Raw genomic sequence first — 72,089 nt, 5'->3', positions numbered from 1 at the left:
ATCCGCGTAACTTCGGAGTAATCTACTACTTTAGTATAAACTTGGGAAGAGTTTTCTTGAAGTCGTTTAATGACGCCTTCGAGATTTCCAAGTTGGTCATAAAACGAAATTTACTTCTATTTTTGGCGAGTGTAGCCAATTGCATTTGATCATAATTTCGTTTTAATAATTCATTGTGTTAAATAATTCCATTTTATGACCACTCTAGTAAGAACTTTCTTCTGTTGAGGTGTTTATTACTGACAACATAATCCCCACTATAGGCCTACTTTGTTTCCAAATCACGCATATACTATTTTTAGTAGGCCTATAGGCCTATAGTCACATCGCGGAAGAATACATGGATTTGTGCACAAAAGATCCAGATCCTGAAAAGAAACGACAGGTAACCTACTTTTAGCCTTGGTTCAAGGCGTTAGGCTGGATTCTTTAAAAATTGTTTAACTATAATTATTAAACCATGTCAAACCATATAGTAAGGGTTAGAAACAGTAGATTTGGTCGGGAGCCTGGAATAGTTGCATTTTTTTTTTTTTTTTGCTTTTCTTTGATTTTTGTATATCAAACATCTTTTCATGACCATAACCCGACATTTAGATGTTATTAAAAGTTTTGACCAAAACCAAAACGCGTTTATAGCATATGTTTATAACGTTTTGAAAAACATTTTATATATAAATATATAATACAAGACATAGTCTACTATGGACTAATAATTCGAGTCACTGTACAATCTCTATATGGGGAAAATTTGAAAATCCGAGTCGAGTCATTTGATTTTTGAAAAGTCGTTGTGTGATTATATTGTATGTGCAATTGTTATTATGTACCAATCATGTTTTAATTTCAAAGACATTTTGTTAACTTAATCAAACAGTGTATTGTTGTTGTGCATTCGTGTGAATTTGGGAGAAGGTGATTTTGGCCTTGAGTCATTAAGACTCGTAACAACCCTAACACCCGAAAATACCACAAAATACCACTAGGATAACCACCATGACCACTGTGTATATGCATGGATCTCAGATGATGCACCGAAGCAATAACCCTCGCTGGCCGGGCCAGCGAAACCCCTGTGCCTACCCGTGGGTGATCGTGTGCTTGGCATGCGAGGGGTCTAAAGTTCGATTCCCGGGGGTACCAAGTGACTTCTTTGTTCATCTTCTCTCCTTTTTCGTGTCTTCTTTAACTTCCGATAGCAAAAAAGCAGACTCCGGTGTTAGGGTTTATCGACACAGTGGGTGCAGATTTAAAATGAAGTCACCGATTCAGGTAATCTCATTTGAAAGTCACACACCCTGTGTGGGAGATTAAGGTCATGAAAGTCACGTCTTCCATGGCGGGGGGTGGATTTTAAATGGAATACCGTAAAACCTCGTCGACAAGCATATAGAGCGTTTCTGATGAAAGTTACATTAATCCAGGCGCCATTATGGATTTTGAGCAAATAAATTACAGATCCAAGCATACAATTAAGTATTATTGTAAGACCAATCTATTGTATTGGCATATTCACGCTTGTTTCATATTAATTGAGCTTTCATCAAAAACGCTATATATGCTTGTAGACGAGATTTTACGGTATCCCTATGCAAGTGGTTCAAATCAAGAATGAATTTTTCCTCAAAACATCTTATGGGAAGCATTTGTGATCGTATTGCAATTATGTCTTATTATAAATTTATACATCTTTATTGTTGTAGTTACAAAGGCAGCTAGTATTAGCATGCGCTAAAATGACGCTTCGTATAACTAGGTACAAGTTCTTTATTTTTATAAAAGCTTGTCAGTGTCTTATTGTAAATTTATACATCTTATTGGCTGTAATCACAAAGGCAGCTATATAGCCATGCACGTAAATATAGCTTCGTATAACTACAATCCAGGAAAAAAAAATAGTTGGCACACTTGCACTAAGCCACTAAACAATGGAAATGCGTGCCCTATCAAAATTGGAGAGGCGAGTGAAACATGCATGCAATATTATGTGAAGTACAGACTCCCCCATCTCACCCTTCCCACTCCCCATCTTTCAATGTTGGAGGGTCTCACGGACCTGTTGACAACATGGCTTGGTCCAACATTGAATTGGGGGAGCGGGGGAAGAGATATACCAAACGACAGGCGAAGTGTGCCAAACTTTTTTTCCTGGATTGTAGGTACAAGTTCTTTATTTTTATGAAAGCTTGTCAATGTCTTATTGTAAATTTGTACATCTTATTGGTTGTAATCACAACGGCAGCTATTAGCCATGCACTTAAATGTAGCTTCGTATAACTAGGTTCAAGTTCTTTATATAATTTTATGAAAGCTTCATTTCTTGAAAACTTGTCAATTCTATGTTACTAATAAAAATTTCTTTGCCAAGATCAGCTATTTCTTTTCTATAAAGCCCAAAAATAAAGGGCCTCCTTCATTAAAGAAGCAACCATTTTTAGGGCAGGACTAAATTTAGATCTTTTGTGAATACAAACCATTCTAGTGTGAATACGCATCTATAAATAAATAAATAAATATATAAATAAATGAATATAAATAAACAAAAATGCCACTTTTATAATAATAATACTAAATAATAATAATTATTGTTATTATTATAATAATGATAATACTTAGTAATAATATAACCCCAATAAATATATAATACTTTGAAATTCAATCATCAGAAGATACCTCTTAAAGAAAAGAAAAAATTATTATTTATAGTAAATGTTATCATAGTTACAGTAAATTTGATCAGTGTCCATATAAAGATGCACTTTGGCAGGTTTAGTCATCAAAATATCAAGTTATACTTAAAATACTTCAACAAAGGTATAAACCCCGTTATAGCTCAATCGGTAGAGCATCAGACTTTAATACTTAAGGTCCCTGGTTCGAATTCCGGCAGGTAAATTAAGGTAAGTGACTTGTATACATTTAAGTATAAATTATACGTACTAATTCCTATTTTTGAGTTTTTCATGATCTTTGTCTCATTGGGCTTAAGTGGAATCTAATAACATGAATAAGGAGTCATTTGTTTTCGTAGGTGTCATGAGTTTGTCCTCGAAGACGCCAAAATCAAAGGAGTTCTTTCATGGAAATATATATCAGCGAGATGTGCGGTCTCAACCAAACCTTATATCATCATTATAATGTATATTCCAGTCATCTAAACGCTGTTTGACTCCATCTGAAATGAAATCGAGCATATTGTTAAAATTAAAATGCAATTGAAACAAAATGGTACTTTATTGTGATCATTGCAAGCTGTTTATAAATCTTGTGGATTATTTTCTTTCTTTCTTTCTTTCTTTCTTTCTTTCGTTCGTTCGTTCGTTCGTTCTTTCTTTCTTTCTTTCGTTCTTTCTTTCTTTCGTTCTTTCGTTCGTTTCTTCTCTTTCTTTCTTTCTTTCTTTCTTTCTTTCTTTTCTTTCTTTCTTTCTTTCTTTCTTTCTTTCTTTTTTCTTTCTTTCTTTCTTTCTTTCTTTCTTTCTTTTCTTTCTTTCTTTCTTTCTTTCTTTCTTTCTTTCTTTCTTTCTTTCTTTCTTTCTTTCTTTCTTTCTTTCTTTCTTTCTTTCTTTCTTTCTTTCTTTCTTTCTTTCTTTCTTTCTTTCTTTCTTTCTTTCTTTCTTTCTTTCTTTCTTTCTTTCTTTCTTTCTTTCTTTCTTTCTTTCTTACCTGGGCATGCATTACAAGTCACTGGGCAAATCGTTTTCATGTAGTAACCAAACGTTCCATCTGTACAGTATTCACTCCATGATTGCACGCATTGCACGTACATATCTTCACATGTTGACAATATGATTGTCGCTGCAGTATTAAGAGGTAAATATACAAAATTAATAAATAGAAAACAAATTTAAAGGTGAAGACAAGAAAGGAAAAAATACATACACAAACAAGAAGGAGACTGACGGAATACACGGGAGGGGTTGGGTAAACATTTTAAATCCGAAATATGATACTTATTTTTGTAGGTATACTTGTCAAACCTTTGACCCATTCGCCTTTTGTAAACAAATCTCAAACCCAGTAATAGTATTTCTCCAGGGAGGTAAATAAGGATAATTTACTGGGTGGGCAATTTAATTAATTTTTGCCCTCAAATTAGGGAAAATAATTTACTGGGTGGGCAGCGATAGTTTATGGCATCCAGGCGTTTGGATTTTCGGAAATGTAAACCTGGTTTTGCGTGAAAGTTGGCTTTGATGTAACAAGTGGACTTTACCCTCCCCTAAATGCATCTTATTTGCATATTCATGTTACAACTTTAAAGAAAAATTGTATATCGTATTATATTTTACTTTGGACATTTAAAAATCTTACACTAATTATCACTAGGTAGGGAAATATCAGTTAAGTTAGATGGGGAGGTTAACATTTTTATTTGGTATTACAGTGAAATAATGTTTTAACTTTTACTCTATAACTTCTTGTCACAGACACACATAACTCAGATAAAGAAATATAAATTTGATTATACCTGTTTTGGACGAGTGGCATTTTCTAAAATGTATTGAAATTATTTGATAAAAAATTATAAAAATGTGTTAAAAACATGAACAAAACTCCCAGCAAACACAAAAACGTTTTAAAAACGTTTTAAATAAGTTATATTTTGACTTTTGGTTTAGGTAAAAACGTTTTAATAACATTAAAATGTCGGGTTATATAAAGGTCATGATAACGTTTTAAAACGTTTTGTATGAAAACACACTACAACAATATTTTGAAAAAATTAAAAAAAATGTTATTGTAAACTATTTTTGCAAACATTTTTGCCAAATATTATGTCAATACTTAAATAACATTATGTTGACATATTAGAACCCAGCAAACACAGAAATGTTCTTAAAATGTTTTTTTCAATATTTTTTTATAACATTTAAATGTCGGGTTATATAAAGGTCATGAAAACGTTTTTAAAACGTTATTGAAAATATTTTGGGCAAACATTTTCGCAAAATATTTTTTCAACCCCAAAATAACATTCTGTTTAGAGAGTTTTGTATCAAGTTTTCAAGAATGTTTTTGGAATGTTATTAAAACGTTTTTATACCATTTATATAACCCGACATAAACGTTTTCTGTAAAACATTTTTGTTTGCTGAGCAGTAGATTATCAAAAAATGTTTTTAAGGTTATAAAAACGTTTTATACTCTTAATATACCCTTTATATAACCCGACATTTAAACGTTTTCTGACAACCTTTTATAACCTTTTGCGAATGATGTCGATAACGTTTTGTGTTTGCTGGGCTATTATACAAGTATATCTAAAATTTGTAAAAAAATTATCGACCAGTATTTGACCAGGTATTTACTAGTAATTTTAATGGTTACAAGTATTTCCCAGAAATTTCCGGTATCAGAGATGCCACTTTTCCTTCTCATGCCTTATTACATGTGCTTTTTCATAAAGTTTCAGGGTTTTTGAGTCCAGTTTTTGAGTGCCGAAGTGGCATCTCTGCGGTATATGTTGGTATTGCCCGGTATTTTTCACCCAAGCCGGTAAATGAATTTACTAGAATTTGGCAATATATGGACAACCCTGAATTATATTGACACATTTCCCAACTTTAATTAAAAAGTTATTTTGCCAATTCTTATCATTCTTTATTGCACAAAATAATAAAGACCAAATGTAGAATCACAGTCAAAAGGTGTAAAAAGTAATAAAAACACGCCTTATTCAAGAATATCCACATTTGTGGGCTTATAAGAATTCTTTAAGGTTTTTGTGGAAATTGCTCAAAATAATATTAATTTTTGGCTTCCTTTATGCCACTTGTTCTGTGTAATAATTATTCCTAGTCCGAAGATGTAAACATGGTAAATGAATAAATTGGCAAATGTTAAGAAAATATACATCACTTTCATTTATATTCAACATCACTTTCAAGAGATGCAAGTTGATTCAAGAGATGCAAAAAAAAAACCCAAAAGAAAAAAAAAAAAAAAAAAAAAAAAAAAAAAAAGAAACACATTGGTACTAGTTTTATTATAATATGGTGCCATATTTTTGTGGGCAAAATAATTAACTGGGTGGGCACTTTGGGGCAATGGGCAAGTTGAATTTACTGGGTGGGCAAAATAATTTACTGGGTGGGCATTTGCCCACCCAGTTAATATGTTATTTACCACCCTGTATTTCTCAGTGCCTTGTAATCATGGTAATCAAAGGATACCTTAGTTTGGGGTGGTGCAATATAAATCATTTGGCCAATTAAATCTCCAAATAGTATGCCAAAAATTGCTTGCCGCCCCCACTTTTTACCGTGGCAAAACTGAATCTTTGACCCCACCTTCGACGTGCCAGCCCAGAACCAGATTCCCCCTTTTTTTCTGTGTCAACAAATCTTTGCCCACCGAATTTAACACCTCAAATTGTCTTATCATATAATCAGAACACAGCCAGCAGGAAATTATTGCTCCCTCACCTATCACCTATTTTTTATTTGCCTGCCAAAAAAATCTTTCCCCTACAATTGACCACTCCGGGGTACACATGATTATTGCACCACCCCTTACTTAGTCACCCAATGATCTTCTTTTTATTTTTATTTTGAACTTCCTTTACACAAAACTACTTCTTTTAACCATTAAATAATTTGCCTTCTTCCTTAAAAAATGTCACATTTTGATGAAATTCGCGGAAACAGTTGCGAAAGTTTCAACGACCCCGCAATCATTTTACAGGAATATGAACGCATCTTCTGAGGACGGTGGCTTTGTGATTATGAATTATGATGAAGTAGTAGTTCCATTGTTTGTGTAAGTCAGCGTGGCTAATTTGCCGTGGAGATAACTGCAACAGTGGTTGCTAAACTCGGCGACTTAATAGCCCAATACTACGCCAAAATGTTGGTTCAGGGTGTATTATTGGGTTACAATATAACATTGTGCGCAGTTTGTGCGCAGTTTAGGCCAGTTTGCCGAGCCTCTCTTTTTTGTGAATTTCTCATTAAATCAGTACCCGTTCAAGTTCAAAACATACTGGTGTATAGTAATCATAGTTGACGCACTAGGAAAATTGTAGAATATAAAAATACCAAATAGATGCAGCAAGTTGCGAACAACCCTGTTGCTGAGGTACTCCCAATATATGAACAGCTTATTATTATCTAAACGAAAACAGTTGCGAAAGTTTCAACGACCCCCCGCAATCATTTCGCAGGAATGAATGCATCTTCTGAGAAAAATGCAGTGGCTTTGTGATTATGAATTATGATGAAGTACACTGTAAATTGGCCAGAACACAAGGAACGCGTTCATTAATGTAACGTTTTTTTAACACATGACACGTGTTCAGTTTATTCAGAGAACACTAGTGTGAACACCTGAGACGTGTTCATAAGCCCGGTTCATAAAGATAGGCCTACGGTTGAACACATGACACATGTGTAATAAGTGTTCTAAAATATTTCAGAACATCAGTGTTCAAACTACAAGAACACCAGTGTTCAAATGAAACAAAGAGAGACATAAGGACATTTTGAACACGTGTCAAGTGTTCAAAAGGTGTTGCATATGTGTTCTATAAGTTTTTTAAATGTTGTCTTATTTTTCAAAATCAAATATTAATGTAACAATGTTTCCTTTTTGTGATAGTGCTAGGTAAGGAGACACTATTGAAGGCACTGACATTTTAGTATGCACTGAAAACATAATGTCGTAAGTTCTACTAAGTAAAAGTTAGTAAAAACGATGTCTCGTTCTACTAATCAATGATTTGTACGGCATGACAAGCGATGCTATATATTGGTTAGGCATGCTTAACTAAGGTGCCTTACCAACGAAATGATTAGTACGGCATGGGTTTTACGAATTTCAAACCTGCCGTACTAACCTATAGGATCGTAAAACGATGTCTCATCCTACTAATATTGGTTAGTTGGACAGGCTCAACTAACTAATATTGGTTAGTTGGACAGGCTCAACAAAGATTAGAACTCGTTTGACTGGCGGAACGAATCAGTTGTACAAATGTGATGTACGATGGTTGTGAAGGTGGAAAAGTATGCATACAGGTAATATTCAAGTTATTTCTTCAAATGAGCACTAGATATTGTATTGATGGTGTAAGCTTCTTTTCTGTATGATCAGAAATGCTGTGCACATGTACATTGTGGTCGTAGAGACTAAAAGTCATAACTGCGTCACATCGCATGTAAGCTTATACATGTAGCTTTAAGCTTACATGCGATGTGACACAGCATCGTGACTTTTAGTCTTTACGACCACAATGTACATGTGGCACAGCATTTCTGATCATACAGAAAAGAAGCTTACACCATCAATACAATATCTAGTGCTCATTTTGAAAGAAATACCTTGAAATATTACCTGTTAGCATAGTTTTTCACCTTCAAGTTTGTCGTTGCACAACCGCTACTCGGTCAGTCGTCTGCAAGCGTGGTCGAGTGCAGAACACATGATCGAAACAGCGGGAATGTTTAAAACATCGTAAAACCACCAGAGCTTTGTAAAACCAAATGGTACAACGAGTTCGTAAATGCTGCGATGACAGGGTTTACGAATTATCGATGCTGTACTAAATGTTGCATTGTCGTAGAACTTCCAAATCCAATTGGTAGGACCCACTCAACAACTATTATTCCTTCATTTACGAGTCTTGCATACGTCCGCTTAGTTACATATATCGTAAGACATCGTAAAAATTGGTAGAATGCGCTCAAGCAGTTTATTTTACTAATTTAAATTAGTAGAACACAACGAAAAACAAGCTTTTGTTTTCAGTGTGGATATGCAGACATCTTTTCATAACTAATCTGGGAAACAGAGACAGAACACTAGTCATGCTAGTCAAGTGTTCTATGACTTTTACAATGTAGTGTAAGCAAACGATGGGTCGATGACACTATCAAAACAGAACTTAACCTCGTGTAAGATAATTAATTATATTATATTATCTAAACGAAAATTACACAGTCGATTTATGATTATGAATTATGATGAACCATTTGTAATTTAAACAAACGATGGGTCGATGGACTTGATGGTACTCAAAACAAAACTTAACCTCGCATTGTATGCTAATTATTGTCTAAACAGAACTTCAGGTGGAACGCAGAATCACTCAACGTGGGAAATTTTAGACAATGTTTTGTATAATGATCTTCAAAAGTAATGATGATAAGTACATTAAAGTATTCATTTTCAGAAAGGAAATGATGCAAGGAATTAACACGGCAGATTATTAAAAAAAAAACCCAAAATAACAGTTTTTGAGAAAACCGCCAAATTTGGTTTTTCATGCCAATTTTTTCGGTCCACCATAACAAGTTATTCAAATTGACGATAATTGCATTTGTGTACCAAAGTAACTGTTTTCTCAAATTTTTCTGAATACGAGGAATGTCTTTTGATTTTTGGAATTCAGTCCTAATACAAATTACATGTTTTTATGGCAAATTATTAATACTAATCGATATAGGCCTACCAATACAAATTTTACATGATTTATGGCAAATTATTAAAATATTTTTGATATTTAACAGTCCTTTATAATCTAATGATAATACGTAAAGTGTATGTAGCTGGGAGGAAAAGCCGACCATCATAATTATGAAAATGTTTACCTTTCGTTTTGAAGATATACGGCAAGTTTATTAAAAGAAAATGTTTCAGGTCCTGCTAATGGCTATTCCAGAAAATAAGTGCACACCCATATAGAAGAGTAACTTTTCAATAAAAGAAATGTCTGGATTTCCAAGTTTGCTTTCTGCAAATGACTGGAATCCCAGTTGTCAAATTCACTATGAAGCTTGGAAATGCAATTAAATAAATAAACATTACGGAAATGTCCAAAATGAGCTATCAATAGGATTTCCTATTTTGAACTATATTTTGAACAAAAATTCTGATGGATTTTTCGTTCGCATTTGGGCACTTTAAAAGTCTGGATTTTCAACAATCACGAATGGACAAAAAGTCTGCATGGAAATCCGAACTCCTCTATAGGATGTCTATTTTCTGGAATGACCCAATGTGAAAGTTTCACGTTGGCCGATAGGCGAGGTCTGCTTGTTCTCTGTTAATGACAAGGTACATTCTTCAGTGAAAGGCTCTTTTCAGAGCCATCAGTAGATAGGCAAGGGGTGTCCCATATCAAATTTGATGAGTTTTATCTGCTCGGCTGCTCTTATCGTTTCTTTGCTGAAAGCAAACTTAATGGCAACCGATTTTGTTAGAGTGAAACAGCTTTTTTTTGTCATTTTACATAATTTTCGATGTTTTCTGTATGTTAGCTTCAATTTAAGCCATCTGAAGTGACCAAATGGTATTTTATGGTCACTTCCTCTTTAAAAGTACAAATTTTCTCCATTTCCGTGGCACTAAATGCTGATTTCATTTTATACTTCGAAAAAAGATATTGAAACTAAATTTTCTCACAAGCTACATACCGGTAATACATAGGTTATAATCATGGAAAATATTAAATGACTACTATTTGTAGAAACTGAGATATGAGGGTGGAGGCAGAACTTTTTGAATGACCCTCGTAGGCCTATATAATGTCCAGGATGTTACCTCCGGGCGGAGGGGGAGTTACAATGCTATAAGGGACGCACCATTAGACTTAAAGTTTGGGGTTAGGAAGTTTTGAAGGAAAAAAAATCCCCGACCCCAACTTCCTAACCCCCCTTGAAGTCTAATGGCGTGTCCCTAACTTATTCCAAACCTGCGAATGGTGTCGGCCCGGGGTGTCGGCTGGTGGAAGTTTAAATTACAGGCCTATTATGGCCCGAGTGCGTTGAACTTCAATGGCAAAATTGATCTTAGTCTTTAATTAATATGGCAAGAAACGTGCTAACTGATCATTATAATGTCCGGCTTAATAATCATCTATGTTATAATGCTAATAGGCCTATACTCTAGTAATTCCAGCACTGAACCATACTGGTGTCGGCCATACGTGCATTCTGAATACGGTGTACTGCAGGAGCCATGGAAACGAGCCGAGACGAAAAATATTGGGAATATTATACAAATATTGAATGTCTCTTAGTGCAATAAAGAATAACTAAACTGAGGTGAAATATGAACTGTTCAATTCAACGATCGAGGTTTTGCCGTGGTATTCATATCATATTATTTCCATTGAACGAATTAATAAACATTCAATATTTGAAGAGCTTAGGGCTTCATGCAAAACATGCAAAAGTCCATGTACCCGAGGTCTAAATTTAGATTTAATTGATCGTAAAAGCAGTCACGTAAAATACGTCTTTTGTTGCATTTGTTTGAAATCTTTTCCTGTTGATATTCAAATTGTTGATTTCCGGAAATCACCGTTATTTTCCGGAAAATGAGTACAAGTCAATGAAAACATCTAATAGCAGTTAAAAAATCAGTTTTGTAAAAAAATTAGCAAAAAGTTTTCAAAATCACAAATAATGGAGAATTTTATTCATTTTGGTTAAATGTTAAATAAAATCATAATTAAAACAGGAAATGAGATTGTGTGATATTATACACCAGAAGACCAATCAAATTACGTGAATTCTTTACAAGACACACCCAATTTTGATTAAATCTTTTTGATATGAAAATCTTAATTAAGACTGACACACTAAACTCAATCAGGTGACAAAACGTGCAATCCACTAATATTTTTCAACAAAAGATGTATACGTTGAAAAGTTAAGAATTATAACTAAACCCATTTACTACTTTTTTGAAGATATGAAATATATCAATATTACAAAATTATATATTATTGGCAAAAATTAGCTTTAGGGCCCAAACCTTAACATATAATAACTTGATATAGCAGGGTGCCTACTTGTACCAACAAATGCCCACATAACTTTTATGAGAAGACTTAATAATATACACATGGCTAGCTGGCCGTCTAAAAAGTACTACAGGGTGAGTAAAAAAAAGTGCAATAGAGAAACGGATCCATTTTTATTTAAGAACCGATTTGAACCTTTTAGATTTTAAAACATTTTATAAATGATATATCCATTAATGACCTTGTGTGAAAAAACCAAGGAATTAGCATTTACTGTTTTGTTTTTATGATACATTATATAGCGATACCCAATTTTAATATTTGTCCAAGAAACATCTAAAATTTGAATGTCAGCCCACTCTGTGCAAGGTAGATTTGGAACAACTGCTATTTTCTTAACCTCATTGGCATTGAAATAAAATGGAGCACCCAAATTGTTATTTTCCTTGATCTTGTTTAAGGAAAAGAAACATTACTTGTTGTTATTTTTCATTTTACCTTTACTTTAAAGATGTTTATTCTCTATCAAAAACATACACATTTGTAGGCGGTTTTTTTTAAATGTCGAAATGAAATGCGCACAAATTGAAGTACGAGTGAATTATAAAATATCCAGTAAGTTTGACATATTGGGTTGAAGTCGAGTCAGGTATGAAGGACTTAAAGTAATGTTAGTTTGTTTGTTTTAACAGAAAAAGAATTTGAAATAACGCAAAAATCAACCTTATTTAAGTTAAAGTCAGTTTCAGAGCTGGTGCCTTATCGTGCATTGTGTGCTCTCATTCAAAATACATGCATGGTACCTCGTGGACAAATAATGAAATTGGGTATCGTAGCTAAAGAACTCATAACATTAAACGGTAGATGTGATTGACTTCATTTTTTCACAACGGGTGCGTATTGAGTGTGGCATTTATATAAACTTTCAATAATTGGAAAGTTCAACGTGGTTCTTACATAAATATCGATTCTTTGCTGTATTGCACTTTTTTTTGACTCACCCTGTACAAATGTTTATTATTATCAAAGAATATAATCTATAATATGTTTTTGTTCTCATGATAATACAAACTTTTTATTCATTCACTAATTAGAAGTAATTAATCTGCAAACTCATACGACAGTATGCCAAAACATGCAGTTTGACAACCTGTGTATTAATAATGATATGTCATGTGATACGACAGTATGTCAAAACAATAGACAACTGCAGTTACACTGGCGACGCGCCGCGGACGTATCATGATACGACTGTATGTCAAAACACAGAATGAAATTTTCATGCAGGCGGTACATAAAAACCATGTCGTATCACACTAATTAGTGCCATATCTCATTAGCTAATAACATTTAGGTTTCAAAACTTAAATAAATCAAATAATTATATAGAGTTTCATTCATAGATTTTGACAGAATAACTCATTTTGCCCAAAAATCGTCATACGACAGTTTGTCAAAACAGCGATACGTTGATACACCAAGTACACATTCATCGCCACGAATAAAATAATAACCAATTCTTACCTTGTCTTTTGATGATAGTGTTGGCATCCACGGAAAAAAATGCCAGGAAAAACAGGAAGCAGAGCAGTAAAGCAAAATTGATCTTCAAATGCATCATGTTCTGATCACAGATCCTGTTCAACTTTACTAGCGCCGAAAGTATTACACCGGCTCAAAAACCAAGATGAATATTTATACAATTCTTTAAATCTCTGATAAATTAGTCAAATAATGAATAACACTACGCTACGAGAAGTAAATAGCTGTAAATCTTGACAACTTCAGGCTGGCAGACTGCGTGAGTATAGAACTTATAAGACCGTTATTTCTTTAGGTCGCCGTCTGAGTATGATTAAATGAAGTTGTGAAATAAGACATTTCTGGTGTTAATGGTGGTGCACGTGATACATGTACGAGGGTCATTCAAAAGTGCTACCTCCATCATCACATTTCTGTTATCGTACGTGCCAGGATATTGAAATTACCCATTATTATACTCTTAAATCTAGGCTATACAAAATACAAGTTATTTGATGAAATGAGATTTTTGGTTATAGGCCCTAAATACGGCACGTCGGAAACGATTAAAAACTGAACTTAACGATTTAACAAGCATATAGTTTGTTATGTGTGTAAGACGATTGCAATCATACTTTTGTTGAATGCATTTGAGTAGTCCGCCATATTTTCGGTATATGATACGTCATAATGCACAGCCCGCTATACGACTTATCAGATTTTAACTTACGAACCAATTAACATGATTAATACGACTTGAACCAACATGTGCTCACCCGATCGAAGTCAAAGAAGGATATTCTGAACATGCATTCGGTTTTGTTGTGCAAAAGACACGTTAGATAGTTGTAGGCCTAATGATTTCCACATAGGTGTGGGCAACCTTTTAAATCGAAATTAGCCTTTATTTTCAGACCGTTTCCGACGTACCAAATCTGTATATTTTGCTATAACCAACACATCTTAACAACCAAAAATCACATTTGCATCAAATAACTTTTATTTTGTAGCCAAGATTTAAGAGTATAAGATGGGCAATTTTAATAACCTGGCACGTAAGATAACAGAGTTGCGACGACGAAGGTAGAACTTTTTGAATGACCCTCGTCCCGGACCCTCGTGCTACAATTTCCTTTGAAGTTAGGTGTTCTTGGAAAGCTGCGGAAGAAAGATTAGCACTTGTAAACAGATAAATCACTTATTGGTAGGATATATTATAAAACTTTGGGGCCGGGGGTCGAAAAATTTGAACGGGGATGTGCCACGCAGAATTCATGCCGACTTTCTCTATACCTACTTTTTGATGTTTTTACTACTCATTAGTATGCCAATTTTCACAAAAAAAACCCAAAAGGCACCCAAATTTGACCTAATCGGGCACTTTTAAGGACACCTTTGCCAATATGCGCCCAAATTGGCGCATTGGTCTCCACCGAAAACCCACCCATCGATATACCAAAATCGCTAACCGCAAAACGGTGGCACATGCCCGTAGGCTATACCTTCAACCACGGAGAACCCCGGACTTCGTGATGGTGCTCGAACTTTAGGCCTATTTGTACCTGGTTTTTTTATCTTTTCAGTTTCTGTTTTCGTATTTTTTCGTATATCATTGAAGTGTTAGGGAGATGACGCTGAGAATCTAAAAGTGAACCAATCGATATATCCCCACCCCCCACCCCAAAAAATGGACCTATATTCCAAAAGTCCACATTTTTGAGAGTTTTTACAACTGTTACCCAAATGATTTGCAAATTGCGATATACGATGACGACGATTAACTGTTTGAAGTCACAAATGTTTGCTCGGAATCTTCATCACATTATATACAGACTGTAGAAAAGTCAATGTGCAGTATGTGACTGTTCACATCTGGGACTAATAATAAACAGAACATTTATTAAGGCTGATTTCCGACAGATTTTATGACTCAATGGGAAATTCCCTGCAGCAATTAACACGTGCGTTTGTTTACAAACAGTCATGGATCTGTCATTTCCTTGTTGAGAGTTGACAACGAGTAACCATGGTAATGATCACTGCGCAAGGAACGAAAATTATGCTAAATTAAAGAATAGTGTTAAATTTTGATAAATCACAGCAAATTGAGGTAAATTTTACAAAATTGTTTTAAATTTTGACCAAACGCCTAGCACCGAAAAATCGCCAAACAATCTGCTAAGATAGCTTAAAAAATACAAAATGGCTGGCAATCACAGTAAATTGCCCAAAATATTATGTTAAATTGTGACCGATCACTATATGAATCGTGCTAAATTTTGATAAACCACAGCAAATTGAGGTAAGTTTACAAATTTGTTTCAAATTTTGATCAATCACCTAAAATCGCCAAAATATCTGCTAAGAAAGCTGAAAATCAAAAATAATGTGCGATTTACCGCGTATTCCCATGTGGCACGGGGCCTTATGCATATACATGAAGGCCTATTTGAACGTTTTCATAACGTTTTTCTCGGGCGCCATATCAAAACAGTGTCACACATACATGCCAAAAATCGATTCCCCCACCTTTTGGACTGCCAAAAGTTAGTTGCCCCCCCCCCGGGTTGCCCCTCCTTTGGTCTGCCAAAAAATCTTGGCCCCCCCCACCCCACACTAATTTTCACCCGGAGTACAGTTATTATTGAATCACCCCAAAATAAATAAGAATGGGTCGCCGTCTGAGAAGACTTAACAATGAACCTGTAGAATTTAACAATGAACATATAAACGTGGCTCTCACAATAGAAATTTCTGGTGGCACGGATACTATTTCCTTTTGAAAATTTGTGCTTCTATTACCAATACTGAAATACACTGATGTTTCTCGAAGTTGAGACAACTGTATCCTAAATTTGCTATTTCGAGGATCACAATACAACGTCAATATTTTTCCATTTTCGCACACTGTAAAAATATTTTACTCAATACTGAGTAAAAAAAAAGGTCACAGCTCAACAGTTGAGTAAAAAATTACTCAAAATTGAGCTCATAATACTAGGTCACAACTCAACAAATGAGTAAAAAACTACTCAATGTTGAGTAATTTTATACTCAACAGTTGAGTTGTGAACTATAATGAGCTCAAAGTTGAACATTTTTTTTACTCAACTGTTGAGCTGTGACCTTTTTACTCAGTGTTGAGTAAAATATTTTTTACAGTGTGCGAAAATATTAGTAGAGGCACTTGACCAAACTAAACTAAATTGGTCTCAGGAATTACATTCCATCCCATGCTGTCGACCGTAATCAGTGGCCGCGCCACAAATGTTTTGTCGGGAGGAGGGGGGGGGGCATGGGGAAGGTGAATTTCGGGGGGAGGGCGGAATCAACCAATTTTGCGGCGTATAATTGCCGCAAAAAGTGGACATTTTCATACTTTTTTGATAATATGACCCCGGGAATATATGGGGCTGCACATTTTTGAATTCGTTGGAGACGATCATTGAATTGATCAACAGTGATAGGCCCTACCTAACAAGATGGAATTGAAATCGAGCCGTGAAAGACTGATCATCGAAGCTCATCGAATCCAATATAACATACACGCTGAACAGCAGAGAAAGTCGATTTCGCATTGAGAAAAATATACACTTTGTTCAGTCATTTATTTTTTTACTCTGTCTAGTCTGATGTTTTTGCAAACTGTCATTTATGTTTAAAGAATTAGAAGAGAGTCTACACTCTTAGAAAAAAAGGTTAAACTTAGAACCTTTTTGTCCTGTATGCAGAACCCTTAGCAGTAATAAGGTTCTAAAAAGAATCTTAAAAAGTTCTATAAAGAACCTTAAAGATTTAAATAAGTCTAGGGACATTTTGATTTGATTTGATTTGTTCGGGTTCTGATAACCCTGGATAATCCAAGAAAGCCTCTATTGAAGCTTATTTCCATTGGGGTCCATTTGAACACCGGGACGGGTTTGGAACAGTCAGGGGTTAACACCCTACTCTTTTCGAAACTGGCTGCGAAATACATGTAGGCTACAGGTATGGCTCTCTGCACACGGGACCGACGGCTTAACGTCCCCTCCGAAGGACGGAGTACTTTCATGATTCATTTACCCAATTCTAAATGAACCATGGGGATAGCGGAAGTCTGAATTTATTCTACAGAAGTTGCCAATTAATTTCAGACTTTTTTCCAAGTCAATATCCCAGCAAATCGCCACCGCCGGGAATTGAACACGGGACCTCATGCACTAAAGGCAAGTACCCTAACCATCGCGCCACACTCTCCCCAACATTCTAATTCATTCATTCAGGGATTCATGACAAAGTTAAGAAAAGTAAAAAGTAGTATTAACCCTTTTGGTACTAAAATATCATTTTCTTGGATAAAGAACATTTTTTTTTCTGTTCTACTTAAACCTTTTTGTGGATTCTTTCTTTAAGGTTCCTTAAAGGTTCTTCAAGCTTAAGGTTCTACAACGAACCTTTTTCTTGGCTACAGAACTTTTTTTGGTTCTACAAAGAACCCCATTGGCTTTTAATTGGGAAAAAAGATGGGGTTTCTACGGTCTGTGGTTAAGACCAGATCAAAATTGTAATCAAATTGAACGTTCTCCTTAAGAATATATCCAAAAGATATTTATGCAGAAACTGTAGGAGCCAATAAGGGTAATTGGAATCATTTCAAACCAGCTATGGAAATGACATTTGGCACATGCAGCTAAATACTATTAAGGAAACTGATTTGAACACACCAAGTGACAAAACGTGGTTGGGTGTCTTTAGGCTCTATAACTTTCTGCTCTGAGACATAACTTAGAAGTCATTTCATAACAGATGGTCCTCGGGCAGATTATTACGCTCTGGAAACCCAACAGACATAACCATGATAACAGTCGACATTGGATGCTCTTTTCGCCAGCCCATTCGGGGCTACCTTTTCAGGTTTGGGGTCAGTTTTCAAAATTATATTTTAGTGGTATTGGAATGATTTTTTTTTTTTTTTTTTGTGTTTTTTTTTAAATATTTTAATTCGATTTGTTAGGAAAAGTAAGTATGTTTTGCCGTTTCAACGAACGAAAACGAGTGAGTATTACCTAAGTTATGTTTGAATTACGTTTATGACTTTAAAAGTTTAAAGGCCTAAATAACAAAACGTTATATATAGCATCATATGGTCAGCAGAAGAAAATCTGACATCACCAATGATGTCAGATTTTCTTCTGCTGACGATTGAACAGCGTGATATCATGTTGATAGATCTATAGAATCAAAATCTTCATCATAAGATCATATCACAGATTCTCAACAATCTGTGATCATATATCATATTGATGTGAAAGTAGTTATCTATCATATCCTGTGTCGTTTTATGGATAAAATGACTCTAAATGTTATTGATGAAATGGTTGCTATCATAAACATCAGTTTTGTCTTTTCAACGGGAAAAATCCGATGCAAAATAAAGTTTTTAGGGCCTAGCTATAATATGGGCATAATTTATGCATATAGTATTGAAAATGTACCCCATTTGACATGCACTTATAGATAAATAAATTGTCTTACTTTATTAATTTAATAACTTCTTTATTATAAATAAAAACACATAACTATTTGATTCATAAAATTACATTCAACAAAATGATTGAAAAATGTTACAAGGCACTAGGCAGACTGTTATAGAATGGGTATGTAAGATGCCATGTCCATAGCTTCGCAGGAGTTTCCGACTAGTAATCAACATGATCAGCACATTCAGAAAAACACAGTTTAAGAGTGAAGATTGTAGTGAGTAACCAGTCCTTTATAAATGTGCTGGCCACTATCTATTATAATATAGTAGGCTTAAACTATACATTGCGAATTAATTAAGTTATTTTAAAATAAAATGTACATGTAAGTTAACTCAAACCGGCAGTGTATATATCGAAAGCAGTGAAATCGGACATTCCTAAGCGAAGATATTGAGTTCTGGTATTACAAAATTGGAAATTGAGATATCGTGGGTAAAAAGCTGAAAAGACAAAAAAACCCAACGACAACAACAACAACAACAACAACAAAACAAAAGACCAGAACAATTTTGTCATGTAATGAAGTCAGTTGACATGAGATTAGGAATTAATGTTTTCTGCTGTTTCAGTGTGCATGTTCTCATCGTTGATGGTTTGGTGGACTGTCATGTACTAAGCGTGATCCTAAAATGCCTTTCACATTGACCAAAAACTAATTAAGACCTCTTCTACATTGAGGCTGGCTTTCCCTTTTAAAGGGAATTTTATTAAGTTAAAATACACTTTATTACATGTCATTTGCTGTTTCCACGTTTGATGTTTTCAACTCTTTTGTCCTAAAAGGTGTTATCAAAACGTGTATGTTACCATGGTTACCCTAGCAAGGTTATTACGTTTATACAAAAGTATAAAAAACGTTCTATTAACATTGGAAAACATTTGTGAAAACTTGGTGCAAAATAATCAGATAATCTTATTTTAAAAGTATTGCAAAGTGATATTATATCATATTGATATTATAATATAAGATATTTTGTAAAAATGTTACTAAACAATATTTTCAATAACATTTTTCAACAAATTCTAAAATGTTGTTAGTGTTTATAAAAACGCTTTTATGGTCTTTAAACTCGGTTTAAAATAAAAACGCTTTTATGGTCTTTGAGTCAACTCGGTATTAAAATGTTATAAAAACGCTTTTATGGTCTTTGAGTCAACTCGGTATTAAAATGTTATAAAAACGCTTTTATGGTCTTGAGTCAACTCGTATTAAAATGTTATAAAACGCTTTTATTGTCTTTGAGTCAACTCGGTATTAAAATGTTATAAAAACGCTTTTATGGTCTTTGAGTCAACCAACTCGGTATTAAAATGTTATAAAAACGCTTTGTCTTTGAGTCAACTCGGTATTAAAATGTTATCAAAACGCTTTTATGGTCTTTGAGTCAACTCGGTATTAAAATGTTATCAAAACGCTTTTATGGTCTTTGAGTCAACTCGGTATTAAAATGTTATCAAAACGCTTTTATGGTCTTTGAGTCAACTCGGTATTAAAATGTTATCAAAACGCTTTTATGGTCTGTGAGTCAACTCGGTATTAAAATGTTATCAAAACGCTTTTATGGTCTTTGAGTCAACTCGGTATTAAAATGTTATCAAAACGCTTTTATGGTCTTTGAGTCAACTCGGTATTAAAATGTTATCAAAACGCTTTTATGGTCTTTGAGTCAACTCGGTATTAAAATGTTATCAAAACGCTTTTATGGTCTTTGAGTCAACTCGGTATTAAAATGTTATCAAAACGCTTTTATGGTCTTTGAGTCAACTCGGTATTAAAATGTTATCAAAACGCTTTTATGGTCTTTGAGTCAACTCGGTATTAAAATGTTATAAAAACGCTTTTATGGTCTTTGAGTCAACTCGGTATTAAAATGTTATAAAAACGCCTTTATGGTCTTTGAGTCAACTCGGTATTAAAATGTTATAAAAACGTTTTTATGGTCTTTGAGTCAACTCGGTATTAAAATGTTATAAAAACGCTTTTATGGTCTTTGAGTCAACTCGGTATTAAAATGTTATAAAAACGCTTTTATGGTCTTTGAGTCAACTCGGTATTAAAATGTTATAAAAACGCTTTTATGGTCTTTGAGTCAACTCGGTATTAAAACGTTATAAAAACGCTTTTATGGTCTTTGAGTCAACTCGGTATTAAAACGTTATCAAAACGCTTTTATGGTCTTTGAGTCAACTCGGTATGTTATTAAAACGTTTTGACCAAAATTAAGGCACGTTTGTAGGCTTTAAAAACATTTTTGTGTTTGCTGTGATTTTATTGTTAGGGGCTGTGCAATAATTATGAACCGGGGTAAAATTGGGCTAAGATTTTTTTGGCAGGCCGAGAGGAAGAGGCCAAGCAATTTTTGGCAGGCCGAGAGGGGGCAAGCAATTATTGGCACACCTTCACAGGCACCTTTTAAATAACACGCTCTAAAAGGCTTTAGAAACGTTCTATAATTATGTAAAATGTCCTGCTCATATGTCTAGACCATTTAAGGTTAGCAACTTTTTGAAACTGTTGCGATTTGGCAGCAGCTTACGAATGGTAGTGAGTTTGGCAAAATTTCATTGATCATTTCATAGCGAGTGTGTAGAAGAATTCAGATATCACAGATATACTTTTTGTAGGTCCTATGTTGTGAACAGGGCTGAAACAACAACACGTTTGTAAAACGTATAGGCCTATGTAACTCATTAACAACAATAAATCAAGCAAGTTTTCAAAGTATAATGATCTGTAGAATGAACTTCTGCAAAACATCAAAGATAATGAAAATTTGGCTGCTTCGACTAACAATACATCGTGTACCCTTAAGGTTGGCAAATTGGAAACCCAAAAATGTGGCATATGCAAGGGGGGGGGGGGGCAAAGATATTTTGGCAGGCCGAGGGGGGGGGGCAAGCAATATTTTGGCAAGCCGAGAGGGGGCAAGCAATTTTTGGCACGCCATTTGAACATTTACCCCCGGCTCATAATTATTGCACCCCTATAGTATTATTAGTTTATTTCTATTTGCTACTATTGGTGATATTATGTGACACGATCGCATCGAACCAGACTGAAGTTGGCAAAAATGAAAATAAGGAGCCAATTTGGCGTAAATGGATTAAATCGTGTCATAGAACTTATAACCTACGATAGTACGATACGTGATGCATTGAATTACTTATTTGATAAACATTGTTATTATTATTTAAATTACATTAGGCTTATACACAAATAATAATGCTGTTCCAAAAAATAAAGGATCAGAATTTGACAACCCTGTAATCTTCAAATCTAAACGATACGACATTAAGTGGATCAGTCGGTTTGCGGCCTCATCCCCTTTTTAACTTAAAGCCATATTATAACATTTGCTGAGGAAGACGCCCTCACTGAATTTTTAAAATTCCTTTTTTACACGATTAAATTGTACTTTATTAAACCAATATACCCTGCAAAAATCAAGATTCAAAGTGTTGTAGTTTTGTCAAAATCCGTGATTTTGAATAAATGGCTGATTCAGCGCTTTATTATTACGATGGAATTATTAGTCGAACGCATACACGATGTTCATAACACACAGTACGTCACGGCGTGCGGGACGGTGATATACACAACAAAGGGTCGTACCACAACATGACCGAAGGAGTGGTACGTATTGGTGACATGTGCGCTGGTAGTACTCCAATTTTCTTTGCTTTGCCGTAGTTGTTCGGCTCAAAAATAAAAGGGGATATATCTGACAGTAAAAGCTAACATTTTATGGCAAAGAAATGCTAATCTATTTTGTTTGAAAATGTTATAGCCTAATATGGCTTTAAGTGGATCAGCCGGTTTGCGGCCTCATCCCCTTTTTAACTTAATTACGTGCATTCTGATCTGCCGTGCCAGCCAGCAGAACACAAACGAATATTATTTAACCGTTAATCCTCGCAATTATAATATATTATTTTATTATTATACTACTATTACTGCATTATTTGACATTTTTCACTTCTTCTTTCCTTTCTGACCAGCAGATGCTGGCTGTTTCTTATTACTTGGTGGCGCTGCTTTAGTACCCTTAGCGCCGCCACCAGCAGACGGCGTCGTCTGCTTTCCTTGTCCATTTGGATTCCCTGATGATGGCGGCATTGATTTCGACCGCGAAATATTTTTCGGCTGCTGAGCCTCTGGTCTACCAGCGATAGTCTTTGCCCTTTTTGGTGCCCCTCCTTGTTTCTTTGCCGGTGGTACTTGCTTCATAAGCTTCCAATACTTGTCAACAAAAAGTTCGTGGCTTTTTAGTTTGTTCATACCGAGGACTCGGTTACCATTTTGAGTTACTCCGTGATCCCTGCCGATTGATAGAATCATCTGAGGGCCTCCTGAAATAAGACGAAAAATATCAGATAAATGAGTATCGACTCGTGTCAAATCCTGTGAAATTAGAAGGAAATACATGTAGGCCCTACACTGTGTGCGTTGTCAGTACAGCCAGGGAAGGTGGATGCAATATTCTTAATGTTGCACTGGATTGACATGAATTAGGCTAATCATGAAATCTTTACAAAGAGAATGCGTTATGGACAGGCGCAGCAAGAGCCTCGGGGCCCATGGACAAGGACCAGTGGGGGCCCATTTGACATCTCCTTTATTTCACTTTATCTCACTTTTGGTTTTGCTCGGGCCCTGAACCATCTGGCCTCCTGGACTTCGTCCACCCTGTCCTCGCCCCTAGCTTCATTAAAAACCTAGTATATTGTAATTTATAACCGTATATATTTTGAATGGACTTTCAGTCGCCCTCCTACGTCACGTGACGTGACATAGTGTTCTGCGTACCGACTGATTGAGAAAACTGTGCGCGGGGCATGAATGTTACAGTGGTTTAACGAAAGGGGGATCCGGGGGCTTGTGGCACCGGCCCGGGGCACCGGTACCGACGCCATTATCCATTTCGGCGCTGTAAGTAAAATAATACTCTAATTTATGGTGTGTATATAAAACAAGCTTTTTCAGAGACAGTGGGCATGGTAGGGGGAGGGGTCAATTTCTCTCCATGTATCCGGTTTTACTACACTACCCAAAGAAATTATACACGGTCAATATAAAATACATGGTCTGGGGCTTTTATACCAGGTATGCCCATAACTTCTTGGTACAAGCCCCGGTACAAGCACGAGCATATTACCTGGTTTATAAGACTTGTAGTTTTTACCAGACACTCCTAACTGTATATTCATAGCTACTAGATTTGCATGCAATCCAGCATTGTGCGCCATGTTAAGGTCAGCATCTGCATTGCAACAATCGCCGATAGCGTAAACATCAGTTTGACCTTCGACCTGGAGGAAGTTGTTAACCCGGAGACGGTCTTGGCTGTCCATCTTGTCGTCTGGAAAAAAAAATCATAGAAAATGGCAATCTATTTCATTGGGTTGAACTTTTTTCCAAAGACATCAGTTTTTGTTTGTAAGCACGTGACAATTTTGACAAAAGGCCAGGGGCAGTCTATGACTAATAGAGAATGAGCTATAGCCTAAAAGATGATATTACGCATAATAGTAATATGTGCCGTTACCAGAGGGCGACTTCGATGGGACAAATGGCGTCAAACATTGATTAACAGTAGATTTAGCCATGTTCTTTATGAAAATCAAAATGAACCCACCACAGTGCATCTGATGACCGGATTCGAACTGACAACATTCGTCGCTCTAAGCCTCTAACCGCCGATCCGAGGTTGAAAATAAAAAGAGACGCACTCTTGTATTGATTTCTTTGGACAACAGGCAAGCTGGACGGAAAGAGTGGTGAAGAGGAGAGGCATGATAACTCCTACCTACCTAGTTGGTCTGTGTAAACATTGGAATTGGTTTTTAATCCGGTACAGTCGAACACCAAATCGGCATCCAGTGCTTTCCGTGCATCGGTTTTCACTTTGCATTTTCCAAATCCATCTTTGGGTAGTTCTTCCATGTTAACCACCCTTTCACCTTGGAAAAACGAACAAGGAATGGAATCAAAATAAGAATAGAAACAATGATCAGTGCAATACGGTACTGCTCAGTTAGGTTCCATGGGCCAAAATTTGGATTAACGGTTTGCATATTTAGCATATTTAGGGTGCATGCTGTACGCAATCCAGACTTGTAACGAGTCGAGACTCGACTTTTCAAAATGAAATGACTCGAGTTTCACTCGACTCAGATTTTCACATTTCCCCATAGAGATTGTACAGTAACTCGAGTAACTCAAGAACGGACTCGACTTGACCAGAAAATGACTTGACTCGTTACAACTCTGATAGGATCTAGGAAGGACTGACCAAGGAAAGAATTTGTGTCGGCTTGCTATTAAAGCCTTACGATCGCGTCAATGTCCTGGTTAGACCACGTGTCTGCGTTGATGTCCTAAACGGTTTCAGTGTCTGAATCAAGCTTGTTATGGAAGCTGGGCGAGAACACATCGTGACCTAACAGTGAATGGCAGTTATTACTAATTCCCGTGTAGATGCCGGTATATAGTTTCCGGCTCTCCGCAGCCACTTTCGGCTCTCCGCTACCAGCTTCGGTTCTCAGCTGCGATTAGATTAGCTTTGTTGGAAACTTTGTTCTCTTACAAGTTCTCGACGACGTTTATTGCAGCGGCGTGGAACGGAAGATGCTGCTTAGGTCTCTGTGGGAAAAATCCGCTTCGTATAGCTATCACAAATGCTATAGCTCAAGCTCTGATCATGCTGATGGGGCGGGGCATTAGATGGTCCGCGACGTTATCATGGTTATACTTGGGAAGTTGGTTCAGGATCGGATTTGCCTCCCTTACTAGGAGCAGTTTACGGTCGCGGGGTGTGGATCTTATTGACCCGAATTGCAGCTTACACAATGGAATTTATCCTAGTTACATGACTGCAGCATTCCGGTCACTAAAACTTATTGAAAATGATTAACTAACCACCGAAAGTGACCAGGAAAGGTTTGATACCAAATAAATCCGCAACAAAACAATTACATCTAACACACGAGTAATCACCCCCACACACAAAAAATTGCAACCGTGGTTTGGTCATTTATAGCGCAAATGATCCCTCGCCGCCGGAAACCATGGGAAACTGGGAGGAGGATAAAACAGAGGCCCAAAGCCAACCAGAAATGACACGATACGCTAAGCAGTCAAGTTAGCTCAATCAATAAGGTGTTCGACTATGGTGCGAGATGTTGTGGGTTCGAACCCCTGGTTATTACGCTCTCATGTAAAAATTGAGTTAGCTTGAAATTCCTTACTGCTAATTGTCTCATTGTAATCCATACGAAACTCGGGGAGCTGATCCTGGCTGCGAAGGCCAATCGTGGAATGTCGGGGTGTGCACGCTTCTTAGTAGCAAGTCCATGTGTTGTTCTTTACGGGGGAATAGTGGTCATCAACAACCTGTAAAGTGTGCTGAGGCTTGAAGATCAACGTCTATGCATTGTGTCTGTGCGTAGCGTAGCGCACTAAATCACTGCGCTTTTTTGTTTCATTTTTATGCTCAGTACACAAAATATGGAAGGAACTGACTAGGCTCCAGAGGAGTCAGCATGAACTGGCCGCTCCGTGCGGATTTAGCTATGCATAGAGCTGGTGTATACAATTCAGGGCGTAACGAGGGAATAGTATTTCGGGTAAAATATCCCTCGTTTACCCTGTTTCCCAACCGGGCCAAAGTTTTCACATATCGGGCTTTTACCCTCTCGGGACAACCTTTTGGTTACGCGCCGAACGTAATACTTACCAAGTAGAACATTGACTTTGAGTTTGTCCAGCTGACCTTTGACTTCTTTACGGAATTTGTCACCAAATCGTTTGCCATCTATCAAGCCTTTATGAGGATGAATTAAGGTAATGTTTTTGCTGGGAAAATCAGTTGCTATTTCACCCGCTAATTCTACACCGACTGCTCCGCCACCCATGATCACTATGTTCTCAGCAGACTTGATCTGATGAGTAAAACAATGTAATTCTATGAGATACCATGACTCTGATAGTTTCTTTAACGTTATGTGCGTGTGTGCGATGGTGCGTGTGATGTAGTTTTGTAAAACATAAAAAGCTAAAAGCCAAAATGGCTGGCAAACTTGTGTATTTTTCCGCATCAAAGTACACAAGCCTGCCATTGATGCAGACACAAGTATGACACACTGACTCCCCACCCACATCAATCAATGTTGAAGGAGGGTCTTGCAGGGCTGCTATGTTTTGCTCTACATTATATTAGGGAGAGTGGGATGCAATTACCGTTAATACTTTGCCTGTGCACCAATTTGGGGTTGGTTCATCGGGAAGTCTTTTGATGCCTTTCTGTAAATTCTGCTATGGACAGACTAAAACATTCCATATGTCCAATGGTGAAAAGGGGGTAGCCTACTTAGGGATCTAATTGTTGGGTTGGTATGCACAAAATGAAAAAGTAACTCACTACTTTAGCTTTTGCCATCAGGTCTGACGGCTTGATCACAAGTGACTTGGTTCACTGCTTTTTCCGCGAAACGGCTTGTTGACATTTTCCGGAAGTGATGATGTTTTTGTTTTTAGCAGAGGCTGGGCAGCCCAGTCGGTGCGATCGTGGAGTGGCTAGAGAAGAAAGCGGTTGTCACAGCGCCTCTTGATTGTAAACACTCAAAAGCTAACTGATCATCTATATTCAGTTGATACGACTGGAAATATAAAGTTCACCTTCGAAGAGGAAGATCAGGATAAAATCCCACACATTAATCGTCCGCAATGAAGACAAGTCCACGAAGCTGCTGGTTTACCGAAAAAAAAAACCCGCACACGGACCAATATTTAAATTTCCAGTCTCAGCACTACGTACACCCAAAAATTTGGGGTCATTCGGACATTAATGGATAGGATGGATAGTGACAGAGGAAGAAGACAAGAAAGAGGAGGAAACTTAGATCAGAACAGCGGTAACAGAGCGGCTATCCAAAATGGTCTTTGAACAGAGTAAAACAGCAAATGAAGGATAAACAACCGAAAGCAAGACAGAAAAAAAAGCACGACACTCCGTCCAAAGGCTTGGCGGAGAGTCTCCAAAGAATATTCATGAAGCACAACATCGCTCACCACAGCGATGCGGCCTCCCAACACGCTAAAAAGCGTTCACCCGAAGGACAAGAAGGCCAGACAACATGCATGGCGATATTGGTCCGATGGTGGCCCGATATATGTTCAATAATGGCCAAGATTGGCCCAATATGGGCAGTAAAATAATGTCGATGCCAAGATTGGCGTTCGAAAATCAACGTTGGGCCAATATATGCATGTTATCATACGGAGCAGACAAATGACTGTGTCTATAATATCCCGCGTGTCAGGGCCGTTCCTAGGGATTTTGCCGCCCTAGGCAAAGCCTCTCCCACGGTCCCATCAAAGCATGCCTCTACCTCGCCCCGTTTTATTTTTCCTCCCATTTTTTCTTCCCTTTTCTTTCTCCATTCCAGTTTTTTCTTTTTTCGTCTTTTTTTTGCGCCCCTCTGCGTTTGCCGCCCTAGGCGACCGCCTTACCTGGCCTAATGGTCGGAACGGCCCTGCCGCGTGTAAAGGATGCGATAGGTCCTACATAGGGGAGAAGGGGAAACAGTTTGGGACAAAGCTTAAACAACATAAGAAAGACTCTGAAGCAATAGCGGAAAGGAAGTTTACAAGAGCAAACAAAACAAAATCAATTTCTGAACAACACAAATCAGCCATTACTGATCATATCGCTCAAGAAAATCACGACAGGAACTCAAACGCATTCACCAGAATAATAAGGGAAGCAATCCTATTCGCAAAAAGGGGGCCAAAGCAATCAACCGCGACGAAGGTTTCGTTTCTCTCGATCACGTATACGATCCACTGCTCAAAACAAAAACATCCTCACCGCTGCTCACTTTCGAGAAATGTCAACAAGCCGTTTCGCGGATAAAGCAGCGGACCAAGTGACTTGTGATCAAGCCGTCAGACGTGATTGCAATGCAAAAGCTAAAGTAGTGAGTTACTTTTTCATTGGATTTGCCTGGTAATTATACATGTAGCTTTAATTTATTAGATGGCTGGAGTTTTAACTTTTGGACTTTGCAAAGAGAAAAGGAGTATTTATAATATGAAACGAGTAAAATGATCCCTCCCTACCTCTAACCTCCATAGTCAGACCAGGTCTAATGTTAGACCAAGTTTAAAGTTAGACCAGGTCTAATGTTAGACCTGGTGTAACTTGGTTCATACACAGACTTTGTTCGTTGGAAAACCAAAATTGTATCTGTTGCGCTGGATTTACCATCAGATATCGGACATAAAAAGTATAGATTTTTGTAATGTAAATTTGTTGAAGTACTAAGGAACTAAAGCCTACGTTACATATTTACCTTTTCAAGGGTGAGACTATACATTTCTGTTGCCAACTCCAATTCAGTGACCGGTAGCACCCTGCTCAGCTTGCCCGGAAATGGTCCACTAGATCCAGTAGCTAGTACTAGGTAATCATAGGCTAGAGATTGCCCTCCATCTAGTTTGACCTTCTTTCCTTTGAGGTCGATACTTTTTGCCCGGCCTTGTAGGAATGCCTTGCCAAGACATGGTGCGTACGGAATGAAGATGTTCTTCGTAAATCCTACAGTAATAATCAAGCAAAGAACACAAGTGCTCATTCTATCACTGTTGGGGAATGTTTCCTTATCACGCTTGAAATTCAACCAATGAATGTGACGAAGGCATCACAATGACTTTAGTCAATCCAATGACACTCAATATGATATCTTAACTGACACAATTTAAAAGACACAAATCTTAGTGATTTGCCGGGGGTCCAAGACTTATACCCAAGGGGAGATCTCAATTTTGGTTTGGTTTCTTAAACCACATTTTCATGAGATTGAGGGCCATCAAGAAACCAAAATGGCTGAAAAAGAATCTGCCGCACCCGTACCCTCATTTCCACCAACAGTATACTTCGGGTATCCCGGTCGGGTATATATAAATGCGCTTTTATAAATGCGCGCGTGACATCTACAAGTCGCCATATCATTGATTTTCAATGACGTACCGTAATGCAAATATGGCACTGGCCATCTGGTCACGTACGCATTTATAAAAGCGCATTTATATATATAACCGAAGTACACTGACCAAGAAAGAAGCCTCCGGGGAACTGTATGTGCCGAAATGTGGACACTTCTACGTGTATATATATTATGATTAATTATTGGACATAAAATCTGACATATAACGGCAAAATGGCCGAAGCTATAGAAATGATCACCATCAACTTACCGGGCTCAACACACGCTCTCAATGCACCGATATTGTGAAAGAAGTGATCTTTTGGGTCTATCATCGTGAGTTGACATTTGTCCCTCAAAGCCATAGCCAGTGCCACGCCACCATACCCACCACCGATGATAATCACACGGGTGGATCGAAACTTGGATCCGCCGCCTCCCATGATTGGACTGGAAGACTGCTGGTGCCTATATTGGGAGGGAAAACAAAAAGGAAAATGTTACATTTGAAAACATTGTTTAAAAACTACGGGGAAACATCGAAGAGAAAGCGGGACTGAGTATTTTCGCTGGACGAAGCGTTCCATCTCAATTTTCAGATAATTAAAAGGTAATGAGGGCGGATGACGGGAAACTTGCAATCAATTTTCATTAGCCGTAGCGAATTACTGCTCATTAGCTGGCGTATGCTGGTGCTAGTGCCTTTATATCATAGCCCAGGCCCGTACGCAGGGGGGGGTTGCGGGGGTGCGACCGCACCTCCCCAAATTTGCAAAAGTATGCAAAAAGTCCCAAAATTTAAGAATTTGCGAGCGTAGCGAGCAAAAAAATCATCATTTTTAACGGTTTTTGGTCAAAAAGGTCCAAATTTGGAGGAAAAGTCCACTTTTCACAAAATCGCCCCCCCTTTGGAAAAAAAAAAGTCCACTTTTTCAAAATCAGCCCCCCCAAAAAAAAATCCTGCGTACGGGCCTGTATAGCCTACTGTGCCAAATAAGTATCCTTACACTTGGAATAAAAATCCAAATTTTAAAACTAAACCATATTTGGGTAATTTTATTTGTTTAATAGATGCACTATCTAATCCGGCACATTATCATGATTATGACACCCCATTGAATCCAATGTGACCTCAAGAAGTAAGGTTCCAAGCATTTGATTAGACAAATGTCCAGTTTTAAAAGTGACAACATGACCTATATTCAAAAATCCACGGACTAGACATCTAGTTTGAGATTGGTGAATGGCTAATTTATGCGTGCCATTAATTTAAAACAAAAGGAAGAAAACAAAAGAACTGACAAATAAAACGAAAGTACAGAGAAGTAAAAACTGATATAAAAATTGCTTTGAATATAGGTTCATTGAAGAAACTGTGTAGTCTCTTTGTTGCGCTTGTTGGAATCTTTTTGCGCCTTGTATAGGCCAGTTTTGTCACTTTTAAGACGGGACCTTTGTCTATTCAATTGCTTCCTTCTTGAAGTCATATTGGATTCAATGTGGTGTCATAATGTACAGGATTAGATAGTGCATCTATTAAAAAATATTTACCCAAATATGGTTCAATTTTGATATTGGAATCTTTTTACCAAGTGTATAAGGATGCTTTTTGGCGCAGTATATATAAGGGTATTTAGCTACTCTGTTATAAAACACCAATGAAATGATAATTTTTTATGGAAGACAAAATGATAATTTTAATGGAAATTTAAAATAGGCGTAAGTGGTGATTAAATATTACTTAGCAAATATATAAGGTTAATGCATACTAAGTATAGTAAAATATTTGTTCATGTGTGTTACCTCCATGCTTTAATTTAATGGAGGTAAAGTGTATAAGGATCACTTTGAACTCGGAATTAATGGTATTTAAACCGTGGGCGAAATTATATCGCATGTCGTTAATCAGCAAATAGAATCATGCCATTATAATATCTACACCAAGTATAAGGTATGCAAATTGGGTTCCCTAAAAATGTAGCATGTATAAAGTCAGTGGCGGGGGAGGGCAAGGATTTCACAGTTTCTGTTAAAATTTTAACATTACCATTTTAACACTAATTTTAACAATATTAACATTTATTTTTAACAGTCACGTTACACTTGCTCAGCAACGTGTTCACAATTAAACGCTTCCATTAAACATTGAATATTTTGGTTAAATTATTGTATCACCTTTTAACACATCTTCACTAATTTTAACAGAATTTTTTAAAGTTGAAAGAAGTGTTGAAATTATATAACATGCACGTGAAGTGCACATTGTACACACGTTAAAAATTCAAATATATATAGTGAACAAGTGTATAAATAAAGAGTGTTAAAATGTAACATTTACATGTAATTATAGTGTTAAATTGCTAAAATAAAAAGTGTTATGTTAAAATTGTAACGGATGACAAAGGGGTGTTAAAAAGTGTAATTGATCTAAAGTAGTTTTCGCCAGCCCATTCGGGGCTGGTACCTGTTTCAGGTTTGGGGTCAGTTTACTCAAGAGATTATATTTTAGTGGTATTGGAATGATTTTTTTTTTTTACTTTTTGTGGTTAAATTTTTTTAAATATTTTAATTCGATTTGTTAGGAAAAGTAAGTATGTTTTGCCGTTTCAACGAACGAAAACGAGTGAGTATTACCAAAGTTATGTTTGAACTAATTAATTATGACTTTAAAAGTTTAAAGGCCTAAATGTAACAATAATAGTTAATATATATAGCATCATATGGTCAGCAGAAGAAAATCTGACATCACCTATGATGTCATATCAGTGTCCTTGACCGGGGGTCCTTACTCCTTGACCACTGAACAGCGTGATATCATGTTGATAACAGATCTATAGAATCAAAATCTTCATCATATCCCCGGATCATATCACAGATTCTCAACAATCTGTAATCATATGGACCATATTGATGTGAAAGTAGTTATCTATCATATCCTGTGTCGTTTTATGGATAAAATGACTCAAAATGTTATTGATGAAATGGTTGCTATCATAAACATCAGTTTTGTCTTTTCAACGGGAAAAATCCGATGCAAAATAAAGTTTTTAGGGCCTAGCTATAATATGGGCATAATTTATGCATATAGTATTGAACAATGTACCCCATTTGACATGCACTTATAGATAAATAAATTGTCTTACTTTATTAATTTAATAACTTCTTTATTATAAATAAAATGACACATAACTATTTGATTCATAAAATTACATTCAACAAAATGATTGAAGAGAAAACACACAAGGCACTAGGCAGACTGTTATAGAATGGAGTATGTAAGATCATGTCCATAGCTTCGCAGGAGTTTCCGACTAGCAATCAACATGATCAGCACATTCAGAAAAACACAGTTTAAGAGTGAAGATTGTAGTGAGTAACCAGTCCTTTATAAATGTGCTGGCCACTATCTATTATAATATAGTAGGCTTAAACTATACATTGCGAATTAATTAAGTTATTTTAAAATAAAATGTACATGTAAGTTAACTCAAACCGGCAGTGTATATATCGAAAGCAGTGAAATCGGACATTCCTAAGCGAAGATATTGAGTTCGTAAGTTCTGGTATTACAAAATTGGAAATTGAGATATCGTGGGTAAAAAGCTGAAAAGACAAAAAAAACCAACGACAACAACAACAACAACAACAACAAAACAAACAGACCAGAACAATTTGGAGTACATGTAATGAATTAAAAGAGTTGACATGAGATTAGGAATTAATGTTTTCTGCTGTTTCTGTGTGCATGTTCTCATCGTTGATGGTTTGGTGGACTGTCATGTAGATGTAAGCGTGATCCTAAAATGCCTTTCACATTGACCAAAACTAATTACAAGACCTCTTCTACATTGAGGCTGGCTTTCCCTTTTAAAGGAATTTTTATTAAACTTGTTTTTGCAGTGTATTGTTGTTTTTACATAGCTTTTTGCATATGCGCTGTAATCGGAATTAGAAAGACTAGTTTTGCATCCGGGTTTTGTATAGCATGCATAATATATAAAGTAGGCTTTATAAGGTGGTACTACACCCCCTGATAAATTTTGTGACTAATTTTGCATCTTTCTCAAAAAATAACTACACACTGGTAAAAAAGTTATATATTATAGGGGCAAGGAATCTAATTAGGCCAACTTCACTGAAATCTCAGTAATGGCTCTTTATATGTTAGGGGCTGTGTAATAATTATGAGCCCTGGGGAGGGTAAAATGGGGGGAGGGCAAGACATTTTTGGCAAGCAAAAAAAAAGGGGGCTAGCAATTTTGGCAAGCCGAGTGGGGGGGGCAAGCGATTTTTGGCACACATTCATGGGGCGCCTTTTAAATAAAACGCGTTAAAAGGCTTAGTAAAACGCTACAGAAACGCTTAAATATGCAAATTTTCCTGCTCGCTGTATATTGTATATAGACCATTTAAGATTTGGAAATTGGGATCCCAAAAATTTGGCATGTGCAAGGGGGGGGCAAAGAATTTTGGCGGGATAGAAAGGGGGGTGGGGGCAAGCGATTTTTGGCGGACCGAGGGGGGGCAGGCGATTTTTGGCGAGCCATTTGGAAATTTTACCCCCCCCCCGGGGGCTTATAATTATTGCACAGCCCCTTACGAAATGAGGTACATTCTAGCGGTACCTCTTTTCTTTAATCGTAAATAACGTACCGCTTGTCTTGAGTCGCCTAAATTAAAATATACATATAACTTTTGTTACCAGTGTGTTATTATTTTTTGAGAAAAATGCAAAAATATTCACAAATTTATCGAGGGGTGTAGAACCACCTTAAATATGTCTACACTGTAAAAACTGGGTGAGTTAATCTTCCACAGTGTTAACGACGACACCAGGAATCTGCATCATTTAATATCCGACATCATCCATGCATGTCCCGGTCCCCGGGGCCGGGCCACTCAATATGAAATGGATATAGGTGTAGGGCTGGCACTTTCGCACTAAGGGGCATTCGGTGAGAGCAAAATGTAAAAAAATATGGGGTCATTGGGTGAGCACATGACCTTTTTTTTTTTTGGCATTCGGTGAGAGCAAAATGTGAAAAATATGGGGTCATTGGGTGAGAACATGCCTAAATTGAGTATCTAGTTCTAAATGGCTTCAAATTTCCTTGTTTTTTCAAAATAAGTAACAAAATCCATTATAAATGAACGTTGCTGTTCAAATTGGACTTGTAAGGGTCTTTGGGTGACAGATCAAATAGAAAAATAGGGGTCTTCGGGTGACAGAGCATGGACATAGCATGTATTCGTAAAAAAATATGGGGTCTTTGGGTGACAGCGATGCTGAAAAGGGGATCTTAACAGCCCTACATACGCGTCACCTCCAAAGTTGAGTGCCCCAGGTCCCGGTCCCGGTCCCGGTCCCGGTACGTGGTATACATACGTACAAGCTGTTATCATTGATTCATTCATACTGACTATGAGGGTTTAAATAATTTCAATTTTATTGAAATTTTGGACTTCCTGTCGAACATCAGAAATCGAAACATGATCCCCTAAATTACGTAACTAGCCCCGGTAACTAGCTCCCGAATGATACTACACGCATGACATGTATGATTAATAAGTACGTACTTACCCAAAATTGGAAAAGAAGAATACCTATTCTGAAGCTCTATTCCAAAAAATAGCTCATTGCATCCCGATGTCCTAGGTGGCTAGTTTTGTATTATTCTCGCCCTTTCACCTTTCCTTTCTGCCTTGGTAAACACTTGCTGTACTGTAATATTTATTTGCTATATTCTTGTTCAATCGGTAACTTCATGCTTCACAGGTGAGCGAATTCCTATACCGGCTAACAAGCTGGTGTCAAGGTTGTATGCAGACTCGCCCACTCACTGGATTTATCGGTAAGTGAAAATAGCGCCCTTACTTTTGAAAATGCGTTTGCCACACACTTTGCTCGAATTGGAAGATGGCGCTCAATATCAAACCAACGCGTCGTGAATTCGTAATAAAAACCCACAATCCTGCAGTGGACATAAATAGTTCGAACACTTGTGTCAAAGTAGGACTGTTACTTTAATTGGACTTATTTGAGACCGTATTTTTGATATAGGCCTACTTGATATATATACTTAATTAAAATTTCGCTTTCTTTGACGTGAAGTCTGAACCATTTCCTACTAGGGCCTACTACAACCCTCCCTCGCCCCACCAATCAATGTTTCTAGGGGTGCATGACCAAAAAACAACCAACAACATTGATCGGGGGAATGGGGGCATATTTGAAGTACCCATAGTAAAGTGTTCGAACAATTACTGATTGCAGGTATAACTTAGGAGGGAGGGTGGGGATTTGGGCGGATGCGATATCTTAACACAAATGACCATACTATGCTCCCTCCGAAAGACCCCCTTGGATTTCGCAGCTCCGAAAGACTCCCTATATTTGACCAAGATAAAGCTCCGAAAGACCCTTGATTTTGATAATTTCATCTCTAAAAGACCCCAAAATTGATCTTTCCTCATATTTCTGGTTTTTAGACGATTTTCAACCAAAAAGCCAAGAAAGACCCTTGATTTTGACTGTTTGCAGCTCCAAAAGTCCCCATTGTTCGCAGCCCGGTTCGCATGAGCTCCAAAAGACCATTTTTACCAGTATGCCGTCAGCTCCCAAACAGGTGTTTAGGTGTCCTATTAAAATTTAACACCTTGCCGTGTTTAAAAAGTGTTACAGAAACCCTAAACACTTGCTATCTTCATGCAGCAGCTACCCAAGTTATTTTTAATATCAGGAAAAATTGAATTATTATTACACAATATATTAGATATTAAGGTGCTGTGCAATAATTATGAGCCCTGTGTGAGGGTAATATGTGGGGGTGGGGGCAAGGCCGAGGGGGGGGGGGGGCAAGCGATTTTTGGAACACATTCATGGGGCGCCTTTTAAATAAAACGCTCTAAAAAGGCTTAGGAAAACAGTACGGAAACGCTTAAATATGCCAATTGTCCTACTCGCTGCGTTGGTCATAAAAAACAAACTGGTTTTTTTTTCTGAAAATCAATAATATAGGAAAAACAAATTGGCCCACACCAAAAAAATATTTAGTTAATATGTTGTCAAAAAAATTTCGGCCAAAATTGTGCTTTTGTATGATTTTCTCAAATAACTGTGCATTTTTACATAAATATGACATCACAGTTGGATTCGCGAGATTATTTTCATCTTAAATAATTTTATATACTTTTTTAAATCAACAAGTCAGTAATAAGGCCAACATATATTCTGTCATTAGGGACCGTTCACAAACACTTATTGGGGGGGGGGGCTGATGCCTTTACAGACCTCAAAAAGTTCAGGTCCCCATTTTTAACCCCATAGAAAAGCATATACGCGTATACTTATTAACCTAATTTCCCAGGAAAATTTGTGGTCATTTTTTCAGGGCCCCACTCAGGAGGGTCAAAAATTTTCAGGGCCCTCTTTTTGCATCAGGTCCCCTAACAAGTGTTTGTGAACGGCCCCTTACATGATTAGGACCAACGTCAACTTGATGCTGATATCATCTGCACTCAAAATAATACTGGTTTCATACTTTCTACCACTAAAATTGCTGCTGAGCGGCGTGACGCTTCACCGGACCATACCGCTTGCACGTTTCAAGCGGAGCGGCACGCCGCTCAGCGGCAGCGGCATGACTATGAAAGCCAAGATTGCCCCTCAGCATCATACATGTTGTTCTTATACATCAGAGCAGCGGCGTACATCGACATCGCCTGGTAAATAATTACACTATAGGCCTACAGCAGGAAAACTAAATCCGGGATCGATACACGTGCATGTGCTATGCACGATTTGATATTCAGACGATAAATCTTTGGATGCCGGGGCAGAAAATGATGAATATCTCCCGTAATTTTTGCTTTTTAAAGAAGCCAATTTTAAGACTTGCACTTGAATATATGTGTTGAAAGAACATGATAGTCGTTAGCTTGCTTGTTGACAAACAACCGTGCGTTTTGAAATCAAATACTACTAGCAGAAAAAAAAGCAGACCGCTGCCCTCATTCGTAAACAATCGGGGTAACGAAACATATCGCGTTACAAGCGCAATGTGGACCACTGGTGGAGGCAGTGTAATGTCGATGACGTACCAGGCTCACTGAGATATGCAGAGGTCAGTCACCATGGTCACCGGGCTATTGTCAATAGCCTAGGTCGGATGTCTCTCGGCCCTTTATGCGTCTCAAAACTATTAAACAGGTCGGAACAAAATGCGTGGCTATATTGAAGAACAAGTGGATTCGATCTACCATCATGGCGATTTCTGCCATGAAGATATCGGGGCGATGACACTATGCATCGCTCCCGAGTTGACTTGAATTGAACTCCTAGTGATGCTGCTACTTGGGCATAGCGGTGGAGTGATCGATATAAACCTTTCGCGTGCATCGGATATTATAAAACAATGGACAATTAATTGCTGCATTGATATTTTTAGTTTGAAAATTTAGGAAAGAACTATCTCAAATTAAAAACGCTGTCAGTTCAGTGACTTGTAAGGAAAATCAATCACTGCATAAGTTAGATACCACTAGGCATGGTGAACAACTGTATGCAAATGGTGTTGATATAATCGATTGCCCTTAAGGGTAGATGCGGTATTGTTGGTCGAAGCAGCCAAAAAAAAAAATCGATTTTCATTGTCTAAATCAATACATTATTGAAAAATAACACTTTGATGTTTTGCAAAAGGTCATTCTACAAATCATATGCTTTGAAAACGTGCTTAATTTATTGTTGTTAATGAGTTATGTACTTTTTGCAAAAGTGTTGTTGTTTCAGCCCTCTTTACAACATAACTCAAGAACCACAGGACTTACAAAAGTATATTTGTGATATTTGAATTCTTCTACACACTCGCTAAGAATTGAGCAATGCAATTTTGCCAAAGCTCACTACCATTCGCAAGATGCTGTGAACTACCAAATCACAACAGTTCAAGATTGTGTATAGCCTTAAGTAGGCTATATTTTAGTATATAAAAATTTGGATTTGGTTGATACTACATAGTTTTACAGAGCTGTTTCTGTAAGGGCCAATGGGCCCTCACTCATCAGAAACATAATGCAGAATGAGGCATAAACTAAAATATACACAACACCTAGCTTCAAGAATAATCATGCACAAAAGGATTACATAATGTTACATAAAATCAATTGACAACATGTCATAATTTCAAGTGCGTAAAACCAATATGCCGTAAAACTATGTAGTATCAACCAAATCCAATTTTGTTTATGTTCATGCTCCCCTAACGGGTTGAGCACTTTCCCTTTTGGATGGTTTCAACTCACCTGAATTTAATTATATTTTAGTATATATATTAGTTGGAAATGCACATTCAGCTTATACTCTCCCCTTCTCCACCCACCCCCATTTGTCAATGTTGGGAGACTGTAATGTAAAAATGATGACGATTTTGTTTTGTCCAAATCAACATTGCAATAGGAAGCGGGGAATGGTGTTGGTCAAACGCTCTGATGTGGCAACATTTTTCGCCAGGATTGTCTGAGCCGAATGCAAAATATGTCATCTAAATTTCTTTTTTGGCTCATAACTCAAAAACGGAATGTCGCATGAGCTTCATATTGCACATGATTTGGGAGTAGATAATATTCTTTTGAATCATAATAACATTTTTGATAACAACATTGGATTATTTAGGGAGTGGTCACTGAAGATAGTACACGAACAATTTAAACATTATTTGAATGATGACGAAATAGCGTGAAGTTTAACTATTAGGGCCACAAGAATACGAATTATCAGGAGAGGAAAGATTAATTTTAAGGGATTCGAACCCGTGGCCTGGAGGTTACAAGTCGGCGTCCTTACCGCTGCGCCACGTAGAAGTGAATTAATACGTAGCCATATCTAATGTATTGATGTACAGTTAGTTTAAAATTATGCAATGCATAGGCCTATGGTAGAAAATTGAGCTGAAATATCTCATATACACATAATTTCATATGTTGGCAATGTACTTTGGGTTATACAAAAATAAAGTTGGGATTTTGATTCATGCCCTTTCCCACGGTGGACAAAAGTTAGTTAACAGGTTAAAAAAATTATCTTAATTTTCTTTAACATCATCCTCAACTCCATATGTGCAACTGATCTTAAATGCATTTGTATGACATGTTTAATCTACTTTATTTTCCATATTTTGGAGACTCGTTTATTTCAAAAGTGATGCCAATACTATAGTAAATCGTTGTTCTCGAATTAAAAAAAATCCTTCTTTATCAATTTCACCCAGTATTTCATCCCAAAATTAGTGTCAAATATCTGCAAATCTGAATACCCAAAACTTTTAGCCACGACTGCAGCCCTAAGCGCTGTAAATCCAAGTGTTTATGGGGTTTTGAAACATTTTTAAACACTGCAAGAAGTTTAATTTTTCATTTACACAGTAAAGGTATAGGACACCTAAACACCAAAGTAAACACAAAATAAACACAAAGAGTAAACACATGAGAGTATTTAGATTTTAAACATTTCAACATGTTTAATTTCATATTGTTTATAGAGTAAACACACCAAATGTTTGCAAAGTAAACACACACTCATGTGTTTACTCTTTGTGTTTACGTGTTTATTTTGTGTTTACTTTGGTGTTTAGGTGTTTAGGTGTCCTATACCTTAACTATGTAAATGAAAATTTAAACACCTTACAGTGTTTAAAAAGTGTTACAGAAATCCTAACCACTTGGATTTACAGTGAGTACGTATTGACTCTTCGTCAATTTAGTGTTTTCAATTGTGTCATACATGTAGCGCATTCTGAGACCCTCTACCAACATTCTGAACCTCGTAGTGAATTTTAGCTGTCAAGGCAAAGACACACGATTAAACTCTGAATCATAAACACTTTAAATCATAATCAACTTTAAATCTAAAACTGAGCAGCGTTATTGATTAACGATTCTTGTTGGATCTCGTGACTTGATAAGTAACTTAGTGCAGGTCTGTGCACTAGAGCGGTGGAACTGCATGGAAAGCGGCATGCACTAGGGAAACAAAGGAATTATATACGTCGAGGTAAAAGGTAAGTACGGTAAAAATAAAAGAACTAGAAATTAATCTGAGAAAAAAATATGTGTATTGCTTTACGGAAATGTTTCATTCAAAAGTAAACTTGAGACATTTTTGCTCTTAGTGGCCAATATCCCAGCAAACACAAAATTGTTCTTAAAAAGTTAATTCACAATGTTTTTAAAAAATAACATTTTTTTAAAAATGTTTTTTAAAAATAACATTTAAATGTCGGGTTATATAAAGATATTGAATACGTAGTTGAAACGTTATTGTAACATATTTTGAGCAAACATTTTTGTAAAATATTTTGTCAACAGTTAAATAACATTCTGTTAGAATGTTTTGCATCAAGTTTAAAAAAATGTTTTATGAATGTTATTAAAACGTTTTTATTCCCTTTATATAACCCAACGTTTAAACATTTTCTGTAAAACGCTGTGTGTTTGCTGGGATGTTACCGTATTATACCATATATTTTACCGGATTTTACTGTATGACAGGTAAGTTACTGGCCACTGGGAATCTGGTATTCATTCTTTTTTTCTAATAGTGTATAACTTTGTAAGAATTGTTCATTGTACAATGAAATGACAAATTAAAATAAAAGTAAGACATAATTCAAGAATCTTAACTTTGATTTTCTAAAGCCACCAAAACCAAACAATGATGTCGTAATGACCAGGAATGTGTGTGCGAGAGAAATGATTTTGTTTGATGAAAATTATCCCGATAGCGCATCAAAGTAAGAATTAAGATATTGATTGAAGAAAACGTATGATGACACTGAGTGTCTCCATCCATCCGTATTAAAAAGTTTCAATGCACTCGAATCCGCATCTGAGAAATGATCGCGAATAGATTTTGGGACGTACAGACCAGAAGTGTTTAGTTTTTCACTCCATTGGTCCAACTCTGGGCAGGACCTAAAAATTTAACAAAAGGTAGCAAATATAATCCAAATCCAAATCCACCTTATCCCACATGCGTAGTTTGCTCATTAATGAGTAATTTTGATCATAGACGCACAATACCACCCTACTATCCAATCGAGACCACGCACCGTCCACGGTTCAAGACTACCTGAAAATGCGTGAAAAGTACTCTTAATTGTCCGAACCAAACAAAACGAAAGACTTGATGTACGTGGTTAAGGAATAAACTAGCTATCATTTTGTTTTACTTTTGACAACGGACCGCTTCGTTTTTTATATAGCGCCAGCCTGCAACGATAATTACCTGAGTCATATTTTGTAATTTTGAGAACAAAGTACAAAAATTGGTTCAAGCATGCATTTAAACATATTTATTCACCAATCTATGCACACGAACAAATGATAATGAGACCAATTAAAGGGAACAATCAGACATAATTAGGGTTATTACGTAACTGATGCATGCTTGAACCATATTTTGAACTTTGTTCTCAAAATTACCAAAAAATGACTTAGGCAATTATCGTAGCATCACTATATAGCATCGTTATATAAGAATTTTATGACAACACCTTATTTTCAAACCGTTGCACGGATTCAAATATTAATCAATGACAATTGACGCCACAGATGACGCACAGTGAGTGGAACTCCAGATACAGATCGTAGGGTTGATAGGCTATTTGAAACCGTGGAACAGATTGAAAATCGCATTTTTGTAAAAATTGGTTATATTTCAAGAACGGAGCGGTTAATTGTCAAAATTTAAGAAGTATGTAATAGCTGTTTTATTTTTTAACTACATCAACTATTTAGTTTAGATTGATTTGGGCATTAAAATACCCAAACGAAACGTTAACGACGATACAGCTCTTTCAGGACAGTAAAAAGACGGTTAAAACAGTCTACGGTTGATAGGTTAAAATGTATATTTATACACTAAACGTCCACGGTTGACACACAAAATGTTTGTAGTTTGACGTTAGAAATCTACGTCATCATTTGCACGTAACTGTCCACGTTTAATAATGGCAATTACAAGTACGGTGGGGGGAGGGGGGGTGGTGTGTGTGTGTGGGGGGTAGGGGTGTGGAGGGGTGTGCGATAAAATGTTTCTCAATATTATTAGTAATCCTCGTCCTACTGATGCATTTTAAAGTAAAGCCATTGTATTATTTACTCCCAATGTGTATTGCTATGGCCTCCTCATTCCGGTGATACTGATACCAAAATTATACAATCATTCTCCAAAATGTCGATTTGACGTCATAATACGAGCCTGCCCTCGTAAAATAGGAGAAAATATTCTGGTCACATGTACAAAAATGTAGCCCAAATTGTTTTCCGGCTAAAAATCCCGCGAACATGCAACTGAGACCAGATTTCCACCATATGTTAACCTATAACTACCACCATATCCCTTGGAGTAATTTTACAAGAGCATAAACAAAACCACGGATTTTGCTGTATTTTGGCTTCAACCCCTTAGATTATCCCCCTATATCCGACTTTGATGGTCGGCCCCACGCCCGTTGTTCTTATCACTAAAATGAACACAAAGGATGGATCTACGATGAACTAAAGTTATTCGGGTGTAAGCAGATGCGTTTCAGAATGCCGGATAAAAAACCTTATGGCGGTTGGTATACCCTTAAATTCGTCAACTTAAAAGTGTCCTCCCTATATTTTTTACTTGACGTTGTATTTTCTTATTCCATCCAACAAACATTTGGACCGTCTTTTTACATGATAATACTTATTTTGTTATTTTCGCATTAAGAACGATTTTATCCAACTGACAGCAAGAAGGACTATTGCGGGAGATTTACCATAAAACAAGTATAGCTCTTAATTCCTGAAAGCCATTACTTCAAAAATCAATACATTGTTTTATTATGAGAGTTTGCTCTTGTCATTTATATATAGAATAAATGGTAATAGCTTTCTACTCTTTGTCATAGCATGGCTAAAGCTTCAAATTATCTGCTAAATAACTACCTTCTATTTTTGTCGATTGCTATCGATATTTGTTTTCTCTCACACACTCTCATTTGCTCGCTTCTTTTCTTTTTGCCTCTCTACCCCAAACTCTTCGTTACTACACTGAGAATGAACACGTTTAGTTTTAATAAACGTAATTTTTCACCAGGTTCGCCGTCGGAAATAACGTTAAGTTTTTTCAAATACTTATATAAACATCTTAATGTGTTTTTGCAACACTGCTTATAGTGTTTAGACAGTTCAGGTATAGGAGGTAAACACTAAATTAAACACGTTTAAGACGGGTTAGAGGGGAGCATACATTGTAAAAAATATTGAGTAAAAAGGTCACAACTCAACAGTTGAGTAAAACATTTGAGTAAAAAATTATTCACAACATATAGGTCACAACTCAACAAATGAGTAAAAAATTACTCAACATGAGTTCAATGTTGAGTACTTTTTTACTCATTTGTTGAGTTGTGACCTATATGAGCTCAATGTTGAGTAATTTTTTACTCAACTGTTGAGTTGTGACCTTTTTACTCAATGTTGAGTAAATGTTGCAGTGTAACCTTGTGGTGAAACATTGATACACAAGATAATGGTATGGGACAATAAAGCAGATGCCAAGGGTTCATCTGAAAGGTGTAGGCTTAGGAACCGGGGGAGGGGGCCAATGATTTTGGATGCGAGGGCTCGAATATCCTTCAGCACCTCCCCCAATAATTCCAGGTGAAGTGAAAAAATGTCATCAAAAAACAGGAAAAAGTGGTGTTTTTGACGTATTTTTTGCAGAATTGTCTGACTCACAGTAAGTGGCTCGGGAACTCCCCAAAGTGGGCCATCAACAAATGTTCATTTGTCAGACCCACAATGTTGAAAATCTTCCTAAAAGTTTCAAGTATTCAAATATTATTAACAAATTCTTAAAGTTCTTATTTTCAAACACGGATTCAAATAACAATCAATGAGAATTGACGCCTCAGATGACGCACAGTGATTGGTATTCCGTTTTTCAACTTTTGGTATTTTTCGTGTGGTCTTTATAGAAACCAGAAATCAAGAACAAAAATCGAAATTACATGAGAATCAGTGTTTTTCAACAAGTGCGCAATTTGGTCAAAATTGTCGTTATAGATTGGGATATTTCAGTTGAAATCCATATGATACACCAAGGCATGACCTTAATCTTCCACACAGGGGGTGTGAAGTTCAAATGGAGTTACCTGAATAAATGACTCCATTTGATACTTACACGTTCACCCCTGTGTGGGAGATTAAGGTCATGTCTTCCACAGGAGGTGTATGGACAACAACCCAATTTTACAGAATGAAGTTTGGAACTGAAATAGTTAATGATTACCCGTCATGCATCCATGGCAATGATTCCAGATCCAACCATTTTCATACATAACAAGTGAAGACCTGAGCGCAAGAAGACCGTAAGTCCACTTGGCCCCTCAACATGTATACACTAAAGTTGCGTATAGTTTTGTATAGTTTGGTAATGTTTTATATATGTTCAGGGGCCAAAACAAATCTTTCACAACCTTTCATGATGTTTTCACCCTGTAACATGTATTAAACATTATAAAACCCAAAGAAACTATACGTAACTTTAGTGTATACATGTTGAGGGGCCAAGTGGACTTACGGTCGTCTTGCGCTCAGGTGTTCAAGTGAAAAAGGTGTTGCAAGATATTGGATTTCTAAACAAAATTGTCTTGGCCAAATTTTGCAAAATTCAACTGGATTTGGTAACTGCCAGCAATTTTCAGCTGGAATCTTACTATAAATAGGGAAATGTTGTATCTATGTATCTATGTATCTATGTATGTATGTATCGCTATAAAGGCTCCGTCAGTTTCGATCCAAATGTCGCCAAATTCATACGGGAGATCGAGGAATATACGGAACGTGTTTAAACTTTATTTGGTTGAAAACGGTCAAGAATTGGCTCCAAAAACAGTGAAAATATGGGTAAAAACGGGGTTTTTGTTATGAAAATCGGTTACCAGCCTACGCGTCACTGCAGCTGGCCGGCAGCGCGTCGGCGTCGCGTGCGTAATGCGCATTACGCCAATGCGCGCGTAAACGGCGCAGAGCCACACGATTTGCGAGCCAGAGACCAGTGGACATGATGATATAGGGAAAGAAGGAAAAATAATAAAGGACAAAAAGGTACATGGACGGGTCACGGGATGAAGCGGTACTATAAAGAAAAATTAAATTAAAATGAGGACAAAAAGGTACGAGTAATTAGACCAACGGGTTAAAGTAACTAAATGAAACGGGAACGAAACAAAGAAGGAAAGAAACTATTCAGGAAATGTAAGAAAAAAAGAAGCTAAAATAATGAGAACAGAATTAAATAAAAAACATGGAAACGGGAAATCACAAGCAGCAAATAAAAAAGATGCTAAAATCGCTAAAATGTAAGAAAGAACAGATTTAGAAAATAATGGGAACTGGGTTAAATAAATAAATAACATGGAAACGGAAAATCACAATCTAAGCAGAGGAAACTAAGAAAGAAAATGTTAGAAGAGACAGATTTAGATAAATAAAAATGTACCTTTTCAATGATTCTACCTGTTCAGTAATTTTTCCTGTTATAGTGAACGCTCCCATTTACTCATCTAGCGGGGACCCACGCGAAGCGCGGGTATCCCGCTAGTTGTACATAAAACATAATGGTACAACTGGAATTGAGATGGTACTGAAATCTTCCACAAGGGGTGTGTGGATTATAAATAGCACAATGTATGTAGATCACTGTTTCTTAATATTGACATACAGCCTCAAATTTTTGATTCATTTGTTGTTCCTTTTCTACAATTAAGGTACCAGTTATTGTTTCCCCTTTATATCCAAAACAAGACAGCCAATAGTTGCATCTTTTAGCTCAGATTTAAGACCTCATTCGTTAAACTCGGTCAAGAAATAAAGATACGACGATCCAAAAACCCAAGGAAGATGCAGATTCAAAAGCTGCAGTTTGCTTCATTGCATGCCCTATTGATTTGTTATACAAAGCGTTCGCGAAAGAGAACTAGCGCCGTGCTTCCCTTGATTAGCACATTAAAATGAGCGCCGTGCTTTCCATTGGTTTGGAAATGCAACTTTTGATTTCGTTACTTACTTGGGTTTTTTTTATCACCGTTTCTTTAATTCTCAATCAATTTCAACAAATGAGGTTTTAAATCAGAGCTAAGGGTACATGTATTAGCTGCTTGTTTTAATTTTGCAACACTTGTCTTTATTTAAGATTTGCAGGGGTGAACAGAACAGGGGTGGTACCTTATTTCTTTTGCGGTCTATATGTGAGGTTTGGGAATTTTCAAGTGTCAATAATGAAAAAAAAAACCTGAATCTTAGACTTTTTTCTTCTGAAAGTTAAATAATGTACTATAATACATCTAATATAAGTTGGGGAGCTTTAAGTAGATGTCCTTTGATAAGCAAAGTGAATGCTAAAATAATTAATATAGAATTGTTTCAAGTGATAAGTCTAAGCTTACAATGTTATAAATTTATTGTAAACATGGCAAATACATGAAAAAGAAACCCATCTTACTCGAAATCAACTTAATTTAGGATCTGTGTGGCTATGCCAAGGCATAGGGTAAGGCATAGATAAAGAAATTGTGACTTAAATGGTGTATCTCAAAATCAAAATCAAAAGGATAATTTCAAGCAAAATTTGTTTTCGGTGCTTTCCCAGCAAACACAAAAACGTTTTAAAAACGTTTTAAATAAGTTATATTTTGGCTTTTGGTTTAGGTAAAAACGTTTTAATAACATTAAAATGTCGGGTTATATGAAGGTCATGATAACGTGTTAAAACGTTTTGTATGAAAACACTACAACAATATTTTTAAATGTTTTCATAAAATGTTATTGTAAACTATTTTACTTAAATAACATTATGTTAAAATATTTGAAGCCAGCAAACACAGAAATGTTCTTAAAATGTTTTTTTCAAAACCTTTTAATAACATTTAAATGTCGGGTTATATAAAGGTCATGAAAACGTTTTTAAAACGTTATTGAAAATATTTTGGGCAAACATGTTTCGCAAAATATTTTTTCAACCCCAAAATAACATTCTGTTTAGAATGTTTTGTATCAAGTTTTCAAGAATGTTTTTGGAATGTTATTAAAACGTTTTTCTACCCTTTATATAACCCAACATTTAAACGTTTTCTGTAAAACATTTTTGTTTGATGAGCAGTAGATTATTTCAAAAAATGTTTTTTAAGGTTATGAAAATGTTTTATACTCTTAATATACCCTTAATATAACCCGACATTTAAACGTTTTCTGACAACGTTTTATAACCTTTTGCGAATGATGTCGAAAACGTTTTGTGTTTGATGGGTTATTCGGAGAGCACTTACTAACTCAAGCAAGTGCTTTATTTATATACATTTTCAAAACCAAGCATGTGTATGTGCTTTATTTCCGGTAATGGTCTGGTAATCTCTCACCCTTTATCTAATACATAACAGTCTGGATGAACATGCTTAGTAAGGTTTTATTACGTTTACTCTTATAATGTTCACCATGTTTACATACCCATTCCAAATGTATAGCTTTATACTGGTTTAAAAGATAAAAATGGATATTTGCATGAATTAATAATGGTAATTTGTCTACTTTGATTTTAGGTACAGATAATGACGGTGTTCCGACTAGGGTTTATTCTGCTTTTCTTCACCCACGAAGTGATCTGTCAATATGGATGGGGTGGTTGGGGCTACCCGTCTGGTGGACGGAGAGGTATGGTATCATAGTCTTTAACTATGGTAAAGAATATAAAATGTTTTTAAGATACAGTTGTCCAAAACTTTTTAGCTTTTTAGTCTAGTAATGTGTTATTGGGTCATGATTCCCAGTAAATCATGTTTAACCCGTTTACGTGTCTACGTAAAAAAAAATTACATTTTAGGCAAAGATATCAAGTGGGAGGAGGGGGACTGGGATTTCTTTCTTCGAGGGGTGTTTGGCTTGAGGAACCCTTACCCATTTCTAAGGATAATTTTACCGAAAATAGGATTGTTTAAAAACAGGGACACATATCTAAAGATTCGAGCTTTAAAATAGTCTGGCCGCAGACCTTTTGTTCTCGTGCAATATTTGAGCTATTACAGAGACACATCTAAAGAGTCGAACTTTAATTAAGGGAAGGTGTGCACCAAAAACACTTTTTTCTTATTAAACCTGCTAGACACTTCACATATGGTGTCAAGGACACTTGGGTTGAATAAAAGCGAAAACTGCAAATATTACCTAATTTGCATATTTTATTGGATTTTAAAAGAGTCCAGGTACACAACGAAACATGTTGCAAACCTAATTCTTTTTTTTAAATGAAAGTAATAAACAAACTTAAAAAATATAGGAATTAGATTTGGTTAAAAACATTCCATTTTCTCAGGAAAAGATAAAATCAAATTATAGAGGGCGCTATCGAGTGCAAAATATCCTTGTTTTTCTTTATTTTAGATTTGTTTTTCCTCTCATTAGAAAATGGAACATTTTAGTAAAAATCTAATTCCTAATTTTTTTATGTTTGCTTATTATCTTTCATTTAAAAAAAAGGAATTAGGTTTCTAACATGTTTCGCTGTGTACCTGGACTATTTTGAAATCTTACACCCAAAAATCCAAGATGGCCGCCAATAAAATATGCAAATTAGGTATTTGTTTTATTTTTCGCTTCTATTCAGTGTCTAGCAGGTTTAATAAGGAAAAGGTGTTTTTGGTGCAGACCTTCCCTTAAAATAGTCTGGCCGCAGACCTTGTTTGTTCCCGTGAAACATTTGAGCGATATCTTGACTCTCTATTTGGCAACTCAATTTTAGTATTATATTGTATTTTTAATGTATTTTTGTTTGTGTTTATAATTATGTACTGTGTAATTTTAGTTCCTTTATTTGATGTGTGAATAAGGGAGCCCATCTAGTGGGCCTGCGTGCCTGTTCGGGGTTGCCCTTTTGCACCACGCACCGCATTTTGATATTTTTTATGTGCAATGAAGGAACTAAACTAAACTAAACTAAACTAAACTAAACTAAACTAAACTAAACTAAACTAAGCTAAACTAAACTTGAAATTCATTTAGTATGGAACTGACTGCTTATTGTACCAGTTACCCGTACATGGACTATGGGAAATGATCCTGGTTGTGATGGTTTATTGTTGTGTGTAGTATTCTTTAAGCTGTGCGTCCCTAATAATTGTTGCTACATGGATGTTATGATGTGACAAGACTAATTCACCACTTGTTCTTACTGTGACGTGTTTTTCTTAATTTTCAGATCCCAATTGTGAATACTCATGTAGCGGATCGGGCAGTTGCATACGCGATAGCCAACAATGTGACAGGCATAGGGACTGCCCTAATGGAGATGACGAGGATAACTGCCGTAAGTTGAATGGGCTATTTCATTTAAAATCCACACTACCCATGTGGAAGATTTAGCTAAAGTCTTTCACAGAGGGAGTATGAGTTTCGAATAGATTAGACAATTGGGTAACTTCCATTTGAAATACTCACTCCAGTTGTGGAAGATAATAGTAAAGCAATATGGGAATATGGGTTTCAAAATGATTAACCCTGACCAATAATATTTGAAAAACATACTCTCCCTCCCCTCGGAAGATATTTCCAAAATCTTCCACAGGGGTAGTGTGGATTTCAACTGGAATAGCCCAATCTTTCATTATTTGAGAGTTTGCAAAAAAATGACGTTCTTCAACAATTAGCTTACTATTTTGTCCTCAAAAGCACTTTGCTGTGAAAACCCTTAGCATTCAAAGATGAAGTCTAAATGATATTATAAGTAAATTATAAACGTCCACTCGCATTCTGGGACACCCTGTAGTTAAAGACTATTATACCATACCTCTCCGTCCACCAGACGGGTAGCCCCAACCACCCCATCCATATTGACAGATCACTTCGTGGGTGAAGAAAAGCAGAATAAACCCTAGTCGGAAAACCGTCATTATCTACGTTTACTAGGGTTAAAATGTACGTAAGGCCAAAAAAAAAAAAAAATTGTTTGCTTGCCCTCAAATAAATTTTAACAATTGGGTCGGTCGGTCGGGATTTCTTTTTTTTTTAATTACTAGCAAACTCTACTGTTTGTATTATTTAAGGCTCAAAATATGAAAAATCAGACAATTTTGGTGTCAAAATGAATCAACTAACATTACAAACGAGTAAAATGTTGAACACAAGCTCTGAAATACATTTTTTTACATCTTCAGAATGCAAAAAATTGAAAACGGTCGGTTGAGGGCAAGCAAACATCTTTTTTTTTTTTTGGCCTAATCTTGGGAAACGATTTTCAACGCGTAAATTTAATGTCTCCGTTTGTGAATAATGATACCGTAAACGTTCGCCTAATGGCGCACCTGGGCTCCTTTACCTTGGGGGTAAATTTCCGTAAACGTTCGCCTAATGGCGCACCTGGGCTCCTTTTCCTTGGGGGTAAATTCCTCTAAAAATCCCAACAAGAATTAAGGGTACGTACCCTTATTTGCTGGTGGAATTTTTATAGGAGGGCACTTTTAGTTTGAGTCTGAAATTCCAGTTATGTCGAATGAGCCCATAGCGCTATTAGGCGAACGTTTACGGTATATTTCGTTCATACTTACATGAACATGTGATGAAGGAGTAACCAAAATTGTGACTTCGAAATTCTAGGATTACACAAATGGTGATATTTTTTCTATGTCATTTGTTTCATAGAAAGCAGGTGCCCGTCCACCTGTTACTGTTTCTTATTGGAAGGTAGTCATTTGTTGCGCAGCAAATGTATACAAGGATGGAGTAGGAAAAACGTCGACTCTATCTCAAAAACAACAGACCACTTGTAAGTAAATATGGATCTGTGAAAAAACACCCAAAAAAACCCAAAAAACCCAAAAACAAAAACCCAAAAAACAAACAAACAAACAAACACTAGATGCATAATACTGGTTTTTCACTTTAGAGGCGGGTGTTGTTTACAATCAGTTTACCGTAACAGTTCAAAGTGCTGTTTTTTAATATTTTTTTATTCTTGGAAACAGATATATATAAGCTTGCGTGTGATTACTGATTACCCACCAAACGCAAAAGGTTAGAAAAGGTTGCAAGAAAACGTTTAAATGTCGGGTTATATAAAGGGTATTATAAAGGGTATAAAACGTCTTCATAACATTCAAAAAGATTTTTTTAAACGTACTGAAAAATATAACATAATGTTAATATTTTAAGTGTCGATAAAATAGTTGGCAAAAATGTGGGCAAAAATGATTTTACAATGACATTTTGACAACCTTTTAAAATGTTGTTGCAGTGTGTTTTGATACAAAACGTTTTAATGACCTTTAAAAACCCCAACATTATATTATTAAAACGAATTACTAAACAAATCACAACACATAATGTGTTTAAAACGTTTTAACAACTGTTTTGTGTTTGCTGGGTAACAAATAAGGGGGTGATGGTATACGTCTTCTTTATCTTTTTTGTCAATCTTCGTTTAAGGGGGTACTACACCCTTGTGGTAAATTTGTTACTAGGGCCTATTTTTGCATTTTTCTCAAAAAATAATAACACACTGGTAACAAAAGTTATGTATATTATAGGGGCAAGGAATCCAATTACTTCACTGAAATTTCAGTGACTCAAGACAAGCGGTTCAGTATATATGACAGGAAATGAGGTACATTCTAGCGGTACCTCTTTTCTTATCATAAATAACAAACCACTTGTCTTGGGTCACGGAAATTCCAGTGTAGTAATTGGATTCCTTGCCCCTATAATATACATAACCTTTGTTACCACTGTGTTATTAGTTTTTGAGAAAAAGGCAAAATAGACATAAATTTATCGAGGGGTGTAGTACCCCCTTAAAGATTCTTTAATTATCGAATATTACCTGATATTGGGGTGGGGCTAGGTTCTGCTGGGATAATGACTTGTTAATTGCATCTCATCTTTGCAACACTATATTATTATATTGGATTTTCAATGATTTTCTCTTCTTCGTTTCTTTTCTTCAACGTTCTACTTTCTCCTTGTTCTTGTTCTTCTTGTTCTTGTTCTTGTTCTTGTTGTTGTTCTTCTTCTTCTTCTTCTTCCTCCTCCTCCTCTTCTTCTTCTTCTTCTTCTTCTTTCTTCTTCTTCTTCTTCTTCTTCTTCTTCTTCTTCTTCTTCTTCTTCTTCCTCTTCCTCTTCTTCTTCTTCCTCTTCTTCTTCTTCTTCCTCTTCCTCTTCCTCTTCTTCTTCTTCTTCTTCTTCTTCTTCTTCTTCTTCTTCTTCTTCTTCTTCTTCTTCTTCTTCTTCTTCTTCTTCTTCTTCCTCTTCTTCTTCTTCTTCTTCTTCTTCTTCTTCTTCTTCTTCTTCTTCTTCTTCTTCTTCTTCTTCTTCTTCTTCTTCTTCTTCTTCTTCTTCTTCTTCTTCTTCTTCTTCCTCTTCTTCTTCTTCTTCTTCTTCTTCCTTCTTCGTCCTTTCTTCTTTCTCATTTCTTAATACTGATATCTCTTTAATTTGTTATTGTGTAGGGAATTGTCAGGCGGATATACTAGTAACCCGGGAACTTTGGAATCGGATTTATTCAAAAAACACATTGGACTCAGTAAATTGTAAGTAGGTGTAACAAACACGAAAGCCCACGAACAGATGACATACCGTAAAACCCCGTCTACAAGGATATACCTAAGAAACGCCCTCAATAAAATTGGTTGCTTGTTGTATTTGGAGTTTGAGCAAATATATACTGGCACTGGGTGGCGATGCATTCCATCTAAGCATGTTGTAACACCAATCAATTGTATTGACATAATAACGACTGTTTCGTATATCAGGATCGTATAGCTCAATTGATAGAGCGTTAGACTTTGGAACTGAGGACATGCTGAAGAGAGCATGGTCCGGGCACCGGTTCCGTTTTTTCATTCTCGTTTAATTTTAACATTTTGACATGTTCTTTTTATCTTTCTTCAAATCTACCTTTCTACTTTTAATTTTAGGTGCGTTTTTTTTTGTTTTTTTGTTTTTTTTTAGTTTTTTTTATAGTTTTTTTTAGTAATTTTGTGGTTTTATAGAAACTAGTAAAAGCATTTATTCTAAATAATAGCGAAACCCACGGTTAGACAGATGTGTTGTAACTACTTGTCTGTCCTCGTCTTTGCAATAAAAACCTATGTTGCACCTTTGTGCCATCCCAATTCTTGAGGTAGGGTGCGTTTTTGGCTTAAGCACGATTTTGTTTCTACTTGAAATGAAATCAAAATAAATATTGTTCTGTTGCCACAATTGCAGTTTTTTCAATAAAAAAAAATAGATGAGGAATAATAATTATTCCATATTTGAATCTATTGTCCCATCAAGAATAGAGTGTCTTCAAAAACTTCAATCAATTCATCTGACAAAGGAAACTATTCTGGTCATTCAATTTTGTTTCGCTTGCACCTGTTATATCACAGGCGTTGGTAGAGAAGGCACACTTCTCTTGTCTTCACCGAAGTAGTGATGTAAACACTAACATGATTAATTACCATAGCTAGCAATGGACATACACTATTTTTTGTTCCACTTGAACCCATACTATAGGCTATTCGCTGTCGATGTGACGTAATTAATCGGATTAACTACCATAGCAATTGATGAATACAATTTGGAATATATAGCCCTGCACTTCATCGTTCACGTGGCACCTATGCATTAAACCATAGTTGTCAAAGAAATGCTAATCACTCGCCATGTAAGATTAGTATTTATGAAAAGAGTGGTATTCAATCTATGTTTGGTGACATACGCGGGTGATTAGTGCAATCTGCTTGATGGTAGTTATTGCGATTATTACGTCACTTCGACAGCGAATTGTAGTATAGACGAATCCAACAAGCCAAGTGATGGTCAGAATTTATTCGGCCATTATACGCTGGTGAAGTTGCGTAATTAATCGGATTAATTACCATAGCAATAGGTGAAAACAATTTTGAACATATCGCGCTGCGCTACAAGCAGGTTACACTCATCACCTGTACTGTGTATGTCTGCAATCATAGATTGAATACAATACTGGTCTTTTCAAAGATCTTACAGGTGCAGCATGATATGGTTCAATGAAGAGGTACCGCCTGAACGTATCAGTGTATAACGCGGTATATTCAAAAATTGTTTTCACCTATTGCTATGGTAGTTAATCCGATTATTACGTAACTTCGCCAGCGTATTGAATAAAACAGGAGGATGTGAGTTCATAAGGGCAATGTCGGGGATAGGTCACAATCGATGTGGAGAGATGAGAGGTCCGACCAACAGCCATAGCGATTCAACTAATTCCAGCGGACGGTCTGTGGCTAGTAAGGAATCGTCTTTGACCACATGCGCAGATCTGTCTCGTCAGGAAGATATTTAATATCCCGAATTTATAATAGGCCTATGCCTACCAGTTCCATCGTATAACCGATCTGCTAGAGAATATTTGTTACCATGTTTAATAAATTCGTATTTATCGTATAATAAAATGTAGCCAAATGTATATTATGTGTCACACGGTTTTCTGCTGAACCACTAGCAGGCTATGTTACCACATCTATGATATGACAAAGGTGAATTTTGATTATTTTACGATCGTCCGGATGAGCAAATCACTGAATGGGTCTTTAGTTCCCTCCTCTCCTTATCCTGCCAATATTATATGAATCAAAGAAAAATAAAGAAAAAATAAAATTAAACAAGAAAAAAAGACAAAGAAAAGAAACAATAAAAGAAAAACAATAGAATAAATTAAACTAAATATGAAAAAAAAATGATCACGAAAGGAGTCTTTAGAAAATGCAAGAAAATATAAATGAAAAGTTTGAACAATATTTTGTTTATAAAAGTTTGTGTGACCGTGATGAGGCTCGAACTCACCATCTTCCGATCTAAAGAACCAAAGTCTTATGCCTTGCCAAGTGAGCTATGCTCGTGAGATGCGAAATAAAGATAAAATAATACATTGTATACCTGCTTGTGTCGGTAAATGATTTGCTCAAATTCCATAATGATATAATATTGTGGAGGGCGCTAGCGTGAAATATGCTATCATCACAGTCGCTTCCATTCCTTATAGACGGATTTCTACGGTATAGTGATAAGGCAGTCTTATTGGGTATGAAATGCTTTCTTGTGTCGACAGGCTGGATTGAAAATTGCATATGATTTACGACACATTTCGTCGGGTGCATTGCATAGTGACGGATTTGTACTTTACGGTAAAATCCATAGTGAAGGATGTTGATATCTCAAAATAACTGCGCACGACATAGTGACGGATAACTTTGGCAATCTATTACATATGTGACATGTACGATATTACTACATTTCAACGTTTTGATAATATCTTTCAAGGGTCTACTTTGAATAGACACAAAATTTGCTGAACATTAATGTCAAGTTTGTAATCTTTGGCCAATACAATTTACCTACTCAACATTTTCCCGATTGCCATTTTTTGATAAATTTGCGATCAACATCCGTCACTATGTAAAACACCCTGGGTTTGACATCCGTCACTATGTATTGCACCCGACGATTTTTAGATAAAAAGGACATCGTCATGTCTTAAACAAAAGTACTTTATATGTTATTCTTAGAACCACATAGCCAATCAAAAAAGCCGTTAGAAAAATACGAGGAGTGCATAAATATTGTATAATTGCACTAGTGCGCAGTTTCGCGTACTACTTGCTGTTTGTGCATGTCTTACAGGATCGGTTTTTTTCTTTAAGGTAGATCATTGATCATTGTTGATATTGGGCAAATATTCCGACATTTTTAGTTTTTTGTTAGCAGAAATTGCAGAAATTCTTTGTCGTGCATGAAGTATCCGTTGTTCTCGATATATTGAATACAATAATGCACTTGCGCTGATTGCTGCATGCTGATGCGTGCAATGGGCTATTCCAGAAAGTAAGGGCAAACCCCTATAGAGGAGTAACCTTTTAATAAATGAAATGTCTGGATATTAGTTTTTTTTTAAACGTCTGGAATTCCAGCAGCCAAAGTTAATGGAAAAAGCTTGGAAATACAGAAATCGCGGAAATGTCATAATGAGCCTCTCAAATTGAGGATTTAGCATTTTGAACTATATTTTTGCTGGATTTCTTTGCTCGATTTCCAACATTCACAACCAGACAAAAAGTCCGGATATCCGAACTCCTCTTTAGGGGGTGTGCATCTATTTTCTGGAAAACCCCAATGCTGACAATCCCTTGTGATGCTCGTGCATAGGATGCATGCAATATCTCAGCGCGCTATCATTATTGAGTCCCAATGTCTCTCTCAATAAGTGCATTCATTAACTTATAAATAGGCTCTTTTGGTATTAAACACTCCCTCGTTTCATATAACAATTTTTCGTTTCTCTTTTTAAAAAGAAGGACAGAACGTGTCTGCAATCATAACATTTAAAGCTAAATTTATACTACATGTAGAGCGAGCGATACGATTGGTTTTTACCCAATGAGGTAAATCGCTTTATGTTGCGTTGGGAAATGCGCCACTACTTCTTTGGTCAAATACCAACCACTTTTCGCTCAGTGATAGAGTAATAAATTTAGTGTAGAGAGGACCAAAAGTATATAATCAATAGCTTGTCATGATTTTGCTAAGCAAATATCGGATACATACCCGGTTGTGTTAATTTTGAATGTAGACAATTACATATGGATCGGATATCAATCACACGTGGACGGTAACGGGACTGGCCCAAAGTGTCATCGCCCTGATATCTTCATGGCAGAAATCGCCATGGTAGGTTGAATCCACAGCCACGCATGGCCATTTTGTTCCAACCTGTTTAATAGTTTTGAGACGTATAATGAGCCGAGGGACATCCGACTAAGGCTACTGACAATAGCCTGGTAATTGACCTCTCTGTGTGTGAGTGAGCATGTATACGCCATGAGGCCAGGCTGCTTTTAGACTGCCTCCACGAGTGAGTGCAGCTAGCCTACGCTGCGCTATAGTTCGGCACATATAAAATCAGAATTTTTGTCAGTTTTTGAGTTCAAGACATACGGTTCTTTCTTAAGACGCAAGCTAACGACTATCATATCTGTTCAACACATATATTCAAGTGCAAGGATCTTTAGAATAAAAAAAATACGGGAGATATTCATCATTTTCTACCCCGGTATCCAAAGATTTATCGTCTGAATATCAAATCGTGCATAGCACATTCACGTGTATGGATCCCGGGTATTAATTTTAGTATCTCTGCAGTGCTGTACCAAGTAACTATTAGCCAGGCGATGTCGGTGTGTGGCGTGGCATGGGTGTTGAAAGTAAGCATCTTAAAAACCCCGTGACCAAACCCAAAACCAATACTGAAACACAGAAACTCAATACTTGAAACGACCGACTGTGACGACGCATCATATAAAGCATTTGTTCAATTTCCTATCATTTCTATCATTTCTGTCATTTTTCTTCAAAACAATTACTAGGGAACTGAAGAACAACAGCATTGAGACCATCCTCAGCGGAGCATTCGCTGGCCTGGAATCCCTGCTATATTTGTGAGTAAATCCAGTTGATGTGTACACATGAGGTTTATAGATCATAAGGGCAATATCGGAAAAATGGGTCGCAAACAATGGCGACAATGGGTAGACAAAAGGAACCTCGTCAGATTTCTAGCTTGAATCAGCCATTGTTGTTACACTCTTACCGGAGAAGTTAAGATTGCGCTGTTTACGAAACATTGCTTACGATTTTAACCAATATCTGTTTAAAGGCACATATTTTCTTTTAAACAATTTGGTTTAACAGGTTTAAACAGAAAAGTTTAAGATCCGTTAACTTTTCACAAGTTAAAGCCTTTAAGCAAGTGGGTTAGTTACGGAAAAATCCTAGTTGTTTAAAGGGACATTTACAGATTTTGTGGGCATGGTCAACGGAATCTCTCATGATGTGGCGCAATCAACTTTGAAATAACAAATGAAAATTGCAACAATATTTATTTTGACAAAACAGCATGATTTGTGAAAGTTATGAATTTCTCATTACTATAGGCCTATACTCAAAACTATATGTTTGTGTGTGGGTGGGGGTGTGGGGGTGAGTGTGTGAATATATCGTTTTGTTGCAAGCGTATTCTGATACAAGATAAAGTAAGTCTAAATTTTATAGCGGCAAATGCCTGCAATCCTAATAAAGAAATATTAATTAATGTGATCAAGGCAGGACCTTGGAACGCACTGGGCATAACAGACATGATCACTTGACGTGCCAAAATAGTTTTCTTCATATTTAACTTGTCTAGTTTGTACTATAATGGTCGGTTATTATGCAAGTCTTTTTGCAAACATTGAAAATTAAAAATTTACCAGAACATGATGAATGTCCCTTTAACGATACATTTCGCCGATTCTCGCGCCGCGGAATTTTAACCAATTATTGTTTAAAATGACAAAGCATGGCGGCCACGAGTGAATGCTGGTCGTGCTGCGTATGGTCTCCTGAAACTTCGTTCAAATAGGTAGGTTTGAGTCAATCAGGTTTCACCAAACTCGAGATTCGTTTGATAAGTTATGCATAGACATCGTTGAGACATAAAGGATGGATATTTATGGGTTTATTTGCTAGATTTAACAACATCATTGGGATTGACATTCTAGCGATACTGTACTGTACTGTTCCAGAGGATGATTTAAGGAAGCCCCATCATGCACTGTAAAAGTGTTATCACTAGAGTTTCAACTGCCACTTTACTTTTCAAATCCCATTGAACTCTGTGCAAAAGATGTTGTTTTAGAATTGCCCGTGTGTCATTATTACTTGGTCGATTTCAGATCTAAAGTAATGTATGCACGAAGGATAATTCACACCTTCTGTAGATAACATAAAATGTGAAATCGACCAACCTTTTGAAGGTGTTTTTATTGTAAATATATCTGTCAAAATTCAAATTTCACCATGCACGTGTGTATGCAGTGGGCGGGCAGTGGTGTCATGTTCACTCACACAGCTGTGCTAACCGCAAGACTTGCTGGGAAGTGCTTAAATCATCCTCTGGTACTGTTCTACGTGCACGGTGCATGTATATCACCAATGTGTGTACCGCGATGTTCAGTATAGGGCATACGTACAATAGCTTACAATGTAGACGAGATGGATACCGTATCGAGTGTGTGAATTTATTAGGGTTCATGCATTGTATTTACCTAGCTGGGGGGGGGGGTTACACCCCAACTAGGTACTGCTAGGTACTGTGGCAACAAATTGCACATTTTTTGCTCTAGCTCAGACATGCTTTGACCGATTTTGACCTAACTTGATCACAACCATCATTGACCACGACCATACACGTCACCTGACTTTTAGTAGGTTAAAGGTTACAGAGGGGTCAAATAGGCTAAAAATGTGATTTCAGCTAAAAATTCTTCTTCTCCTACATGTAACATTTCTACAATGACGTCACGTGACCATAAGCATTGGCTATACCCAGTGCCCATAGTGTGTAAACAGAATTGGGTTCAAAGGTCATTAAGGGGGCATTACAGGTATATAACCAAATACCTTCAAAATGCTTCTTCTACCACAAATTACATAGCACAATCACGTCACTTGCACATATGCATCGACTATACCCAGTGCCTATAACTTGTACACAGAATTGGGGTCAAAGGTCATTAAAGGGGTAAAATCTTACAATTTCATTATCTGGACATATGTAAGGGATATGTGGCTCAAACTCATTGACAACAAATTTCATGACCAGGGGAAAATTTTTGCAGGGGTCGGGTCATAGGTCACGCAGAGGTCAAATCTTAAAAATGCATTTTCTGGAAATCTGTAAGTGGTATGGGGCTCAAACTAGTCTTTCGTTCTTCTTCTGTCAACAAATTTTAAAATGCCTCTCCTCCTACATGTTACACCCTACAATTACGTAACTTGCACATATGTATCAGCTATATCCAGTGCCCATAGTGTCTGAACAGAATTGGGGTCAAAGGTCATTAAGGGGGCATTTCCGGGATTTAACCAAATACATTCAAAATGCTTCTTCTGCCACATATTATATAGTACAATGATGTCATTTGCATATATGCATCAGCTATACCATACGCCTATAACTTGCATACAGAATTGGGGTCAAAGGTCATTAAGGGGGTAAAATCTTACAATTGCATTATCTGGACATCTGTAAGGGGTATGGGGCTCAAACTCGGTAACAACAAATCTCATGACCAGGGGAACATTTTGCAGGGGTCAGGTCAAAGGTCATGCAGAGGTCAAATTTTAGAAATGCATTTCCTGGACATCTGTAAGGGTTACGGGGCTCAAACTTGGTGGTAACAATCTTAATGATCTGGGAACATTTTGGAACGCTTTGCAGGGGTCAGGTCAAGGTTATCTGGGGTCAAATCTTATAATTTCATTTTCTGGATATCTGTAAGGGGTATGGGGCTCAAACTCAGTGACAACAAATCTCATGACCAGGGGAATATTTTGCAGGGGTCAGGTCAAAGGTCATGTAGAGGTCAAACCTTAGAAATGTATTTTCTGGACATATGTAAGGGGTACGGGGCTCAAACTCAGTGACAACAAACTTGTGACCAGGGGAACATTTTGCAGGGGTCAGGTCAAAGGTCATCTTGGGTCAAATCTTAAAATTGCATTTTGCACTCAAACTCGGTGACAACAAACCTCATGACCAGGAAAACATTTTTGGAACATTTTGCAGGGGTCAGATACCTCCACAACACCAACACGCCCAGCTAGGTTTGTGGTCTATGACCACCATTTGCCACTAGTTTAGCATTGTATCGTAATGCATGCGAGAGAGAAAGGCTTATACTAGATTTTAATTTTTTACTCGGATACATTGCCCGGATACATAGCGGGTTGAACTGATAAAAAAAACACTTTATGCATGAAATTGTATTTTTGAACGAATCTCACAGCTGACCAAGATCTGATGACTTCAAATCTATCATGAATTATGTTTCAGTATAAAATTAAAAAATAAAAAAAAAAAGAAAGAAAGAAAGTCCCAATCATATTGACCTATTCATATATTTAAGCAATTATTGTTTAAGACGAGCGTCTTTTAAGCAATAAACGTTTAAAATCTTTAAACAATTGGTTGTTTAAAGTCTTAAACGTGCAATTGTTTAAAGCATTTAAGCATTTATTGGGTTAAGGTTTAAGCAATAATTGTATAAGATGTTAAACAGTGGCAAAGTTTAAGGCTTTTAACCAATTATTAGAAGAGGGCCACGTAAACAATGATTGGTTAATATTGGTTAAGGATTTCTATATCGGAGGATAAGAGTGTAATCATTTACATCTTTTATCATTTAACCGATTTACTGCACGCCGGCACTATATATTTATAGCAAAAACACGAACATGATGAAGCAGATTAAGAACTTGTAAGTTAAAATTAAAATTTTGGTACCTAGCATTACAACCGTATCAATTGGGACACGTTTTTAGATGGGGGGGCAATATAACATTCCTCGGCCCCCATACACTTTTGGTAACTTTAATACTATAAAGTCATGTGTATGGTTTTTTTTATTAGAGCAATTTTGTCATTTTTAAAACATTCTGAGGGGTCACATTCCCCAATTTTAAGAAATAACTATCATTTAAGTGTTCGAATCCCAAACTACTACAGACCATGTATCAACGGTCAAAGTCCTCGGGCATTGTATGCTGTGAATTCTCGCATATTCATGAGGGCCGATTGTTCCATCGTGCCGTGTCTAACAATCATGCCAGCGTCGAGTACCTTCGCGTATACACGATAGAGCGTTGCGTACCTTCGCGATTACGCGAAAGACCGTAAATATACGCGGTAAGTGGGTAGCAGTTTTGCCTGTCGCATTTCATGGAACAATCGGCCCTCATTATCGGGTGATGCTGAGACTTTGACTGCTTGTATGTGATCTGTTATCTTTTTCGTCCATGGTTCGAATACTTTTTGTATTATATTTAAATGGCGAGTTCAGATGCAAAACCGATAAACGCCATTATCAATACTTATTGAGTTAAGGCTACCATTATTCGCCTTAGATAGTGCTAGATTTAGATTAACACCATAATTGAAACTCTATTAACCCTAGAACTACGGAGCCATATTTTGTAACATGGACTACGAAGGTAGGTTGCACCCCCCAATTTTTAATTATAAACGTCATATTATGCCGTTATATTTGGTACCAATGTACAGCTATGGGTCTTCTCTATCCAGTCATACCATACCAAAATAAGTACAAACATGCCCCACATAATGTCGCTATGACGTCATAATATAGCATCACCAGAAAAGTAATTTCTTCCAACATACAGTTTTTCCATTAACTACTGCACGGTCATCAGGAGTGATAACAACATTGCATACCGTGACTCCATTCTACTTAAAAACAAAAACAAACTAGTGGCAAATGGTGGTCATAGACCACAAACCTAGCTGGGGCGTGTTGGTGTTTTGGAGGTATCTGACCCCTGCAAAATGTTCCAAAAATGTTCCCCTGGTCATGAGGTTTGTTGTCACCGAGTTTGAGTCCCGTATTCCTTCCAGATGTCCAGAAAATGCAATTTTGATATTTGACCCCAGATGACCTTTGACCTGACCCCTGCAAAATGTTACAAATATGTCCCCCTGGTCATGAAGTTTGTTGTCACCAAGTTTGTGCCCCGTACCCCTTACAGATGTCCAGAAAATACATTTATAAGATTTGACCTCTGCATGACCTTTGACCTGACCCCTGCAAAATGTTCCCTGATCATGAGATATGTTGTTACAGAGTTTGGGCCCCATAACCCTTACAGATATCCAGAAAATGAAATTATAAAATTTGACCCCAGATAACCTTTGACCTGACTCCTGCAAAGTGTTCCAAAATGTCCCCCTGATCATTAAGTTTGTTGTCACCAAGTCTGAGCCCCGTACCCCTTACAGATGTCCAGGAAATTCATTTCTAAAATTTGACCTCTGCATGACCTTTGACCTGACCCGTGCAAATTGTTCCCCTGGTCATGAGATTTGTTGTCACCGAGTTTGAGCCCCATATCCCTTACAGATGTCCAGATAATGCAATTGTAAGATTTTACCCCTTTAATGACCTTTGACCCCAATTCTGTATGCAAGTTCTAGGCGTGGGGTATAGCCGATCCATATATGCAAATGACATCATTGTACTATATAATATGTGGCAGAAGAAGCATTTTGAAGGTATTTGGTTAAATACAGGAAATGCCCACTTAATGACCATTTACCCCAATTCTGTTTAGACCCTATGGGCGCTGGATATAGCCAATACATATGTGCAAGTTACGTAATTGTAGGGTGTAACATGTAGGAGGAGAAGCATTTTCAAATTTATTGCCAGAAAGAAGAAAGAAAGAACTAGTGGCAAATGGTGGTCATAGACCACAAACCTAGCTGGGGCGTGTTGGTGTTGTGGAGGTATCTGACCCCTGCAAAATATTCCAAAAATGTTCCCCTGGTCATGAGGTTTGTTATCACCGAGTTTGAGTCCCGTACTCCTTACAGATGTCCAGAAAATGTAATTTTAATATTTGACCCCAGATGACCTTTGACAGGACCCCTGCAAAATGTTCCAAAAATGTTCCCCTGGTCATCAAGTTTGTTGTCACGAGTTTGAGCCCCGTACCCCTTATATATGTCCAGAAAATTCATTTCTAAGATTTGACCTCTGCATGACCCTTGCCCTGACCCCTGTAAAATGTTCCCTTGGTCATGAGATTTGTTGTCATTGAGTTTGAGCCCCATACCCCTACAGATATCCAGAAAATGAAATTATAAGATTTGACCCCAGATAACCTTTGACCTGACCCCCGCAAAGTGTTCCAAAATGCTCTCCTGATCATTAAGTTTGTTGTCACTAAGTTTGAGCCCCGTACCCCTTACAGATGTTCAGGAAATGCATTTCTAAAATTTGACCTCTGCATGACCTTTGACCTGACCCATGCAAAATATTCCCCTGGTCATGAGATTTGTTGTCACCGAGTTTTAGCCCCATATCCCTTACAGATGGCCAGATAATGCAATTTTAAGATATTACCCCTTTAATGACCTTTGACCCCAATTCTGTATGCAAGTTATGGGCGTGTGGTATAGCCGATGCATATATGCAAATGACGTCATTGTACTATTTAATATGTGGCAGAAGAAGCATTTTGAAGGTATTTTGTTAAATACCGGAAATGCCCCCTTAATGACCTTCGACCCCCATTCTGTTTAGACTATATGGGCACTGGATATAGCCGATACATATGTGCAAGTTACGTAACTGTAGGGTGTAACATGTAGGAGGAGAAGCATTTTGAAAGTTATTGCCAGAAAGAAGAAAGATCGGATAGCATTACAGTACCTAGCTGGGGGGGTGTAAACCCCCCAGCTAGGTAACAAAAAACAGTGAGACATTGTACCGATTCTGTGCGGCTGAGCACATACTGACACATTTTCCTCAAAACTTAGACCCTTAAAGGTGAACCTCATTGAAAATAAAGTTATATATCAATGGAAAGCTTATGATATCAGGATATTAAAAATAATTTTTTCCGATTTTTTTTGATGGCCAATAAAGCTGAAAAATTAAAAAATTAATGAATTTTTGGTCTTTTTTAAGGCGCCCAAAAAGCACCCAAATCAATCGTCTTTGACCTTGAGAATGCTCGTGACGTAAGCTCAGGATTCGCAGTCACGTGATCCTACTCGGAAACATGTAAACAAGACTTGCTTCCTGTACTTTGCAAGCTGCCCGGCAAGTCTGATTTTCACAATAAAGCTTGAAATGAGAAGAATCTTCAAGTTGCTGATTCCTTCTATATATATTAGAAATAATAGAATTATTGTCAACACGAAAATGTTCCGTACATTTTTGACAAAATCAGTCATAACTGGCTGGGTATAACTGGGTAATTGAGTTTGAATTTCGCGCTGGGATCAATTCCATGCGCAAATGATTGCTGCTACCGTATACCGTTCATGTCATGGACTGAATAAACATGATCGAATAACAAATTAAATAACTTGTTTGTGACATTCCCTATTCTTGATTCATTTTAAAATATCTGATTTTTAAAAATATCGTCTTGTAGTAATCAAAAAATTAATTAAAAAAACCGCCGATTTCATCAAATCCAGCCCATAAAGGTTTTCATATTTAGCGCATTGCGGTAATACATTCTCCCGGTACATTCTTTCCACACAATCACGATTGAAAGAAACAGATACTTTATTATAAAATACATACAATTTAGGCTTAGTAGACCGTTATTTGATGGAATTCTGAAATCTGAATAAAATTAAAATATTGTCACTTGTGTCACGATTCTTTTAATGATACTACAATCAGTGTACTGAAAAAGTGAAACATTCATGTTTTATGGATTACCGACCACGATGCGTAAATTGCTGCTTTTATGCTGAAGAAATTACAGGCAGCCGCGCCGATCAAGGTGGGCAAACACGGCGACTCGCTTCGTCTCTCCGGTAGCACAAGTTTGCGCCGTGTTTCAGCAGATTTGATCAATCGTTCCCTTATATTTGGAACATTTACAGGAATAAATTTTGCTGATGAAGTAGCAATAAGTTGGAAATATCAGAATGTGAATATCAAATCGGTCATTTTGTCTGCAAGTACAGTACGTACAGTCGCGGATACGGAACACTCGGCGACTGAGACTCAGTCATATGCATAGTCAGTCACTGAGTTCACCCCGCCCCGTATGTATCTACGAGTTCGCCTATCATACATGACCGGTTAAGAAATAATTAAAAAAATCCCGTACATGTACCTTATTCCATTCCTTCATTTTCTCATTGTGATAAGTTCATCTCAACTTGGTGTGACGATCTGAACTGGTAGCACTAGCAGTTATTTTTTGCAATCTGTTTTCATTCCGGTTCTTCGGCGAATCTTCGCTCTTCGTGCTTTACTGTAATATTCCCTGCATATCGTGGATGACTTGGCCTATCCCAAATCACCCCGGCCAGCACTTTTCCCATTTTTAATCCACACACTTTATTCAGGAACTTCATTCTTGATTTGATCATGATGTTTCCTTCATGTTATTCTTATTTTATTGAAGATATTTTTCATGTAAAGTAAGTTGACAATGACTGAGTTCGTGCATTGGCCCGATGCATGCCACAGTAATGCATGGACATTGTGTTTACAATCAAAACCGGAAGTAACTGTGTGTCCCCGTGCTGAAGTCATCCTCGAAAGCGCCCAATTTGAACGATTTCGTTTTGTAATTTAGGGGGGTGCCAATATCCAATCTTTGCATGGAGATTATGTCTATCCTGGTGCGTTAGGCAAATAAAAAATATTCTTTTCTGCTTCCTGGCATCATAAGCTTTCCATTGATATATAACTTTATTTTCAATGAGGTTCACCTTTAAAGCTAATGACTTATACTATCACCAACTTAGAATTTGTATGTATTCATTTCATAATTATTGTCTCCTTCCAAATGATTTACTGTAATACTACTTCCAATAGTTCTCTTGTTCGAGAACGCTTTGTGTACAAATCAATAGGACATGCAATGGAGCAAACTGCAACGGTTGACTTTGCACCTTCCTTGGGTTTTTGGATCATCGTGACTTTATTTCCTGAACGATTTCAACGAAGGTTCCAATTATAACATACCTGTTTTTGCTTAGGATACAAGGGGTGAACATAACTAGTAGTACCTTAATTCTATTGCGCATTGTAGTTTATTACCACTGTATGAATATGCAATTCCATATTTATTGCTTATTTGCGTTTTTATTGCTCATTGCTATGCAGGGATCTATCCTATAACCTGATGACAAGATTAAACGCCAGCATCTTCATGACGTCATCGAAACTCAAGCACTTGTAAGAAAATTTTGTTTTATATTCTTAATGTATATATTAATGATCATTCATAAATGTGCAAACCAGTTCTAATTTATCAGAAATTCGAAATAACTGTAGCTTATTTTATATCGTTGAAATCATTTATTTCCGCCCACCTATTGTTGGCTAGAAAGGTCATGTACCGCTACAAGTGATCCCTCATTGGAACGAGCGACCGAATCTTTTTAAAATAATCAAAATGTTATATTAAAATCCTAATGGTAATGAGCTCATGCAAAATGATTGAGCTGGGGTAAAATATGGCTGATTATTATAATTAAAAAAGTAAACTGGTGATGTCATATCAGCCTATTAGTAGGTATGTCACAGTGGCTGCACAATAATTCTGCTACATTGTGCATGCAAGCATAACAGTGAATTGAAAAGCGCGCGCTTCAAAGTTGGCCAATTTTAGAAAACATCCATGTCGATAAATGAATTTCTTCATATGCTTCATTTATCCAAATTGTTTGAATTTTTGATATATTTAGGGAGTAATTTTCCAAACCACAATAGCTCTAAGCCATTGTGTGTGTCCAAGGCCATACTATTTTTGTATACGCGGTACAGTGGGAATGGCTGTGCCTTTTACCATTTGTCATCCCATGTTCATCCAGATAACAAAATGTTCATTTAAAGTCTCATTGCAAATGAATTTTGATTTTTACTTTTCGGATTTGGCTTTGAGCAATGGTGACACATACCATGTTTACAGAAAAAAATGAAAATTCTATTCCAGACATCGTCAAAATGTCAAACTTTGTATGTTTTGTATTATATTTAAGTAATTAACGGCAGTTTCTTTATTCAACATCTTAACAGGTTCATACTTGACATATTTATGGTAAATGATTAGACTTTCATTAAATATTGAAAAAATCCAAAATTACTCATGCCTAATTTACATTAAAATATCATGAATACATAATTACCTGTAATTATCGAATTTGCATAATTAATTACTTTTTGCATCTATTTTGCATATTAATTAGCTGAACTTAGTCATTTTTTCACCTGTTAAAGCAGGATACGTTGCAAAATTGATAACATCTGTATAAACGTCTTTTTCAGCATTATGAAAAACGTACCGGTGACATTCGTTGAAGATGATTCTGTTGAATTCTCTCAGTTGGAGACAGCGTAAGTCAATGATTTAGAACCAATCAAAGAGTACCGACTCCACCATGTTTGCGTATTGCTTATGGAGAAAAAATAGTGTACCTCCGGATTATTTCCCAATGCGCCCGGTAAACTTTGATTAGCTGATTGTGTTTTGCATCAAACTCATTGTTTTGTGCCCATAGTGCTACGCACGCAGATCCTTTAAACGCTTAACTTAAGGTTATTAATTATTTGTGTTGTGATTTGGTAGTTCACAGCATCTTACGAATGATAGTGAGCTTTGGCAAAAACTGCATTGCTCAATTCATAGCGAGCGTGTAGAAGAATTAAAATATCACAGATATACTTTTATAGGTGCTGCGGTTCTTGAGTTACGTTGTAAAGAGGGCTGAAACAACAACACTTTTGTAAAACGTACATAACTCATTATCAACAATAAATTAAGCAAGTTTGCAAATTATACGATTGTAGAATGGACTTTTGCAAAACATCAAGGTGTTAATTTTCAATAATATATTGAACTAGATAATGAAAATCGATTTTTAGGTTGCTTCGACCAACAATACCTCGTCTACCCTTAAAGACGCAAATTATCGTTAGACTTCGGGCTATTGTCGATAAATGCCGGAGATTCACTTTTTAATTTACCCTGATTAACCAAGATGGCGGATTTTGCCATTTTTGAGTCGGTATTCTTTTGGTAAAATCTCTTTGATGTACGTCAATATAATGCTTAGTTCTTATTAGTTCGTGTACGAGTTCCTTGTCGTTGGGTAGGGGAAAAACTGCTATGTAGGCCTACCCGTGACCCTTGAACATGTTTAAATCAAAACTGCCAAGAGGTTACATAGGAGGTTTGGCTTTAAATATGTTCAGGGTCCTATGACACACAGGAGGTTTTTCCTGCCCAACAAGTCGTACAAGTTTAAATAAATCAGTACTTGTCGATTCAGCATTGTAAAGCGGAGTTGTATACATTTCGAGTATTTTGTTATTGTAGTGTGTCTGGTATCTTAAACGCAAATAGCAACTTAAGCTTTAAAAAGTTACCTTTTCAGAGTATGAATTGAGCAAAGACGTAGCTTGCGACGCCATCACGGCGTCTTCATTCAGCGTAGTAATTACACTCCTCCGGTCCCCTGACCACTCGGTGGGTGGTCAAGTGACAGCAGATCATCTTAGATGGCGGGCATGTCGTGCCCGGCATCCCTGTGGAGTGTAGGTCTTTGGGTCGTTGCTCAACTCAGACTCTGAAAAGGTAACCTTTTTGGGGCGCCCGCTACGGCGGCGTCCCCCATTATTTGGCTTGACTTTGCAAAAAGCTTCTAATTTTAACTGTTTTGCTTAAAATTATGCCCAGCTTAGAAATAAAACCACAATATGCTTGGATTTTATTTTATTATTGTTTTCTGATGTGCACGGGATAAAATGTTGTGCGTATATTCTTTGTTTAAAATACAAAATTAATGGACTTACAAAAACACCAAATACATCGTGACCTTTGTTTGGTCAGGTATGGTTTAAACTGCAGTTTACCGCCTCTTAGAACCCGGGCACAGTTCTTTAACCCCAATACATTTGTGCATTCATTGAATGACCTTTGAAAATGTGAGTACAAAAACTCATACTCTGCAACTTAAGGTCAAATTTTGCACTATGATTGTTTAATTGAGATTAATGATAATATGCCACTGGAATGAGGCCATTGTGGTCCATAGTGACCTTTGCACACCTAATCCTTAAACCAAACAAAACAACCACTGACCAATCATGAAATCACTAATTGGTTTATGTGCTTCAATGCTAACTGATTGTGACCAAATATTAGAACACAGCTCAGTATCTTTGTGGTGACTATCTCTGATAAAAAACATAAATTAACGAATTTCAATTCTGCTCAGCAGAGAAAGGAATAAATTCGAAAGACATGATTGTGTTGAAGGTCAGAAGTGTATTTGCAACCCGAGTTGCCAACCCCGCGATATGGTAGCCCAATTAGGCGAATTTTAACTCGTGGTTCACCGTTGTTGGGCAGTTTAAAGCAATAATATACGATTTAGGCCTACATCATTTTGTTAGTGTTTACCCATAATGCTGAATGAAATAATATTTATTGTAATATGCCTAACTGCTGGGAAGGGTTCCTAGCAAGGTAAAGTGAAAGAAACCCCAATGGCTATTTTGTCCGTTTAAAATAGAGTTCTATGGCCGATTTAAAGTCATAATTATGACGTAATTTTTTACTATTTTTAGCAGAATTAATAACATAAAAATGGGCTGTGCCCGTCTCATGAAGAATAACGATCGATCTTACCCTTGATTTAACAGGCATGTCAATTTCTTGGAATTGTTTGGTATGAAAGGAGGGTATGATTTGTTTGTATTAGTTTTAAGTATTTCCTAGCCTCTCTTAGCCACAGGGTTGGCTACAAAAGACACAAAGTATACCTTAGGATAAACTGGCATGAGTGCGCTGACCCCAGGTTTTCAACATTTCAGGATTGTTTGTGGACGGAGGTCGGGTGAAAAACGAAATTACGTTTACATGTCGAAATTCGTCGTGTGACAAGAATGAGTGTATAGATGACTAGGGGGGGAAGCTTACTTATTTGTATCTTCTATACTATCCATCATATACCCTAGGCCCTGCATAACAAAATTCAACAATATTCAATATCCAAAGCAATATCCTCACTACAATAGGCCCCCAAAACAGAACTCCCACCCCACATAATCGCAAATTGACACGAAAGCTTCATTCCATGAAGCATTTCTCTCGTATTTGATCATCATATCCCGTCCAGCTCACATTGGGCGCCCCATTCCTTTTTTAAAGGAATTTTTATTAAGCTTATGTCAATATGACAGAGTCCAATACCAGTCTACATGCTGCTATTATAGCAACTTGTCTGTTAAGTCTAGTCTGTCTTCCTCTCTCACCCGTACCTGTACCACCATGTGGTGCCTGAGCTAACAATATTAGATTCTGCATACGACCGTGTCAATCAAGTTGTTATTACATGATCAGGCACAAGGTTTAGATTTATAATGGCTCATTGGAGTGAGGACTTACTTTTTGTGTTGTGTTTATTATAATATTATAGGAAGTGCCTAGTGACCTAACCTTTCAACCTATGAACTCTCACCGTTCAAAATGGCGCCTATATATTGTGTAGACTAAAGGAACCACAATCGTTACGTCATTGAATCGTAATGAAACACCATATTCCCTTGCAATTGTTATTATAACTTCCCTGTAGTGTTATACCAGCTATGATTCTTAACTGACCTAGAATATCAATG

The 72,089-nt window shown here is 36.7% G+C and overlaps 1 protein-coding gene across 1 annotated transcript; it reads right to left on the bottom strand.

The window, feature by feature from the left end:
* Window positions 1–20,106: 20,106 nt before the first annotated feature.
* On the bottom strand, window positions 20,107–35,585 carry LOC140170374 (ferroptosis suppressor protein 1-like). Its single transcript, XM_072193745.1, has 7 exons — window positions 35,357–35,585; window positions 30,047–30,243; window positions 29,143–29,387; window positions 26,526–26,730; window positions 24,601–24,750; window positions 23,946–24,149; window positions 20,107–23,139 (listed from the first exon to the last, which is right to left on the bottom strand). Exons 2-7 carry the CDS (start codon window positions 30,216–30,218, stop codon window positions 22,763–22,765), a joined length of 1,353 nt encoding a protein of 450 aa, XP_072049846.1. The 5' UTR covers window positions 30,219–30,243; window positions 35,357–35,585; the 3' UTR covers window positions 20,107–22,762.
* Window positions 35,586–72,089: the final 36,504 nt, after the last annotated feature.

This window comes from Amphiura filiformis, chromosome 14, assembly GCF_039555335.1.
Source record: "Amphiura filiformis chromosome 14, Afil_fr2py, whole genome shotgun sequence".
NCBI classification, from domain to species: domain Eukaryota; kingdom Metazoa; phylum Echinodermata; class Ophiuroidea; order Amphilepidida; family Amphiuridae; genus Amphiura; species Amphiura filiformis.
The sequence above is the reverse complement of the archived record's forward strand: the minus strand, read 5'-3'. Positions and strand labels throughout refer to the sequence as shown.

Coding starts and splice junctions, on each gene's coding strand:
- LOC140170374 (XM_072193745.1), bottom strand. CDS start 30,218: ATGGGAGGCGGCGGATCCAAGTTTCGATCCACCCGTGTGATTATCATC. Junction 24,751..26,525: donor CAAAGTCAATGTTCTACTTG/GTAAGTATTACG, acceptor CGTTTTTCCAAG/GTGAAAGGGTGGTTAACATG. Junction 24,150..24,600: donor TGTTTACACAGACCAACTAG/GTAGGTAGGAGT, acceptor TTTTTTTTCCAG/ACGACAAGATGGACAGCCAA.